Below are 70,292 nucleotides of genomic sequence, written 5' to 3'. Positions count from 1 at the left end.
CGAAAAATTCTTTCGTCCATAGCACCATTGGGGGCGGCTGCCTTTTGCTCTATCTCCATAGACTGAGGTTGTCCCCGGATAATTTCAGAGTCTTTTTTAATTACAAGCATATTACTCCCTGTACCTTCATTATTCAAAGGAACAAGAGGCAGCCAACGCCCATCATCTGGAGTACCTTCAGCCCAGGTAATTTCCTTCACACCAACCTCCACACTCTCATTAGCAACTACAGTTTCTGGTCGGCAAGTCCCGTTAACGTCTTTGTCCGCTTTGCGCTTACTCCGCCTCTCCATTGAAGCGGTAGATTTGGGGAATACTTCAAGAGCTTTCAATCCTTCAACACGGGCATTGGCAGCTTCATCTATTATTTTTCTCTTCTGCGTTTTCAAGCGAGCTTCTAAAATGGGAGACGCAGTTACAAGGGACCTCTGCTCATTGTCACGCTGCTCATCACCAGCTTGTCGAGCTTCTAGCATGGTTACTTGTTGTCGGGGAGCCTGTCGTCGCGACCCATATGGACACTTGGGAACATCAAGGGCATGTCCACAGCGTTTTTCTTCACTGTAATGGCAGCTACGAACCACTTCATTAGGCCATGACAAGTCCCAGATGTTCTCCTCCCTGTCCATGCTAAAGTAAAATCTGAGATGCTCCATGGCTTGGCTGCTCACATCAAAGTCCGTGGTACTTGGTCGATCACCTAAAAACAAAAACGTCAGTAACCAGAATATATAGATAATTCACAAGATAGTGATTATGCAGGCGCACCCTTCGTGCTTCATACCTATAATCCTATTCGGGACACGGGTTGCATAAGGGTTCCAATTTCCCCGTACTAAGAAACAGTACTTATCCCAGTTTCGGTACCCCTTCGGTAATCCTTTAAACTTCATCTTTGGATACGCCCATTCCACATGAAACATCAGGGACCCATCTTCTTCTGTATAGCGTTGAGGCCGTACCAAGAGAGATGAATTCATCGCCCGGGGACACCGGTATACTTCGCCAAAGTCGTGCCCTCGCGAAGACCAACCATAACGACATAGACACTTGAATCGGTGGAATCGCCATACACAGATAGAACTTCGAGACACCTCCTTGTCAAGAGGTATCATCAACCCATACCAAATTGCGTGCAAAAGTCACCACTAATTCCCCTCCTTCACTGGGTGTCCTCTGTCATATTCCGAAAGCTGCTCAATGCCGAAGTTCTTCAAGCGGAACATGCTTGTGAGTTCATCGGAGGTTGTACTACGAGCAATTTTGTTAGTTGGCAAGGCGGTACGCTCTATCCCATCTCGTTTAACGCCTCACCAAATAAACTCATCATCGTCCAATCAGCAGTATTGCCACCAAATTTTAGCCTTCATCTCACCACCATTTTCTTTCCCATTCACCATATCGCCCTGAGATATATGAAATCTTAAATACTTGGAACGGGTAGCACTGAATATTCAGAGAGTACAAAATAACATTACCTTCTTATAGGCAGGTAACCACGATTCGATTTCCCAATTCAAAGGTCGGTAGATTCTTTTTTCTATTTTCATGAATATCTCTGTTTGCATCAAAAGGCCAAAGCTTGCAAGTACCCACATCTCAACTCTATATTTGCAAACCCCAACCGATCCTTATCACACCTTCTTTTTCCGGTCACAATTGTTTTAGATTCATTCCTTCTTAGTTAAACAAACACTTATCAAACTTATTAGTGTGAGGCATGTTCCATAATTTGATTTGCCGTCATCTTTATTTCCATGGGTCTAATTAGAAATCATATGCCATCATTTACTAGATTACCCTTACTAATGTAATTAATTGCACATGGTCAAAGTCACTGAGTTTCCGAGTTACCCGCTAGGTCAGTCGATCTCACGATGACAAAGCATTCTAAGTTAAGTTAACCTCAACTAAGTTATTCGCATAGCATCGCAGAAATTTCGATCACACTGTTTCATTCTTTTATAGCAATATGATGTCTATTATTCGCCGCAAAGAACGAGTTCCATCCGGCAAAGAGGGGGCGGTGTATGTACCACTGTACTGGTACCCCTACAAACGACCATCATTGGGTACCACTATAAGAGTCGGCCACTAACGAGGCGGGCTTGCTAGCCCGCTACTGTGGCAGCCCCGCTTGTCTACTAATGTGGCATTCGGGAATGCCCTCTATTGAAGCAATGACACTGCCCACTAATATGACACCCAAGTTATATATAGCAGGTCCGGAGATATGTCAAGGGATTTTTTCCATATGAAGCTTTAGGAAAGATTTCATACAAAGAGGGAAATATCTCGTCAAATAAGGAAAGGGTATTTTTAGCAATAAGATTCCTATAAATACCCAACAATCATTTCAAACGAAGAACTACGTGCATTTTTGAGACTTGATTCCAGAGAACAATTTGGATACGTAGGCAGCCATTGGTGGTACAGTCTCTCTCACTCCATATCAACCTCTCCAACAAGATCATTAGTGTGTTTGCGTGAGTTCTCACCCAAACAAAAGCCAAGCAGTGCATTTTCCTGGGTTATGGAGATGAAAAGTTTGGTTACAAACTCTATGATCCGATTAACAAGAAGGTAATCTGAAGTCGAGATGTTGTGTTCTTGGAAGACCAAACCATAGCAGACTTTGAGGAAGGTGAGAAGCTACAGGCTTTCACTAATGATCTTGTTGATTCAAAACCAGAAGTTCCTACTATGGAACGTGCAGAAGGCATTGAGAATGCAGAGAACCATGAGTTTGAAGCTCATGATGATAATCATATTGCTCATGATGGGATAGAACCTATTGGTATAGAATATGCAGATGAAGTGCATGAACCACCAACAGAGCAAGAAGAAGTGCATCCTCTTGAGGCACCAGCAGATGGGGCAAGGAAGTCAAACAGAGAGAGACAAGCTTCAACCAGGTATCCACCACATACGTACGTTCTACTATCAGATGGTGGAGAACCTATGTACCATCAAGAGGCACTTGAAGGTACAGACAAAGAGAAGTGGTTGAAGGCCATGCATGATGAGATGAATTCTTTGCATAAGAATCACACTTATGAGTTAGTTGAGAAACCGACAGGAAGAAAAGTTCTCAAGAATAAGTGGATTTACAAAGTCAAACATGAGGAGAACAATCCACACCCAAGGAACAAAGCTCGCCTTGTAGTGAAGGGATTTGGTCAAAGGAAAGGGATTGACTTTGATAAGATTTTCTCTCCTGTAGTGAAGATGACTTCTATCCGGGTGGTATTAGGTATGACCGCAAGTATGAACTTAGAGGTTGAGCAGCTAGATGTTAAGACAATCTTTCTTCATGGAGACCTTGAAGAAGATGTTTACATGGACCAGCCAGAGGGGTTTGAGGTCAAAGGCAAGGAGCACCTAGTATGCAAACTGATAAAGAGCTTGTATGGGTTGAAGCATGCACCGAGACAGTGGTACATAAAGTTTGATTCCTTTATGGCGAAGCAAGGATACAAGAAGTCTGCTTCCGATCATTGTGTGTTTGTTCAGAAATTTCCAGATGGGGATTTCATAGTGCTCTTGTTGTCTGTGGATGATATGTTGATAGTTGGCTCAAACATCAACAAGATATCCAAGCTGAAGAAAGACTTAAGTAAGTCCTTTGAGATGAAGGATTTGGGTCAAGCAAAGCAGATACTTGGAATGCGGATCACTCGTGACAGAAAGAGTGAGAAGTTGTGGCTTTCTCAAGAAAGCTACTATACATTGAGAAGGTGTTGAAGTGATTCAATATGGATCAAGCGAAGCCAGTCAGTTGTCCGCTTGGTAGCCAGTTCCGCATGACCAAAGAGATGTGTCCAAAGAGTGAGCATGAGCAGAGTCAGATGGAAAAGATTTCTTATGCATTCGCAGTGGGCAGCTTGATATATGTAATGGTGTGTACAAGACCGGATATTGTTTTCGCCGTTGGTGTTGTAATCCAATTTCTGTCAAATCTGGGGAAAGAGTGCGACATTGGGAAGGTGTTAAGTGGATATTGAGATATCTCAAGGGCACTTCCAAATCGTGTTTGTGTTTTGGTGGAAGTAAGCCTTTACTTGAAGGCTACACTGATGCAGACATGGCAGGTGATGTTAACTTGATGAAGTCCACCTCCGGTTATCTGGTTACTTTTGCAGGGGGAGCAGTTTCTTGGCAATCTAAGTTGCAAAAGTGTGTTACCCTCTCCACTACATAAGCCGAGTATATTGCAGCCACTGAGTGTTGCAAAGAGATGCTATGGATGAAGAGGTTCTTCGACGAACTAGGGCTAAAGCAAAAACAGTTTGTAGTTCTATGTGACAATCAGAGCGCCATCCATTTGAACAAGAATCCGAGTTTTCATTCTAGATCCAAGCACATACATGTGTGTTATCATTGGATTAGAGAAGTACTCGAAGATAAGCATTTGTGTATTAAGAAGATCTATACCGACAAGAATGGGTCGGATATGATGACCAAAGTCTTACCGGAAGGTAAGTTTGATATTTGTTGTGCTACCGCCGGAATGGTAGCAGAATCCTCCTGTTGATTTGGAAATTGCATGGATGTATCCCCCCTTACTGTTCGGGAAGGGGAGATTGTTGGAGTTATCCCTCACATGAGGAGAAAAGGAGTTCAGCCTGCGTGGAGAAGCTTGTGCGCGCACGCGCTCAGATTAGTCTTGCTCAAGCGACCCGCGCCCATGCCTTGGACGACCTCTAGTGTTTTTAGCGCGCGCGCTCGACTTTAGCCTTTCCCAAGGCGCGCCCCCACCCATGTCTAAATTCAAAAGAATTCTATTTTTGTGGAACCGCGAGCTTGCAATATGGGTTGGGGTTTTGGCAAAACCTAACACTCAGAAGAGACACAAAAATACACAAGACCAAAGAGAGAAACCCAATCTTGAAAGCAATCAAGATTGAGAGATAACATTTACAAAGATACAAACCTGTAAAGAAAGAGGAGTGATCTAGTAAGGTGAGAGACTGCAAGGAATGATTGTAATCTTCCTTCCCACTTTATAAAAGGACTAGCTCTTGTGGAAGTAGGCACTATTGGCCGAACCACGGTATATCTTTGTGTTGTGGTATGTGTTTACTGCTTTACATTATTATCTGTTGTTAATAGTTATTTAGCGAGTTGGGCATGTTAGTTTGGTTGTAGAGAATATTTAGATTGTTGTCTAGAGTTGTTATTGTTCAAATACAAGTTATCTGTTTAGTGAGGAATCGATTGGTATCGGTGTTAAACCCCAACAGTCCCGACCTTGAATATCTTGATCTTCGAAAGTGTGTGAATATCTTGAAAGAGGATTTGCTGAGGAAAAAGATAGAAGGAATCGTAGAGACAAGGCTTCCAAATGATCCGATTGGGGACAACGATCTTGGTCCCTGTAACTGTGTTTTTAATTTTTATGAACATTCATAATGTTAATAGTAAAAAATAGTTGCAAACGCAAAGAATACTACAAAAGTGAATGCAATGATTGTAGTTTCCATTGATTTTAGTTTGAAGCATGTTTTGTTGGCAATGGATCCAGAAATGCTAGCTAAATAAGTCTATATTTGCTATCAAATTTGCATTGTTATTTAAGAGTGCCTGTTCATTTGCAACTTCCTTTATCAACAAGTGCATCAGTTCAATCATATTTACAGTTGTTTTTTTTTTTGATTGGCAAGCTTGTTTTAAATGAGATCAGTAACTCTTTGATGTTGGCAGGGTTCGAGTCCCAGACCTCTGGTATCATCACCCAAAGGTTTTACTGACTTTGCTAGTCGGCACCTGCATTCACAGTTGCTTTACTGCTTAAAGAGTTTAAAATGCTACCAAGAACCGTACTTGCACTGAGGTTAATGAAAACAGACAGAAAAATCGACCGCTGAGGAATTGAAAGTGAACATTCTTCCTAACAAAGCGAGTATATGTAGCAGTTACGTACAACTGTTCTTCGTAAAATACTCCCCTTTGATACGGTTATTAGCTTATTATTGAAGCATCTTCCAATTATGTCTTTGGTACATTATTATGAACCATTGGGTATTGCGCGCTTAAGCTGTAGAAATTAAACCTTCATATCAACATTATATATACAACGAGGTACTGGAGAGCATATTAGAGGGTGTGCTAAACAGATCGAAAACCCTAGCCCTTCTTCAGTATTAACCTGATTTGTAACAACTCCATCTTTGTTGACATTCCAGTCAAAGCACTGCACCATGGCTCCTACTGTGGCATGAACAACATTCAGAGCAAGTGATGCACCAGGGCACCCTCTTCTCCCACTGCCAAATGGTAAATAATGAAAACCCTGTCCTTTTATTTCCTTTTGTTTGTGCCCGAAACTTTCATTTGAGAACCTTTCTGGTATAAATTTATCTGGCTCATTCCAAGAATCAGGGTCTCTCATAACAGCAAACACATTAATAAGTGTCCTAGTACCCTTCATTATGTTGAAGCCGTTAATGTTGCAGTCCTCATCACACTGTCGGATTATAAAGGGTGCTGGAGGGTGTAACCTTAGTGTTTCTTTTACAACTTCTTGCAAGTAAGGGAGAGCCATTACATCTGATTCTTGAAGTAGCCTACTTTTCCCGACGACTACATCAATTTCCTCTCAAAGTTTCTTGAATTTGTTTGGATGATTTATAAGTTCTGCCAATGCCCATTGGATTGAAGTAGAAGTCGAAGTGCGTACTGCTACTTAAAAGCTCACGAAAAAGGATATAGTAATAAACTAATAGCCAATTAGATTCCGAATGTAAGGATGTTCAAGTCGTAATAGTGAAAAACATAACAACATAGGGTGGCAATTCAACAAAAACTGCCAAGTTATGAATGATGCTAGTCCTAGTGTTTGTCTTTCATGTCTCATTCATTTGATTTTGTTTTCATGAAGGTGCCAATAAACTTCAAGGTTTAACAGGCTATCTCAGGTCAGATTTCTTTTCTTGTATTGGTCTGCAGAATATAGAAAAACTCCCTATAGCCATGTAATGGTCTCATCTTAAAAAAAATTAAGCAGATTTGCTTCTAGCCATTGGTCAGGGACTCGGGCGTATGTATACGACATCACTACATACAACAGCACTGCAGCAGTAGTTTCTTTTCTGCAAAACCCCACTACTTGGTGAAAGGGAAACACAAAAGATCACTCACAAGGATGAAAGACTTGATGTCGTTTCTAGTCAATTTGACCTCAGAATTCTCATCTCTGTAAATTTCTAGTAAAACATCCATCAGATCCCTTCCTCTTTTATCATGACATCTCTTCTCTTAATGTTCCCTCATGATCCCTTCCAGCAGCTTATCAAACAATCCCATCACCACCTTTAGCTTCTTCCCATATCCGAACAAATCAAACTTCGATAAAGGACCCAACACGTCTCCTACTCAGTAGTCCTCCTAGCTTCAAAGTCTCTTTAACGAATTTCTTAATCTCCTCAGCCTCATCACAGCTATCTGAACATCTTGTGCTCATGACAATTCTGCAGATAATATTGTTAGTCATTGTTGTAACCAGGCTACTTATATCAATCGGTTTACCTTCTTCATAGCTCTTGGTTAGAGATTCCAAGAGTCTCCTTATCTCTTGCTGTCGAATATCAGTACATTTATTAAGTTGTGTACCTGATAAGAGCTTTGTCATGCAAATTTTCCTCATGAACCGCCAATACGAACCATACTCAGCTGTGACAAATCTAGACTCCTTATATATGTAGAAGTCTACTAATCCAAACTCTGGCCTAGAAGAGAAAATGTTTTCATGGGTGCCTATGATTTCTTTGACAACTGCTGCGGATGAGGCAACAACACAAGTTGATGCACCAATATGGAGAAGTATAAGTGGACCAAATCGTCGTGATAGATTTTGGAAGGACCTATGCAAGATTGGGCCTAGGAAGTGAAGGTGTCTGATGATCGGTAAAAGTGGGGAATTTGGGTGGGCTCCGGATGCTATTGTAACGGTTCGCTCTTGTTTTAAAGATATATCTAACCAAGACAAAGGAAATGAGGAACACTAAGAGGCAGTAAGCTGTGTTAGTGAAGTCAGCCATGTTTGATTTAACATACGTGGAAAGCTGTGTTGAAATACATATAGAGGATCGATCAACATATGTAATTCAGTCGTTTCAGCATATGTAATTCCGTTGTTTTAGCATATGTAATTTTCGTTTGTTTATATGCATATAGGACAACATGTGCCAATTCATACTGAGATGACATCTAGGAATTCAAGAAGTTAAAGATTCATACAACTGCTATGTGTTATTATCTGCACCCTATGTACACACCAAAATTCAATCTTCTTGTATGTATGTTTGTGTTGTGAATATATAAGTGCGGAAACAACGTTACCCACAACAAACGGATCAATCCTACACAAAGATCGATCCTTCACACTAGACAAGACTTCAACACCCTCCAAGCAATATCCCAACACTTCTCAATATCAAATAACAAGCATATAAAGTAAAACAATTAATGTAAAGGAAGAACAAACCACAAGACGAGATATATCGTGGTTCGGCAATTTGCCTACTTCCATACTATGAGTTCCAAGCTTTACTGGATGTCCTGAGTAACAGATTACAAGTCTCTCAATTCACTCACAAAGAATGAACACTCAACTCACAAAGAATTGCTCTCTTATAACCTCTCTCTTTCTTGGTTTTGGAAAAAGTTAGGTTTTCCAAAAAACTGATTTTGTTTTTATACCAAAAACCAAAATCGCGTTTCTTATAAAGAAGCCCAAAAAAAAAGGACTCGAGCTGGCGGCGCGGGTCGCGTAAAACATCGGAGCCATGAGCTGGTCGCATTCCACTCGGCGCAGCGCCTCAAGCGTGAAAAACAGAAAAAACTATTTTTTCTCTACATTCTCCACCTCGGTGAGGTTTTAACACATAAAACCAAGCCGAACACATCCAGCAAGATCACATCCAGTAGGAACACCTCCAGCAAGGAAGACTCGCAGTCAACTACCCCGAAGGGCTATGCCCACACAGGGCTCTTTCAAACATGTAGGATTTGGAGCAAGTCCAAACAGTGTTGGAACTTAACTCCGGTGACAACTTCACAAGATATCGGCCAGGATTGTCATGGGTGTCTACTTTCTCAAGTGCTACATCACCATCCTCAACGACATCCCGTGATAAAGTGATAACGGACATCAATATGCTTGGTCCGACCATGATGAACTTGGTTCTTCGCCAAATGAATAGCACTCGACTATCACAATACAAAGCAACACCGTTTCGCTTTCAATACCCAAATCATCTAGAAGACCCGGCCGAAGCCATAGTGCCTCTTTCTTCGCCTCTGCCAATCGCCATATACTCGCCTCAAGTAGTAGTAGATAGAGCAATCAGAGAACAGTAGCATAGACCTCCAACTAACCGTGCACCATGCATCATAAACACATAACCAAGAGTCGATCGTCGTCTATCTAGATCACCCGCATAATCGAATCCACAAACACACCGACATAACAAGTGCCTCCACCATAAGCTAATCCCACATCCAAGGTACCTTTCCAAGTACTTTAGTACCCATTTCATCGCCTCCCAATCTTCGCTTCCGAGATTTGCCATATACCTGGCGACAACACTAAGCGCCGGTCGCGGAAATGTGCGGCGCGTGCACACCATAGCATACATCAAACCGCCCTACCGACACTTGCATAAGGAACATTTGCCATATGCTTTTGTTCCTCCACCGAACTAGGAGAGAACTTAGCTGAAAGCCTAAAATGCCCACTAAAGGTGTAGAAACCGACTTTGCATTCTCCATACCAAATCGAAATTACTTTCGAATGTATTTCTTCCGAGATACAACTATCGTCGCTTCTTCCTATCTCTCGTCAATCTCCATGCCCGATTATCTTCTTGGCTCCACCTAAGTCTTTCATCTCAAACTCGAGCTAAGTTGAGATTTCAACTTGTCTATCTCCACCATGTTTTTGGAAGCAATAAGCATGTCATCCACATAAAGCGGAGATAGATGAAGTCATTACCACGAAGCCTTCTAAAGTAGACACGCTAGATCATACTTACTTCGGGTGTACTCATGTTGCATCATGAATGTGTCAAAGCGCTTTGTACCATTGCTCGGGCGATTGCTTTAACCCGCATGACGATTGACCGATTCAATTTGCATACATAATCTTCTTTCTCAGCAACGACAAACCCTTCAGGTTGTCTCATATAGATCTCTTCTTCCAAGTCCCCATGCAAGAAAGCAGTTTTCACATCAAGTTACTCTAACTCCAAGTTGAAGAGAGCAACTAAACTTAATAACACACGAATGGACGTATGTTTAACCACCGGGGAAAATACCTCATTGTAGTCAACTCCTTCCTTCTGTGAAAAACCCTTTGCTACCACTCTTGCCTTGTACCCAAGATTTGGGGTTCGGGGAAAGACCTCTTTCTTTCTGAACACCCATTTACTGCCGATAGTCCTTTTGCCCTTTGGCAATAAAACTAGGTCCCATGTGTGATTTTTATCAAAAGATTCCATCTCTACTTGCATAGCTACCAACCAATCTCTATAATGAGCATATCTAACAGCTTCCTTGAAGCTATCTGGCTCATCATCTTCGATATTCGGTCGCATATGCCACTAAAACCACGACCATAGTGTTTCACGGCTTCTCGTGCCCATACTTGTGCACTTCTTTAACTTGTCTCGTGGCTAGGGTGGCCACCTACAAGTCATGGATGCTCTTGCTCTTCTTCTTCTGTTCTTTGTGTGGTTCCATGATTTGGTACCTCATCATGATCTAACCGGTCATCTGGCACAGATCGGATAACTCAAGCTCATTAGCTTGAACTTCTATAGACTCACCATTTTTGCCCGACTACTTCGGAACATCGAAGATAATACGGAAGTCTCATCAAAGGTAACATCTCTGCTGACCAGGAACTTGTGGTCTTCTAGACACCACAATTTATATCCCTTTACCCCATTTGTGAAGCCTAAGAATATGGCCTTCTTAGCTCTAGGATCTAGCTTGTTGTCCCTCACATGGTAGTAAGCTGTCGATCCAAACACTCGCAAAATACTATAATCATTTGGGGGTTGCGACCACACCTCATAAGGTGTCCCGCAATCTATAGTCGGATAATCGGTGACCTATTATCATACGGGTAACACGCCATGGACACCGTGCATCGCCCAATACTCTTTGCCTGACCGGCATTAGACAATAAACATCTTGCTCTTTCAAGCAAAGTTCTATTCATCCTCTCTACCATTCCATTCTCATTGTGGCGTGCCCTTTATTTGTCTAGTGTCCGGCAATTCCTTGTTGCGCCGCAGAGAACTCTCTTGGAAAGGTCCATAGGTATACTCGATTATCATTGTCGGACCGTAATGTCTTTACCTTTCCTATCGTGCGATTCTCAACCCCTTGCCTTCCACTTCTTAAATGTCTCAAACACTTCATCTTTCGATTTCATCATATACACCCACACATAGCGTAAAGTATGATCATCAATGAATGAGACATAATAGCGGTTACCTCCTTGGAAGCCACCCGGAGGGTCCCCAAACATCCGTATGCACATAATCAAGGATGCGTTGTCGGTGTGCTTGCTTGACTTGAACTTGACTCTGCTTCGCTTCCCATAGACGCAATGCTCACGGAACCCCATACTTGGCTTCTTCAAGTTCTTCAAGAACCCTCGCTTGCACAACTTAGACAAACCCCTTTTCACTCATATGCCCTAAACGATATGCCATATCTTAGTGCACTTCGGAATCATTACTACATGCACCCATCGCTACATCGCCTATCATCGTACTACCTATCAGAGTATACAAGGTTCCATATTTTTGACCCTTCATAACAACTAAAGAGCCATTAACAATATTTAGGACTCCACCTTCGCCCACAAACTTGTGGCCTTTGGAATCCAAGGTACCAAGAGAAATAAGACTTTTCTTTAGCTCAGGAACATGTCTTCATATCGGTTAAAGTCCTCACTACACCATCATACATCTTGACCCGTATAGTTCCAATTCCTACCATCTTACAAGCAACGTCATTACCCATTAAAATGGAACCACCATCAATGCTCTCATAAGAAGTAAACCACTTTCTATTCGGGCACATATAATAGGAACATCCGGAATCAAGAATCCACTTTTCGGTCATATAGTCTTGTGTGGACACACAGAGACTGAACTCATCCTCTTGAGCCCCAAGCATAATTTGCCTCAATTTTTGCCTTACCTTTCTTCTGACCATCTCTCTTGTTCTCTTTCTTCGGGTGAGGACAATTACTTGCATAATGTCCCTTTTCATTGCAATTGTAGCATTGTACATATTTTAAAGGCTTCTTTGACTTGGACCTAGAATTCTCATTACTTGAATAATTCTGTTCATACAAATTTCCTCTTGCCACTAGCCCCTGACCTGCATTAATGCTATTCTCTACACGTGTCTTCTTCATCAACTCATAAGAAAGAAGTGCACTTTGAACTTCGTCAAGATCGACGACTTCTCTATTCATGAATGTAGTCATTAGATGCTCATAGCTTTCTGGCAAGGAGAATATTAAACATGCCGCTTGATTCTCATCATCCATCTTCATACCAACATTCAAATAATCCGCTAGACGTCGACGGAACTCACTAACGTGCTCTTGCATCGTTGAACCATCGACCATCATGTACCGATAAAGACGTTTCTTAAGGTACATCTTGTTCGTCATGCTCTTGGTCATATACATAGACTCTAGTTTGAGCCAAATACCGGCGTGGTTTTTTCTCCCATCACACTATACATAACCTCATTAGCAAGACATAACCGGATTGATGAACAAGCTTGAAGATCGAACTCTTCCCAATCATCATTACTCATACTTTCGCGCGCCTTAGATTTAATCCCCTTTAAAGCCTTGTGCAAACCTTGTTGGATGAGGATGTCCTTTACTTGGACTTGCCAAATCCCAAAGTTATTCTTCCCATTAAACTTCTCTACTTCAAACCTTGTGTTTGACATCTTGGGAGCCATCTTTCAAGTTACACACAATAACCCAAAAGAAACGGTTTCACCTCGGAATTTAATCGAACACCTTGTCTACACAAATTTTGAGCACTAAACTCAAAATCCTAGGTCGATTATACCTACGCCTCGATACCAATTGTTGTGAATATATAAGTGCGGAAACAACGTTACCCACAACAAATGGATCAATCCTACACAAAGATCGATCCTTCACACTAGACAAGACTTCAACACCCTCCAAGCAATATCCCAACATTTCTCAATATCAAATAACAAGCATATAAAGTAAAACAATTAATGTAAAGGAAGAACAAACCACAAGACGAGATATATCGTGTAGTTCGGCAAATTTGCCTACTTCCCACACTGCGAAGTTCCAAGCTTTCTTGGATGTCCCGAGTAACGAGACATTTAGTCTCTCAATTCACTCACAAAGAATGAACACTCAACTCACAAATAATTGCTCTCTTATAATCTCTCTCTTTCTTGGTTTTGGAAAAAGTTAGGTTTTCCAAAAAACTGATTTTGTTTTTATACCAAAACCAAAATCGCGATTCTTATGTGAAGCCCACAAAAAGGACGGAAGCTGGCGGCGCTTTTCCGAGCTGGTCGCCAAAACACTGGAGCCATGAGCCAGCGCCCACTCACGGCCTTGGCCAGCTCTGAACGTGAAAAACATAAAAAACTCTTTTTTCTCTACAGTTTGTGTTAAGTAGACATCAGTGTATATTGAAATTCTTCGTGAAATGTTATTGCTATGTAGGTCTATCACCAGTCCACTTACCCAAATTGGAAACAATTGTATTGTAGGCCGGCCATTTTTAGAGGAATATACCTGGGTGGTGATGCGGACAAACATATAATTTCTTGTTTGAGGTTAAGTTCCATATTATAACGGTTTATCCAATTAATGAATCAGAATGGTTTTACAGTAATGTAAAGAAAGGGTAATTAAATCCAGATAAGTACTTGTATTTGTACCAATCAAAATTCTTGGACTGCAGAAAACAGGTAGTATTGAAGGAAGCAGCATCATCAGGAGGACCCTGCGGTATTAGGGTATCAATCTGGTTTGAATCTAAATTGTACTCGTAGATTTGATAGCGTGAATGGAACTTCTAAAACCATGCTCGAAAAGATTGCTAGGCTTTCACAAAATTCTAGGGCACTTTATAGGCAAAGCGGACAGAACATATATTTGAACTGTCATAAGAAACTCTTCTGTTAGGGAATGTCATTAGTATCTAGGTCTGATGAAGAATTGTTTATAGGTACATGACGATTTGACTCTGCAATACCTTACAAAGTAAAACACAATGTTTACAGAATTATAGGCTCCTGATGCATTTTTTCTGAAGAATGATATATCCATTGTCTGAAATCTGAATCATTCAACGTGGGAAAATGAGTATCCATGGGTAGTGCATAAACGGTTCCGCTCTGGATTTGCTTTGTGGTATAATAGTCAATTACCCAATGCATTTGAAATTATGTTAAAACAGGCTGCTCTTCTTATGAAGATTTATCGTGCGTGTTTTTACTTCAAATTCTCTGTCCACTTAAGGTCTAGTTTTTGTTTCTACTAAGTTTACTGCTGAACAAATTTGTGTAGCTAGCTTATGGACTTATGTGAAACAACAACCAAATACCGAAAATATAATCAATCCACGGAGATCTGATTCGCAACATCCTAATCTGTTGAGGTAGAGCATAACACTAAATAGACATGGAATACAAATACATGCCAGTGGTAATAAAATGTGAAAAAGTTTATCCTCCTTGAGAAGCAAGAAATTAAATGTGTGAAGACAAATCTCACTAATGGTTTCTACATCAATTCATTTTGTCAAATACTTTGAAAAAATGAAAATTTAGCCCGTCTAAAGCAAAGGACCCGATAAGATATCAGTCAAAGTTCTAGTTCTTGTATTTCTCTTTCGAAGGGAAGGGGTGGGGTGGCTAAATTAACATGTGCCTCTGCCTCAGTTGTGGCTTCCACGGAGGCCAAACTGGCATGTACTACTGCTACTGGAGACAAGGAGCAGCGCTTAGAAACTGATGGCTTGATCTTTATTTTCTTTCTTGAACAGACAAGGGACTCCGACTTGTTAGGGGCCGTGTGTGCCTGCAACTTGGTAGTATCCTCCATAGGTGGTAGCCATGAGGTACCACCTATCCATTCTCTGTGAAGCCGAAGATCAGACTGTTTGAACTCGAGTTCCTCCTTTGAAGGTCTAAAGTACACCATATACCTTGAGTTCTCTTTAACTTTGGTCACAACACCTTCCCACCACACACAGTCTTGAAATGCATCAACTTCATCGCTCAATTCAAAGTTATGACAGAGCTCTTCAGGTGGTTTAGGCCTGACATTGACCACATTGATGAACTCCCTCAATGGTTGTGTTCCACTATCATCCTTCATGAAGCCTCCTCCGTACTCGACAAATACCTTGTTCTTTGTTGAATTTGATCTAATAACTTTTGCCTGGAACAGTGCACCCCTGAAGCTCATGTCGTCGCTGAAGACTTCAACCTCCATTCCCTTGGTAAAATGTGCACCCCCCATTCTCCTTACAAGCTTCTCAGGCAAGATTTGAGGAATTGAGACGCACCTTTATGTAAAAAAAATAGAAATAGCAGGACAGACTAAAGAGACATAAAGTTTAAAGTTGGGAATATGTTCTTGATAAAGTTTCTGGCTTATCAATAGGCCATCTGGCCATGCATATTGCATGGCTTTAAGTCTGACCACATTTTTAAACCAAACTTAGATCTTTAATGTTTGTTTCTTATTACAGTTGTTAATTCTATTCCTATGTTCTTCAGTGTGTTGTTTTCTGGCCCAACCTCCCCACCCTGTCTCCTTTGCTGCAGAACATGGCACATTAGTGTACTTCATTTTTTATGTCTGTGCACCTATGTTAAATAGGCAAAACATTGTTGATATACTATTGATTTGGACACATAAAACGCAACATTTTACATATCATTATTTAAATCGAATTTATAATGTATTATAGTCTCCCATTCTCTGTATGCATTTTTCATTCCACTTGTACTAATCATGTGTTATATGCTTACAGTTACATATTTCTTTGACTCAAATTCACAACCCTTTTTATGCAGAAGTAACAAAGAGGAAGATAGTTTCAGGAAAACAAACAATCATGCAGAGTAAATGTGTGGTAAAATTTGTTTAAGCAGTTAGCTATTTTGGTCAATGTCCCTAAAACACCCCTCTCAAACTAATCTAAATTGTTGCAAAACTAAGGGTACAATTGTGATTGAACTTCCCTCTCTTATTCGCCTATTACGTACATCACAACTCCAACATCACACACTCTTTTCCTCTCATCTTTCCCTCTATATATAAATCAATTACTATGTTCATTTCTTTCCTTCCAACTCTCCAACAACCTATAAGCAAGCAAGTATGTATTCATTTTTATACAGGAGGGGTTAAGGTTTTTTTTTTTTTGTTGTATATATGAAAGTTTTGAGTATTCTTTTTTATTTGTTTTTCTCTTAGTATGGCAAGCAGTGTTGGTTGGAGGGTTATGATGAATACACTGAGGACATGTTGGGAGACAGCAAGCTTTGCTTGGTCATCAAGATGTGGAAGATTGGCAGTGTTAGGAATACTCAATCTGTTCATTTGTCACTTCAAGTTGTGGTTCTCCGAAACTTTCTTACCAAAATCCTACATGTATCCTAGTTATCCTCGTGTCATGCAAAATACAGGAACAAGAAGGCCTGTTTGTATAATAACTGGTGTAAGAATCCCTCCGTACGTTGAATACAAAAAACTTGTTATATTGTCGTCGTGATAAATGTTTCATAGAACTGGATGTTCTGCATGCATTGTGCATTATTTGATAATTATTCACATGATACTGATATCTAGGAAAATATGCAGCCACAGTTATAAGTGTAGGAATCACCACAAATATCCGATATGTGTGTATTTACCTATTTCTCTATGTTGATTTCTATGAGCCTATATGTGGACTGAAATAGAGTAAATTCTATTGTAGGCCACAACTGGTTTGGGTAAGGCAGCTGTGTTTGCTCTCTGCCGTGAAGGTTTCTATGTTGTTCTAGGTACTCTTTTGCTCCCCTTTCCTTTCCTTCTCTTGTACTTGCACTAGTGCTGCCCTCATGCTTAAATGGAGTAGGCTACTAGGCTGTATCTTTGCTAGAAGTCATAAAACATTTGTGCTTGATTTCTGCTCTTGGCATATATATAAACTATTTTCTTGATCGCTAAAACTCAGTTGATCTAATTTTCTTTCTGTGTTAAATCCTCATTTCATATGCTTGGACATGCTGCAAAGTATAAACACTCTGTATTCAATTCCGCAACTTTTAAGAGATGATTTTTCTTCATTTTTTACTTAATCTTGTTTTAAAGTGTCATAGAAACTGTCATAAAGGATATGTTTCTTTACTTTCCAAGTTTGGGAAACTTTACAGTGTAGGCCTTACTTAAAACAGGGCTGCTTCAAGGACTTGGTGGGTGGTTCCATCATGATTTTGTTCCTTCTATCTTGGATGCTTGAGAAATCTTGAATTAGATGATATCAGGACCATGAATGTTTTATCTGATGTGCTTCAGTGACCAAAATATGCTAGAAGTACAGATTTTTTTTTTCCCCCTTTTGAGTAAGGGCAACTGAAAGTTTGTCTCGTTTATGCACAGTTGGACGATCTGAAGATCTTCTATCTCAGGTGCAAGTTACTTTTAAATTTACTGCCAAACCTATCCTTCATTTTATTCGTCTCTTGATTTCTCTCTAATTGTGAAATAGACAATGGTAGAGCTGAAGCAAAAGGATCTAGATGCCCATGTGAAAGCATTTCAGGTTGATTTATTATCTTTTGAGTCCATGCTGAAGTTCAAAAGTTCCCTTCAACAGTGGCTTTTGGATTCAGATATGCATCCCTCAATCCAACTCTTGATAAACAACGCTGGAATACTTGCAACATCACAGAGATTCACTTCAGAAGGCTACGACGAGTAAGTACGTTTGTGCGTTCTAAGAACTTGTTAAGTACTTTGACTTAAATACCAGAACTCAGGTTCAATCTATACTTTCTCCTGTATATCTTTCACATGCATTATGTAAATCACTCTAAGATTCAGGCCGTGAATCGATTTCCACAACAGAAACAAATGAGGTCGAAATCAGAATATAAGTTCTCTGTTTACTTTGCTAGTTTGTAAACATTTTTGTTTGGAAATTAAATTAGAGAGGAGGTTATTCATGGTCTCATAGTTGTTGCCACCATCAAAACCCTACCTAAAAGGATACAAACTGAGGATAAAATTCTGTTGTTTCATGAAGGAAACCTATCAACTGGATTTGATCCCTTTTTGGTATGGTGTATGGAGTTTGAACCACCTACCTGTCCATGCATTACTCCTTATTCCAGTTAAATTTCTTCCTTGGACACTTTTGCAAGTTTGCCAGATAAACAAGCATAGCCATAGACCTGTTAATCCATGCTGACGTGCGGCACTTGTATTTCAGGACAATGGGGACAAATTACATTGGTCCATTTGTTCTGACCAATCTTCTCTTACCACTACTCAAAGAAAGTTTAGTTCCTGCGCGGGTGGTTAATGTTACGTCCGTCACCCATCGACATGGTATGTATCTGAAACCTCTTGATGTATGAACCATATTGCTACAACTAGAACTTCATACGTGGTGCAAAGTTGGCAAGGTTTTTGCAAAACTTGTCAGGTTTGCAAAGAATCAGCACAAGATATGTCATTTTGTTTTGACACTATGTTGATGTCTACTGCAGTGTTTAGCATACAAGTCAACAAGGAAACTCTGATTGCTTCATCTCTGCCTACAGCATATCCATGTGGTCATGTTTATGAATCCAGCAAATGTAAGCTGTCTGTGGACACAAATTGAGTTCAAACGCGAAAATGTCTATTGATGGGAGCATGCTAATTGATATTAAATGAAACTAACCAGCACATTTAATCATTTGCTCAACAGTATTCTTAGTGCTATTCTCTTACGAGCTCCATCGGCAACTTCGATCGGTTGAAAGCTCTACTCAGCTTTCTGTTGTGTATGTACTTAAAACCCCGTGTTTATATTCCTACTATTTAGTTAACTTACTATACCAGGTGTTATGTCTTGGCAAGCTGCCTAACAAATGGGGCAACTTAAACAAATGTAATGACAAATAATTGTATGATAGTTTGTGCAATACTAGGCTAGTGGCCTCTTAGATAAGACGACAAGTCGACAACCTGAATATCTGCTCTGGCCATCTATTACGCTTAACTTTTTTGTTTTTTCCGACTGCAATCTCTTAAAATTGGTGCACAGTTTGTATGCAGAAATTAGGAAAAATGAATTATAGACAACATTTATCTCTGTTCTACATGAAACTAATAGTCTCATTGTTAATGTTTAAAACTCAGGTGATCCACTGGTTTCTGTTTGTTTACTATGTTAACTCATCTTTATTTGACTGCTCTGTTCAGGGTAACTGATCCCGGGGCAGCTGAAACTAAGATCATGCGAGAGTTTTCCTGGCATGTTAAAAGTGTGGTTTTTACAGTTTTGAAATGTTGCGGCTTTCTTCAGTCACCTGAAGATGGGGCCATTTGTATTATCGATGCAGCTCTTGCTCCTCCAGTAAGTTTGGCTTGCATTGTGCACTTGTTAAGTATAGTAGAGTCACCACTTGTTATCGTTGTGGTAGTTGTTTGACTTTTGCCTTTATAGTTACCTTATGATTTAATAAATCGCAGAAGTTGGTCGCTTACTCGGCTCCATCTTTACAGCAAGCTGAATTTCCAAGTCTTTCTGCATTGAGCTTGTAATTATATCACATTACAGCCAGGCACTTTAAGACTCATGTCCTATACATATCCTGCTATTTGTAGCTACCAGTTTTTGTGTAAGTTTTAAGTTCTGCCCAAGAAAGACTAATATGGAGGATTATGGTTTTCATTTCAGGAAATCTCAGGAAAGTACTTCTTTGGCGGACGAGGAAGGACAATTAGTTCTTCTCCACTTTCTTATGACACTAAACTTGCTGAAACATTGTGGAATAGATCCTGCAAGTTGTTCCTCCCAACTTTATCCTCGACTAATAAGTTGTAATACCAGGTCTGTGTTACTTGAAGGAAACTCTTCTGTGTATTTAATAACAATGAAGAATGACTAGAAAGTGTAGGCAATGAACGAAAGGAACTTTTATTAATAGTATCAGAGACACGTCACATGGAAGTGAAAGATTTTGCTAGCAATCTGTCCATTTGGTTTGTCCCAGTTTGTGTCTGGGTTTGGGGTAGGAGATGGATGCTGGAAGAGTAGAAGTTACAATTGGATAGTCACTTTTACAAAATAATTAGCATTGAACATCTTAAACTAGGTAACGGAATTTGTTTAAGAGGAAATATGCTTATAAATGCAACATCCAAAATGCAGATATGTTTAAATAAGCCTGTCAAAGTCTGCAAGTAATATGAGATATGTTTAATTTCAGCCCCAAGGGGCAACATACTCGCACGTTAAAGGGTCAAAATAGACTAGGGGTGACTTCGGATCGGATCGGATTAACCTCCTTCGGAATTTTTCCAAAAAAATTTCGGAACCTAATATGCTAGCCAAATCCGATCCAATTTTTTTTAGGATTCAAAATATATTTCCAATTTCGAAACTTTTGGAAATTTCAGAATAACTCGGAAATTTCGAAATACTTGGTAAATTTTCAAAGATCTCTTTACTTTCAATTATTTTTGGAATATCATACGCCAATGTTCATTGTAGGGAAAGAAAACCATGTCCACAACACCAATGTACCAACAACAACAATACGACTTGTTTATTGAGAAAACCCATTTTCATTCAAACAAGTGATCCAAAAAAAATGAGAAAAAGAACTCATGACCACCAATAGCAAGCATTGCATTACATTTGAGGTGCGGGTATTTGTAATGTTTCAATCTTTTTTCGTGTGTGAAAATTGAAGCGTGAAGTGTCTGCATAAATAATAGATTATGGTCTTGGACTCAAAGTAACTTTACATAATATTCTATCTATTGGAATTTGGCTTTTGGATTGGTCTGGAAGTCATTGTATGATTCAATGACATTTTTTTTCATATCATTGTTGTTATAGCAGACGGTATAATAACAGTAGAGTGGTCCAATTCAAGTAGGGAAGTAGCGGCTAGATTATGTTTTTGGAAGTAAAAAACTAGAAAATGAATGAACGGTCGAGATCTAATCAAGTGGATAGTGAGAGAAGTATATATTTTCGGAATAAATTGGCAATAATATCAGAAATTTCAGAATTTTCGGATCGGATTGGATTTTAGAATTATATCCAAATCTGATCTAATTTTTTTTCGGAATTTTCGGAAATCAGAAAATCGGAAAATCGGCCCATGAAAACTACACCCAAAGCCAGACCAATTTCGGGTCGGATTTCGGAAAAATCGGAAATTCGGCAAAAAGAGACACCCCTAAAATAGACACAAAATCACTGTTAAAAGATGACACTAACATGGAGGAGTTGAATTAGTCTAGTGAATACATTAATACAACTTAGATGGTGTAAGATACTATACCAGCAAACCATATTCACCAAGGAGCTGCTACGACATTATGAAAATTCAGTCTGGTGTTCTGCATTTCTTTCTCAATCTCAACATGCCTTTTCTGCAAAAAGGCAATGATAGAGCTAGTGGCCTGCTTTATCTCCACAATCGTTTGACGCTCCTTGTTTTTCTCGTTGATAGCTTCTTGAAGCTCCCTAAGTTTCTGATCAAGTTTATCCATTTCTGACTTTTGGGCTTCTTCGTCATCTTTTGCCTTGATGATATCCCCTCCAATTTGCTTCAGCTTCTCATCCAGCTGCAGTTTGGTATCCTTAACTCTTAACAACTCCTTTAATAGAGCACGTATTGGTCCAACATCGAAACAGGCTTCAAAATGGGGAAGAACCTCTAAAATGTTTTCAAGAACGCACTTAGGTTCGTCAATCTGGAGCTTGCTTGTTTTCTCTACCAATTTGGCAAAGCTTATCATCAAGCCTACAGCTTGTCCTTCACGAAGCAACTCGGGTTGGTTTTGTAAGGATCCAAAATGTGGCTTCTGTGGCATTGAACGAAATACTTCCATGGACTCCAATTCCTTCCATCCAGAATATGTTTTAATAAAGGGCAAGTAATCATTTTCCAATACTTCGTTATCACTGTTCTGATCAATCAAGAAAGCCTGCTTGGCAATCTCTCTCTCTCCATTTTCTGTAGCCTTGCCCTTACTTGATGCTTCTGTTGAGGTGTTTTCCATGCTTGACCAAAATGTGTGTTGCTTATCAAGTGAAACTCCTGCACAAAGCAAACATTGGTCAAGTAAAATATCTAATATCTAAAAGCATTCATTAGTAGATTTTAGCTTACTGTTATCAATCATTGCAAGAGGATAAGAACCGCCAAGGTACATAGATAAAGGTTTCACAATTTCAAAGTTGCTCAACGTTTGGGCCATTATTATCTTAGTTTCTTCTGATGTAGGCATTTTTTGAACAAACTCAGTAACTTCTCCGCTGGAAATGTGCAGTTCGGGTTCTGCAAAGTGCCACAGAGGTATTCAGAAGTAGACTTTCGAGTTGTGTTTGGATTAGGATAACAAGTTATAAAATGGAAAAGAAAAAAAATCTGAGAAGTAACTTTCGAGATACAAATAAAATTGAGTCATTCAATTATTAGTAGTACCAATCATTACTTTTAGTGGTTATGCTTCCTACAATGTTGGATACTAATAGAAAATCATATCCAAGAAATAACATGACCTACTACATACCTTCATAAACAATTTGTTTTGATTGACAGCCTGAATCCAAAATGTGAGGTGTCGGTTCTCCTACGCTTCCTTTCTGTTGATAGATATCCTATGCAAATCAAAGTAAAAAACGAAAAAAATACTTTGTGAAAAAGTCGGATAGTTGTAGAGAACGACTAACTAGGAATATAGACGTACAATAGCACCCAAGCTTTTTATGCTGTGAGCCAAGGACAGAACAGCATGATTCTCTTGCAGGTAGAGCGCTTCAGGTATAGATGAGTCAGATGGTTCTCCTCTGATTGTTGAAAGAAATGAGAAGCTAGAGTCAGTAACATTTGTCTGATCACCAAATCTGTCACAGTCAAAGTCACTTCTCATTTCCTCTTGACAAAATTTGAGTGAAGGTTGATTGCTCAACCCATTCGATTGACTTGTAAAAAGATCAGCCAAATTTTGATTAACAACTTTCTTTTGGAGAAGAAGAGCTCCGTCTGCATTTCTGGTTGGGGTTTCTACATCAGAAAAAGTAGCTGACTCGGTAATGGTTCTGGTGGGCATAGCTATTGTGGGATTTTCTATTAGAGACAAGGAGCACTCTGTTTCTTCTCCGTCATTTAACTTCTTGTTAGGTGGTGAAAGTTGTGCATCGCCACTAGGAGTTGTGTTCTTGGTTTTCCTCTTTCTTGAATGTGACTCATCAGCAGTATCAGGACTAAGAGCAGTGTTACCGACATGTAACAGCTGTGGCTGATCTGTTTGTTGGAGTTCGCCTTGATCACATTTTATGCCTCTTTCCTGAAACAAAAGCTCCTGGTCAGATATATCACCAAGTGATATAATGTCTGCAATGCCATATTACCTTGAATATAAAGTATATATACTTCTATATCCTATACAACGAATAGCAGTGAACACGGAGAAGGAATAATTTATTGAATGTGGCACAAACATTGCACACACGAAAAGAGCAGATAACGAATACTAAAATGCAGGGTGAATTTGAAGTAGAAGCATCCTACAAAAACAACCAACTACCCAAGCTGAATTTGACTAGAAGTGGCCTCTTAATCAATTCATTTTAGACATCATTTTGATATGATAGTTGATAGACCATGCATTCATTTTAAAAATTGCAGAATGCAACATAATAAACTGTTAAATTCCTCCAGTTAGATCAGCTTCATCGGGAAGGGTTAGTTCACTCGCAATAACTGAAGTGGAGGCAGACAGAATGCCTGCAGACTCCTCTTTCCATATTCATATCATCATATGTTCCTTCTAAAATAACTCAGACAACCCAGTAAATCAAAAAAGCCAATGCGAAAAGAGGAAACTATAATGGTGTATGGAAGATTAGAGAAAGCACTCAAAAAGGTGAGCCACAAACAATGTACAGTTCAATTTGATTAACACAAAAGTAGATTGAAATTTCCTAAGGATAATTCTTGAACCCATTCCCCATTGATCCATTCCATATGACACCTTAGCTCAACTAGATAGAAGGTTCTGCTTTCCTTTTGATGATGAAATTGGACCATGTACTGATTACCAGCACAAACTTTGTAAATAATCCAGCCAAAATCGAAAAAAAATCCACTTTATCTGTCACACCAAATTCTTTTCTCTTAAGGGGAGGGTCGGATATGTGGAGCGTGCAGTGTGCACAACATCATTTAAACACCCCGTTACCTCACTTAAATTCGAGTTTGAGTACTTAATTAATCAAGAACGAGCCATACTCGAGTTCCCTTTGGACTCTTGCTGGGAACCAAGCACCACAGAAAAATTTATCACAGAGCCTGACTTCTACTGATGTTCCTGTGATACATTCAATCCATTGCTTGCTACAAGGAAGTACAATTGTAATACTAACCCAAGAGAAACTAGACAGAAATTGATATGGAGATCACTAGATTTTAAAAAACTGTGTCGACATCTTATTTAGACATGAAATTGAATACAAACTCAGGTGCATGAATCATTCATCTAATCATATTACTTACAGAGCATCTTAGACATATAAGCTGTTTACTGAATCAAATGGCTGTCATGATATCTTCCATATTATCTTCGACACAAAAATATACTATGTAAAGTCAATCATTAGATGGATCATCAAACCACTAGCAGAAAGGATGTGTAACAATAAACAAGGGTAGGTAATCTTAATCCCAAAGTCAAGCTCCTAGAAGAGAGAAGGTTATCAGCAGGTGAAAAGATTCAAATATCAGAGGGTCAACAGTACTATGAAGTCTGTTATTTCTATATAATCATTGGAATGCTATTTGGAATGAAATTCACCATGCTTTGCAGTCTCCTCATACTTGAGTTTAATTACAGAAACCACATTGAAACCTTGATGTTAGGTTTGAGTGTCGTGAACAGAACAACCACTCTAGTTTATGTGCTCTCGTAGTCTCATCACTCATGGGTAGTGTGGCTAGTAATCTATCCTATGTTTTAGTTTCATTCCAGAACAACAGGGTGCTGCACACTAATTCTAATAGTCACTCACTATAAAAACTAAAATACATTTACTGGCAATATTAGTGAGTCTACATGTTTTGTATTCCTTCCTTAAAGGCAATCTCGTATGTCAAACTACTTTTTCTAGCAAAAGCCATGAACCAGAATCTACCCCTTGGGAGTTGGACTTAATCAACATATGTAAGCAACTAAGCATTATATCTTAGGAGTGATGTGGGCATAAGACCAACGTATTTGTATAAGTTAAAAGGGAGTACTACTGTCTGCATACCCTCTTCAATGTTGCGGATGATGCACTTCCTACAGTGAACCCTTGTTTACTAATTACATTCCCACCAATCTTATCAATTTTCTAGTTTTCTACTTCTGAGGACTTAGGTGGCTGGTGTGGTGGTAGCAGAGGCAATATACTTGGTGTGGCAGAAGTTGGACCTATCAACATTGGATCTTCTTGCATATTTTGATTCCCAAAGTAGGGCTACTAAGCTAAAAAGATAAACAAATGAAATGAAATTACCTGGTGAAGAGATTTTCTCCATTTGCTATCAACCCAATCATAATGAACTCTCAACATCTCAGCTCCAAAATCTACTCTCTCATTCGAACCCGGAAAATAAACAGTAAACCTCACATTCTTATTTATAAGTACCTTAAAGATTCTACCTTTCTTCCACCCATTCTTATAAAAAGCATCAACAACTTGTAAACACTCAAAAACTTCATTGGCTTCTTTAGGTGGTGGTAATGGTCTTATACCATTTTGATTAACAAACTTTCTATACTTTGATATTTCATACTGTATCAAAATCTTTGCAGACTTCTTGTTTGTTAGTTTAATAATCTTTGCTGTAAACCATGTATCCTTAAACTCTTCATTCTCACCATTTACTTCTACCTCATCACCTACCTTGAATAATGACACTTCACTGTCACCTTTTGCTTTTCCCATTTTTTTCTTGCTTCCAGTGAAAGTGAAGTGGTTTGGTTTATGAACACAGTACAGTTGTGGTGCTGGAAATGTTACCGTTTTTAGCTTAAACCATTTTTCTTGTTTGGCGGGTTTGTGTAGTGAGTACTGACTCTTGGTGATAAAGTCATATTTTGGTGGACGAAAATGGCCTTGGGTTTTGAATGCAAGGAGGACAGACTCCACTTATTCACTAATGCAAGTGAAAACATATTTGGTTGGGTAGTTGGCAATTCCATAATACATCTATTATAATAAGTGCAATTTAATTAGGGGGACATTTGCAGTAGTTGATGATGGTTATCATTGCTTCTGTTCAACATTTTTAATTTATGAGACGGTGAACCAAATGTGATGTAAAACATTAGTGTCTTGTTGATGTTGAGTGCGCCCCTTAGTCGAGTCCAAGTCCATAGTCATGACGGAGTCCATTAGTTAGTTGTTGACACGTCTGTCTGTTTTCTATTGGTTTATTGGGTTCTAGGTTTAGTATAAATAAAAGGACTTGTAATTAGGGTTCTTCAGTGTTGAAGTTTATGAGTTGTGATATTCAATAAAAGAGCCATTTTTTAGGTTTTTTCGTTTTGTTTAATTCAATAGTAGATTTAATAAACTGAAACTTCCACCAGTTTAAATCTACATCACCATGTCTGATGCTGTGAAGTGACCGCTATGCTAGTTTTAACTTTTTAAGGACCGGTTTTGTGAGTGTTAATGTTAGAGAGAGGGTCTGTGACATGGTACTTCCATCAGTAATTCCGCAAGAATTAGCAAGGTTTAGATAGTTTATATAGTGTTTAGATGACTGGATGGTTAATAATGAAACTATACAACAGTAACAACATCCTTTGATAAGAAGAGGAATGAATCTCCCATGTGTGGACTTGAAGATGAATCTATAGTTCTTCTATACAACAATTTTCTCTGTTGTTCTATACTTTTATTAGTCTAGCTTACCAAACAGGCTTGAAGAAGCATCGTGTATAATATAGGCATAACCACTCTTGGAAGCCACACACTTTTGCCTGATGACAGTTTTTCAGTACTAAATTGTGTGTATACATCTTCCTTTCATATCTGTATTCTAGATTGTATGTGTTTATGAACACTGCAAAGTTGCAAACCGCTGTTAGGTTGTCCTTGATAATTGATACAGGTGAGTATACACCACTTGTAGTGGCCTTTCTGATCTTTGTCCTCCATTCATAAAATTTAATTATCAAAAAAATATATATATTATTAGTACCGGCAAAGTTTAGTCCAACTTCATCTTGCTCTGTTCTGTACATAATAGAAGAAAGAGGACACACTCACCAACTTTGCTAAATAAAATTTGCTGGACACCAGTCGCAGAGGACACCATGACTCGAATTAACATCACTGAAAGACCATGTGAAATAATATTTACTCAACCGCCGATTTATGCCACTGCCCTGTGCAAAGAATAGGTCATATCCGTTTGTGCAGAGTCCTACAAGTTTTCCAGTGGACTCACATTATGCATTTCAGACAATCCACAATACACCTCTGTGGCATCTCAGAAAAGAATGAGCTCCGAGAACCGGAGACTTTACCAACTAACAGCTAACAGAGAATTATGCTAATCAAGAATACCAAAATAAAATGATTGCCATAATCCTTCAAGTGTCGATTCAAATGTACCAATTAAACAAATAAACCACATTTAAGGGTCAAATCAGTTACAGAGTCATTTTTAAAATAAGGCACTGACAATAAGGTGGTGGAGTAGTAAGTAGCCTGAACTTACATAGTGCAAGTGCAGAAAAGATCAAATCATATTCACCAAGGGGCTGTTGTGTTACTATCAAACATCACTTTCATCCTCTGCATTTCTTTCTCAATCTCGTTATGCATGTTTAGGGACGAGGAAATCATAGAACCTGTGGTCTGCTTTTTCTTCATAAGCAATTCCCGCTCCTTACTGATCTCGTCAATAGATTTTTGAAGCTCCCTAACCTTTTCATCACATTTATCAATATCCAATATCAGTGCTTCTTCTTCAATTTTGTCATTCATGATCTTTCCTTGAACTTGCTTCAACTCCCCATCAAGCTGCACTTCCTTCTCTTTGACTCTCAACAACTCATCTAGCCGAGCTTGTATTGGTTGAACATTGAAACCAAAGGGTTTAAAATAGGAAACAAGATCTAATTGGTCTTCAAGAACGCACTTAAGTTCATCATGGTGGACTTTTTTTGTTTTCTCCACCAAATTTGCAAAGCTTACCATCAAACCTAGAGCTTCTCCTTCACGAAGAAATGCATGTTGTTTCTCTAATGGTTGAAAATGTGGCTTCTGCAGCATTAAGCGAAATGCTTCTGAGGACTCTACATGCTTCCAACATGGAGAGCTCTTCATGAAGGGCAAGATTTCACTCTCCAAAATATCCTCGTAACTGTTGTGATCATTCAAGAGAGGCGTCATGACAATATCTTGACATTCCTTGCTCTCAATTGATGCTTTGATAGAGGTTATTGATTGAGATGTATGTTGGTTATCAGTTGAAACTCCTGTGCAAAACAAGGATGGATTAACTAAACTAGGTAGTATCTTAAAGCATTCTTTTCCTTATTGCTATTGTTTAAAAGCATTCACTAGTTGATTCTAGCTTACTGTCATCAATTATTGCAACAGGACAAGAAGAATCGCCATAGCATATAGATAGAGCTTGCACAGTTTCTACGTCGCTTCCTGTCACAATTATGTCAGCTCCTTTGGATGTAAGTACTGTATGAACAACATCATTGACTTCACTGCAGGGAATGTGAAGTTTGGGATCTACAAAGCACCAAAGAGGGTAACATCATTAGATATGAGGTGTATAGATTAGAGATAACAAGACATGAAAATGAAATGGTTTTCAGAAAAAAAACACTTTGCTATGAAAGAGACACAAGTATTCGTGTCTTCAATTATCACTAATTCACTATTACTTGGTTTCAGTGGTTATGCTGCTTTGAACTTCCTAATGGTATGTGCTAGTGTTTTTTTTATCAACAACATGTGCTACTTGTAGAAATTCATATTCACGAAATAACCTGAACTTATACCTTCTGAAATATCTTCTTTTGATTGACGGCCTGCTACACCTCCTTTCTGTTGATTGATATCCTACATGAATAAAATAAGATATCATTGAAATAATACTCAGTCCAAGAGAAAGACCATATAGATAGGAACATAGACGTACATGAGCACCCGAGGTTTCTATGCTGTGTGCTGAGGATGCAATAGCAAAATTGTTTTGTGGTTGAATTGTAGAAGAGCATAGTTCTCCTCTGACGGTGGAAGGAGATGAGAAGCTAGAGTCAACAACTTTTATCTGATTACCAGATCTATCAACATCAAAACCACTTCTAGTTTTCTCTTGACAAACTTGCAGTTTAGGATGATCACAGGACCCGTCCGTGAGAGACAAGGAGCCCATTGTTGCTTGACTCACTTCTCCTTTATGCGACTTCCTGTTAGGTGGCAACCTTTGGGCATCACTGGTAGGAGTTGTATGATTGATATTTCTCTTTCTTGTTAGTGATTCATCTGTAACATCAGTACTTAGAGCAGTTTTACCGACTTGCAACAGCTGTGCTTGTTCTATGCCCATATTCTGAAACAAAAACTCCTGATCAGATATAACATTAACCTCCTGACCAGATATAATATTAACTTATATGATATTTGTGATGCCATGAATATAAAGTACGTATATTCCAGTTTCCTAGAGAAAAAAATATCTTGACTCTGTCTTATACAGCACAAACAAGTGAAGATAGCCAAAATTTAATTTGAGAATTAATTATCAGAAGAAGCATCCTCCAAAAACAAGAACACCACGCTGAATTCAACCAGAAGTGGCATCCTAATCAGCAAATCTGTGACATCATCATTGGATGATATAGCATGCATTCATTTAAGTGATTTTGGTATGCAACATATTAAATGGTTAAACTCATCCAGTCAGATCAACTTCAACAAGAAGCTAGGGGTAGTCAATATGTGCCACAAATACAGCAGAGGCAGACAGGAAGCATCCACTGTCCTGTTTTCATAGTTATGTATTCCTACCAAAATAACACAAACTACCCAGTAAAGGCATCATAAGGGAAGCAAAAAGAGGAAAATATAAACACGTACAGATGATCAAGGAAAGCACTCAGAACCTAAACCACAAACAAGGTGATGTTTAATTTTATTAAATGGAAGACTGAAATTCCCTACCCTTAATTCTTGAACCCAATCCCCATTGATCCATTCCATATGGCACCTTAGCTCAAATCGATCGAATGTTCTCATTCTCTTTTGATTCTGAAACTTAACCAAGTAGTGGTTACCAGCAAGAACTTCGATCACTACTCCACTCCACCAGATAAAATCACAAAAAGCATCCACCTTATCTTTCACAACAAAACTTTTACCCCTAAAATTTTGAGGAGGGGGGAGTCTGACATGTGGAGCATGCACTACATCTTTTAAACATCCCATTGCCTCATTTAATTTCAAGTTGGAATGCTCAATCAAGAATGAGCCATTCTTGATGTCCTTGAGCACTCTTGCTGGGAACCAAGCACCACGACAACGATTATCAGGAAGGCTGACTTCTACTGGTGTTCCTGTGCTAAACCCTTGATCCATTGCTTGCTACAAGGAATTGAAGTACAGTTGCATTACTAACCCACGAGAAACTAGATATTATCACATTAAGTTATTAACTGATATGGAGGTTGCAGGATTTTAAAAACTGTATCAACTATTTAGACATAAAAGTGAACATAGTCTCAATTGCGTGAATCGTGCAATAAGAAATATTACTTTCAGAGACGATACAAGCTTTAAGGGATACCTGTTAATTACTGGAGCAAACCACTTTTAAAGTATAATACGGCAGTCATGATTCCTCCCATATTATCTTAGACATATAACTATGATATGTTAAGTCAATCAATAGATTTATCATCACACCACACTCTCTATATGTCTGCAGTGGAGAGTTCTACTTGCAGAGATATCTCTAGCTGGAAAGTTCGACACCAATAAATAAGTGCAAGGTCACAAACTGATCAAGCAGAGGAAACACTGAGCAAAGGAGATAGGTTCAGAAGAAGACGTGGAGGTTTTTATGCGGAAAGAACGGGCATTAAATCAATAACAATTTTAAGAGAATCAGAATATTTTCCAAAATCTATGAAAATCAGTAAGCTCAATTAAAAAGCAGATATTGCACCATAAATGTTGCAGGAAGTATGTGTTCTTATAAATAGGGGTAGAAAGCCTAAAGCTGAGCTCCTAGAAGTGAGAAGGTTGTTATTGGACAAAGACTCGTATACCATAAGTTCACAAGTTCTATAAAGTTGGTTAGCTCTATATGGTCATTGGAATGGAACTTTAGATGGATAACTCCACCATGGTTTGCAGTTTCATCTTCATACTCAGATTTAAGTATGGCAACCACATTAGAATGACTTGGACACTGACTTTGATTTATGGTTACTTTAATTTCAGTTCTATCATTACAATTTCTTTGGTAGCTCTTTGGTATAAGTGTCATGAGCAGAACAACCACTCTACTTTGTGCTCTCATGGCTATTGTGGTTAAAAATCTTTCCTGTGTTTACAGGCAACATTAATTTTTAAGTAGTCTCTCACTTTGAAAATAGTATACCTTTGGCCTGGAATCAGGATTTTTCCCATGGGGACGGACTAAATCTCCAAATGTAAGCATTACTTAAACAAATTATTTGCACCATATTCAGTATAGTCTATTTTACCCTAGGATCAACAGAGCAGGGCACAACGAAAATGTGAGACTGATGAGGAGCCTAAGGCCAACATATATTTTTAAGTTGAAAAACTTTATCTGCTATTGTAAAATGAGATTCAGAGAAGGGAAAGATGTATGCATACTTTCTGCAATGCTGCTGGTGATGCACCCCTATTTCTTTCTTCAGAGAACCTTCTTTTAACAGTTCGACGCTCCTCCATATTCCCACCGCTATTAGTGTTTTTCTGCTTTTCTGAGGACTGAAGCGGTTGTAGTACCAGTGGCAGAGGCAAGAATGGTTGAGGGCTTGGTGTGGCAATTTTGCCTTCTTCAGAGAACCTTCTTTTAACGGTTCGATTCCCACCATTCTTATTGTTTTCCTTCTTTTCTACTTCTGAGGATTGATGTGATTGTAGTAGTGCTGGCAGCGGAGAAAATGTCGACGTGGCAGAATTTGGAGATGTTACCATGGGATCTTCTTGCTTATTCTGTTTCCCAAAGTTGCTGCTGCCACCACCGGCACGCATATTCTTTAGATAGTGAACTGATGTTTGATGAAAAGGAAGAGAAGTATTCCCTTCCTCAACATGCTTCTCCTTGAAGTAGTTGTTGACGTTTAACCAATTCAAGGTAAAAAGTTAGATATAGAATTGTGATACCAAAATGCCAATGTTCAGCAAAGATATATAAACAAGATACTGTCTCTATATAATTCTTCTTCAGTTGAAAATCTGATATGTTAGAAATTTAGAAATGCCCATTTGTAAAAGAAAACAGCCTAGCTATACTGCAAAATGTTAAAAACAAGAAAAGGAAAGAAATACAAAGAAAATTGGAAATACCCATTCACAAGAACAATGCAAGCTAGCTAGTCCTAGAAGAAATAAATATAAACTAAAAACAAAAAACAAAAAAGGTAAACAAACTACCTGCTGGTACTGATTGTTATCAATCCATTTTCCATTATCCCAATCAAGATGAACTCTCAACTTCGCAGCTCCAAAATCAATCTTTTCATCCGGATGTTGAAAGTGTACTTTAAACATCTTCAACGCCGCCAACTCACCATCAATACCTTTAACAATTCTACCTTTCCTCCACCCATCATTATGAAAAGCATCAACTACTTGATAATACTGAAAAGCAAGCTGAGTTGGTTGTTTAGGAGGTAATGGTCTAACATGACAAGGATTAACATTGTTTTGGTATCTTTTCAAACCTTGCTCACTTGCTTTCAACTGATTATACTCAACTAGAACGTTGGTCTTACTTGTTCCATTTGATATTTTTATGGTCTTTGCTGTATACCACTTGTCCTTAAACCCTCCTTCTGCTTCCCCACTCACTTCTACTTCTTGCCCTTCTCTAATAAACTCCATTGTTTGTTTCTTCAATTCTAGCTAGCAATGCAACTTATTTGCTTTCAAGGAAAGAGTGCATGTGTTTAAGTTTTAAAGTGGTTTGGTGAGCTGAGAGATTTAGATTTGTAATGAGAGAGAAATGATGGTTATGAAAAGACTGAAGCAGCTGGAAGTTTTACTAGTTTTGAGTATAAACCATTTTCTTCAAGTTGGCGCGTTATATTAAGTAGTACTCAACACTTGCTATTCTTGTGTGTTACGGAACTGACGTATTTGACTGTCCAAAAGACCAAAACTACCCTTCTTTATTGACTACGTAAATGTCCAAAATGCCCTTCTTTGTTTCTCTACTCTTTGTGATTACTGTGATAATATGGTACTGCAATACTGCTCTCAAATCAGTTTCTAGGTCAGAGAACTAATGCTCAGGTTGAATAAGCAAACCAGTACACTGCTAACTAGTAACTAGTGCCAAGAGGCATCAAAGGCTAAGAACATATTCTTAACCTTCTTGTATTGCAGGGACAAATGACTCTTAATAGGCAAATTCAGTTTACAAAAACATAACTATTGTCCAGTAAACGTAACAAAAACAACCACCCTATTCCACGAAAACCATTGTCTCTAGAGTCTAGACTCTAGTCTCTGCACAAAAGTTGCGGTGACAAATGAATTACAGAATTTACATTCGATTGAACTAGAGAAAAATTTTAAGTATAACTTCTGGAAGAATTCATGAACATGGTAACAGGTATGGTACCGCACTCCACATGCCTTGACAGACTCAAAAAGACATTGCTGGCTTGGTAATCTGGTACAAGAGATTTATCAGCTTAGAGTTATCCTAATCAGAGTATACAAACACAAAATGATTGCCTTGATCCTTGAGTGAATTCATATTATGTGTATGAAAATATCATACATATATATCATGTGGACGGTCAGATTCAAGGGGTTCAGCACAATTAAGAGAAAACAAATTACCACTATTATAGGATCACAAGGTGTTGAATTAGTTAGTACTTTTTGTACAATGCTTCGTGGAAGATGAAGACATATTTACCAAGGAGCTGCAGCTATAGATGTGAAATTAACTTTGGTCTTCTGAAGCTCTTTCACAATATCATTATGCCTTTTTTGCAATGAGGCAATGCTAGAGCTTTTGGCCTCCTCTTCCATCTCAACCATTTTCAGCTCCTTCTCAATCTTGGTCACTGATTCTCGAAGCTCCCCAAGTTTCTCACCAATTTCAACAGCTTTAGACTTCAGTGATTGTTCATCATTCCTTTCGCTCTTGATCTCTCCTTCAACTTGTTTCAAATTTTCATCAAGTTGTACGCGGCTATCTTTGACTCTAAGAAACTCCTCTAGGCGAGCTCGTACTGGCTGAACATGGAACCCAAACAATTCAAAATCCTTAAGAGCCTCTAGTTTGATTTCAAAATCGGTCTTAGGTTCATTAAGTTGGGCCTCCCTTGTTTTCTCTACCAAACCTGCAAAGCTCATCATTAAACCAAAAGCTTCTCCTTCACGGAAATACTCAGGGCGTGAAGTTAAGGGTCGAAAATGTGGCTTCTGTCGTATCGAACGGAATGCTTCCATGGACTCAATTTCCTTCCATAGAAAAAAGCTCTTAGCGAAGGGCAAGTTTTCATTTTCCAAAGGTTGTTCATCACTGTTGTGATCAATCTGCATAGCTATCTCAATTTCTCCATCTTCTGCATCCCTGTCACTTTCGTCATCTGTATTTTTATCCACTTCCAAACTCGCGGAACAGTTATCCACATACAAGGGCTCTTGAAATTGATTGACGTTCACTGGTTCTTCTCTCAAGGAGACTGCCATGCTGGACGATATAAGTCGGTTATCTGGGGAATTTCCTGCGCAAGTCTTGAATGATAAATACAATAATTCCATAAAAGCATTCAATTATTCATATAGCATAATTTTATCAATCATTGCAAGAAAAACGAAACCCCGGTCTACATAGATAGAGGTTGCAAATCTTCAACTGGTCAATATTTCTGCCAAATTAATCTCAGCTTCTTTCGATGTATGTGTTGTTTGATTGACATCACTAATGTCTCCGTTGGAAGTGTACAGTTTGGGATCAATGAAACACTTTCCTCAATTTTAGTGTTAAGTCAATGTGAGTCCAACTAAGTAATAATTTTGAGGAAATATTAAGGCATCAAACTTAACAAAGTTTATATGGAAAAGGTTTTCAAGGGATTGAAAAGCTATGATGAACACAGGTTGAAAAAAGAATGTATTTTCATTTAGTACCATTCGCCATTCGTTCGAGTGGCTATGCATGTGTTAAAGGACCTTTGTTCTTCCTAAAGTTGTTTGCCCATTGATACTAATAAAAAATCTTATATACGAAAGAATCTGACTTACTGCATACCTTTTTCTGTAGGTTCTGAAATATATTGACCTCCTGTTTCCAAATTGATAGTTGTTTGTTCTCCTATCCCTTCTTTCTGTTGAATGAATTCCTGCTCAATTTAAAAATCATATTATAACAAGATCATTCGATCAGCTAAAGACAAACACTAATTGGAGCTTAAACTTACATCTCCACCCAAGCTTGTTATGCTATGTGCTGAGGAATGAACAGGAAGATTGTTTTGCATGTACTGCAATTGAGTTTTAGACGAATCAGATGGTTCTATTCTGATATGGGAAAGAGATGAAAAGCTTGTGTCAGCAACTGTTCTGTGAGTAACAGAGTTGTCACAACCAAAATCACTTTTAACTTTCTCTTTACAAATAAGCAGTGTAGGATGCTCGATCGACCGGTCCGATAGACATGTGAAACTATTATTCAAATTTTGACTATCGACTTTCTTCTTTTCAAAGAGAACTCCGTCTCCCTTTGCAGTTGGGCTGTTCAGATTAGAGAATGACCCTAACTTAGGCATGGTTCTGGTAGGCATTGCTCCTGTGGTTTCTTCTATAAGAGACAAGGAGCCCAGTGTAGATTCTCCTTTATTTAACTTCTTGTTAGGTGGTGGAAACTGGGAATTGCTGCCAGGAGCTGCATATTCGATTTTTCTCTTTCTTCTATGTGATTCATCGGTTATATCAGTATTGAGAGCAGTGTTACGGGCTTGCAACAGCTGTGCTTGAGTTTGTTCAACCTTGCCTTGACTACACTTTGTGCCTAAATCCTGAAACAGAAGCTCCTGGTCAGATACATAACTAGTGTGATAGGATATCTGCGGTGCTATGAATGTATAGTATGTATACTCCTAAATGCTATATCACGGATGGGAATAAATACATAGAAGGAAAATCTCTTAAACTCGATCACATTGAACACAAAGATTGCCCACACCAAATGCAGATAACCAAAACTTAATTTCAGAGTGAATTGGCAGTAAAAGAATTCTACAAAAACAACCCATATTTCAAGGTGAATGTGACCAGAAGTGGCATCTTAAACATTCTAACCGAGACATCATTTTGAGACGATAAATCTTTCACTCGTATAGGCAATTACAGAATGCAACACAAACAAGTAAAACAAGCTCAAATATTCCTATGAGAATAACATAAAGTACCCAGTAAAACATCATAACCTATGCAGAACAGAGTCGAATATAAACACGTATGAACTACAAAATACAAGACAAAGACAAATGTGAGCGACAAACAATATCATGATAATCAATACCAACGAAACATTATAAGGAAAAAACTAGATGAGGAGGATGATCATCTAATTTTCAGTTGCTCAGATGCTGGGTAGGGCTTGGATGATGAGGAGGAGAAGTAGGGTATGGTGGAAGCCACTGGTGGCCTGGGAACTCTTTTGTTTGTTTGGGGCTTCTGTGTTCTTGATGTAATATGGAAGATGATATATCAATACCACATAGCTTTTAAAAGTAGGCCAAACCTTCTTACAAATAATTCTTGAACCCATTCCCCATTGATCCATTCCCTATGGCACCTTAGCTCGAATTGACTGAATGTTCTCCTTTTTTTTTATGCTGAAATTGGACCATGTACTGGTTACCAGCATGAACTTCAATCACTTCTCCAGTTCACCATCCAAAATCAAGAAAAGCATCCACTTTACTTGTCACACCAAGTTCTTTTCCCTCAAAATTTCGAGGAGGGGTTGGTCGGATATCTAGAGTGTGCACAACTTCTTTTAAACACCCCTCCACCTCACTTAACTTCAAGCTCAAGTACTGAATCAAGAATAAGCCATACTTGAGTTCCTTGAGCACTGTTGCTGGGAACCAAGCACCACTACAATGTTTATGACGAAGGATGACTTCTGCTGGTGTTCCTGCTGTGATAAACCCCTCATCCATCGCTAGCAACAAGGACAATTTTACTACTATGAGAGACTAGATATTAACTTATGTGGAGGTTTAAAAAATGTAAAACAGTATGAACGTCTTATTTAGACATGAAACTGAACAGTCTCAATTGCATGAATCATGCATCTCAAGTTCTAGATAGGTTACTGCCACTGCATTTAGACCTAAGTTACATTGACACAGATACGTGTGTCCGTATCTGACACGGATACGAAGTGTCTAACATGGAGAAAAATATAAAATTGAGGTATATTACACACAATTTGTGTCCATGTGTGTCGACACGGACACATGGATATGTATCCAACACGGATTATTTTTGAAATATGGCGTGTCCATGTAACATAGATTTAGACATATCACTGTCGCAACGTTTTCTGGATGTTCTTTTATAGTTTTATAACCTTTTCGTGATATCTCAATGGATTGATCATCAAACCACTAGCAGAAAAGATGTGTTACAATAAATAATCCGTAGGTGATGTTTAGCCTAAAGTCAAGCTCCTAGAAGAATGGAGACTAAAAGCGGACTAATACCAGAGGGTCATAAGTGCTATAAGGTCTCTAAGTCCTGTACGGCCAATGGAATGGAACTCAGAATGAATGAACTTAACATGTTTTTGTAGTCTCTTCACAGTCGGTGTTAAATATGGCAATCACATTCAAACTCATTGGACACTGACTCCCTGATATTCAGAAGGATAACCCATCTTCGTTAACTCAATTTAAGTGAAGTCCAAGTGGTTTTGTTTAGGTTTATGGTTACATTTAGTTTCAGTACTATCATTCTGATTTCTTGATGTTTAACCATTGTTGAAGGTTCCGCCAACAAACATCATTTCGTGCCTAACTATTTGGTGTAAGTGTTGTGTACAGAACGAACCACTCTGACCTATGTGATATGGCACGTGGCTAACATTCTCTTTTATGCTCATGGTTTCATTTCTAGTTACTGCAACACTATTTCTTATTAGTCACTTTCAACAAAAACTAATATATTGATAATATTAGTGAGCGTGTATACGTGTTTTTGACCTTTCGTCCTCTCTTAAGGCTAGTTAGAGTTATCATGCATGCCTAAAGAACTGTTGACGTTTTATCGAATGGATTAGCTATGAGCTATCCTTCTCCAGTGCAGTTTTTTCTTCACTTTTTTAATATAATTTCCACTTACCTAGAAAAAAATAAGAAAAAAGCCCAAGAATTGTCTCTAGCGAATGATTCAGATTTACTGATCTACCCAGGGTAATCGGACTTGATCAACGTATGTAAGCATTGCACGAAATGCTGATTTGCTCCATCTCGTCTATTATATCCACGGGCCGCTTCAAGAGAAGGGCACAACCAAAGTGTCTGAACCAACATGTTTTCTAAGTTGAAACAGAAAAGTTTCATCTTCTATTATCATATATGAGATTTGAAAAAGATGAAGATCTATGCATACTCTTCAATGCTGATAATGATGCACACTTTAGCTAAAAGAAAGATAATGATGTACCGCCACGCAGAAACACACGCCACTAGAAATATGGGGAAGCCCCCTCATAGCTTGTATATGGTAATATTTCAAAACGAAAGGACAGAAACATTAGGTGGGAATAACATATCTCAGGAAACAAACAGAGTTATTATGACATATAACACTTCTCCATATTAGTATGAACATAAAAATCTAATAATTCTCGTCGAAATGCATGCTTAATCTATACAGCCATAGGAAACGAGAGTGAATTTATAATTTATCTAATCAAACAATCCAATCTTTGATTCCGGCCTAGTATCTAACAAGAAAAAAATCTAAGCAGAGAATATAATTGCATAAGCTTAAAGAACATACACACACACAGAAAACCACTTATAATCTTAGATCCGCCATCAAAATTAGAAATACCCTTTTGTCAAAAATTTAGCTATGACAGAAACTGAAAGAAAAGTAAATAAGTTTTACCTGTTGCTGGTTTTTAACCCACTTCCCATCTATCCAGTCAACATGAACTCTCAAGTTCTCAGCTCCAAAATCCACTTTCTCTTTCAAAACCGTAAAAAAAACAGTAAACCTCAACAACTTCTTATCAACTTCAATGATTGTACCTTTCTTCCACCCATCATTATGATAAGCATCAACTTCTTGATAACACTCAAAAATCTGGTTGGGCTCTCTAGGTGGTAATGGTCTTACTGAACACTTTTTAACAAAGTCTCGAAGTCGTTGTGATCCCTGTTGATCAGTTGCCCACAAGTTGTCATACTCAACTAGTATCATTCTGTTAAGTTTTATGATCTTTGCATGATACCATGTATCCTTAAACCCGTTCTTTTCATCTAGAACCTCTACTTCTTGCCCTTCCTTAAGCTCCATTCTCCTTCTTCACACTCACACACTCTCTCTCTCTACAGATAAAACTCTTTTCTTCTTTAATGTAGTTTAGTGATCTGAGCAAGGGAGATAAAACTCTTTTCTTCTTTAATGTAGTTTAGTGATCTGAGCAAGGGAGACTAAATGCATGGACAAATTTTTAGAGAACTTGCTTGGAAAGTGGACAATGAAAATGAAGGAAGCAGTTCAAAGTTTACCGCTTTTATGTTCAAAACATATTTTCATGCTTTGATGACATTTCTACTTTAGTGATGCTATTCTTTTCTACTTTGGTAATGCTACTCTGTTATTTTGGTTATTGAGTTATTTGTATAGACAATGGTATCTCAATCACTTCATCTGTGCTTATGCGTGTGTTTTTTTTTGTGGGGGCTATCTTCCTTGAAATCCTATCTGACAACACGAGTTTGCTATGAAAATCTGTGTTAAGGTTGGAGATTGTGAAAGGATCATATATATATATATATATATATATTTTTTTTAACTAGTGTTACCCAATCTTAGTTTTGTGGATACGTTAGACAAAATGTCAGGGGATCGTAGACTAGTAGAGCTCCTTAAAAGGCGCAAACATAGATGTTAGTCTAGTTTCTGATTACTTTTTCTTTTGTCGTAATCATCATTAATTATACTAGAATTAAGTAGCAAAAGATACGGATAAAACTTGACAATACAAATAGAAGCAAACGGAACGGCTGAAGATTGTTTACTGCAAGAGATAAAAATGAGCCTTCGTGATCATGTGATATACTTTTAACGTTTCTGCTCCAAAAGAGTTGTAATACTAGATGGGTGAAGTTGAATCTCATGCACCATTTGATGAGCATATGACAAGTCCTTTACAGTCCAGCTTCTCCTGCAAAAATAAATCAGCAAATAAAACGAGCTTCTATAGAAATTTTAAGAGAAAGAATTTCAGTGGAATTGATGCTGGGAATTGGTGACCAAATGTTCTGGTCCGTCAAAGAATCACTTGATGACAGAGAGCACTTTGGATAGATTGGGCAATGCGCAATCCATATATACCAATATACCAATGCTTGAAGGGGGATTACCTGCAAATTTTGGAACTAAGTTAGCCTGAGATGGCAATGAGTTTCATACCAAAGAGCTCGAGTAAAATGGCATTCCAACAAGTGGTGACAGATTCCTTGCATAACCACATAGACACATAGTAAACAAGTTGTTAAACTAGATAGAACTAAAATAGTGTAAGATACAAAATTTGCATACCTTGCTTCTAGGAAGATGACGACATATTCACCAAGGAGCAGCTGCTACACAAGTAAAATTAAGTTTGGTCCTCTGAATGTCTTTCTTGATATCATTAAGTCTTTGTTGCAGTAAGGCAATGCTAGAGCCTTTCTTCTGTTTTTCCATTTCAACCATTTTCCTCTCCTTGCTAATCTGGTTCAGGGATTCTTGAAGCTCCCTAAGTGTCTCATTCAGTTCATCAACTTGTGAATTCAGTGATTGTTCTTTGTTCCTTTCCTCAGTGATCTGCCATTCTAGTTGCTTCGAAATCCCAGCAAGTTGTAACTGGCTATCTTGGACTCTTAGCAACTCCTCTAGACGAGCTCGTATTGGTTGAACATTGAACCCGAAGTCCTCAAAATACTTAAGAGCCTCTAATTTACTTTCTAAAGCGGATTTAGGGTCGTTAAGTTGAGCCCCCCTTATTTTCTCCACAACATTAGCAAAGTTTAGCATCAACCCCACTGCATCTCCTTCATGGAAATACTCAGAACGTGAACTTAAGGGTCGAAAATGAGGCTTTTGACGTATTGAGCGAAATACTTCCATGGACTCCACATCCTTCCATACAGGATAGCTCTTAGTGAAGGGCATGTTTTCATTGTTCAAAGTTTGCTTGTCACTGTTGTGATTTAACTCCATAACAATCTCATTCCCTCCATCTTCTACATCCATGTCACAATGGTCACCAGTTAGTTTAGCCACTTCCAGACTCATGGAACATTTATCCACATACAAGGGCTCTTCAAATTGATTGCCCGCCACTGATTCTTCTCTCAATGTGACTGCCGTGCTGGAAGATGTAAGTCGGTTATCTGGTGAAATTCCTGCAGAAATGAAGTATTGATCAAGTAGAATGGACATTATAATATCTAAATGCAATCATTAACTGATTCTAACTTACTTTTGCCAATCATTGCAGGAGAATGCGAACCTTCAATCCACACAGAAAGAGGTGGCACATCTTCAACGTTGCTCAATGTTTCTTCCAAAACTAATGCAGTTTCTTTTGATGTATCACGCTCTGTAGATCCCAACCTCAACACTTCCAACAGAGACATTACTGATGTTGATCAAACAACACGGCATCAGAGTTACTTCAGAAAACCATTATATGGTTTAAGGCATATAAAGGGGATGTTTTTTAAACCAACACAAATCAGGCCTGCTAAGCAATACATTCCAGGGGTTCATCTGGCAAAGAACCAGACACAGTCTAAATGTAAGAGGTCTTCCTAATGTTGTTTGTTAATTACTAATATGCTACTAATAGGAATCATATCCATGAAACATTTAAACTACTACATACCTCCTGCTGAACCTTCTGAAACATTTTGTTTTGAATGACCTACTGTTTCTTCTTTTTGATGATTAATTCCCTACTCAAGGAAAACATACATGTTATGACAAAATCATTCAGCCAAAGAAGAGAAATTATTGGAGCGAGACTTACATTGCCAGCCATGCTATTTATGCTATGCGCTGAGGAGTGAAAAGTAAGATTGTTTTGCAAGTGCTGTAATTGACTCCTAGACAAATCACATGGTTCTCCTCTGATTTTGGAAAGAGATGAAAACCTAGAGTCAGCAACCGTTGTTTGAGCACCAGATCTGTCACAATCAAAATGACTTCTCAGTTTCTCTTGACAAAAATTGAGTGTAGGGTGGCCACTGCATCTGTTTGAAGGACTTGTGATGATATCAGTCAAATTATGACTTGTGTCCTCCTTTCGTCGAAGATCTTCTCTTGCTGGGTTTGGGGTGTCAGAACTGAAATGTATCCCCGACTGAGGCATGGTTTGCACTGTCACTTCTCCTTTATTAAACTTCTTGCAAGGTGATGCCAAATCGGCTTTACTTGTTGGAGTTGTATGTAATATCTTCCAATTTTCGCGCAGCAATATCTGTACTTAATGAAGTTCTGCACATATGTGCCTGATCAGCTTGTCTGACATCACCTTGATTACATTGCATGCCTATGTCCTGAAAAAATAAATCCTGGTCAGATTATCCATCTGTTTATATGGAATTTGCAAGTCTCCTGATGCCATGAATATTATTATGTATATGTATGCTCCAAAAAACTAAAATGCAGACATAAACAAATCTGAACATATCACGACCTACCACTGTACCACATCAAGAGCACACTAATCAACAAAAATAATCCAACTTGACCAAATCACCAGAAGTTATATCGTAATCATCCAATCTGGCACATCATTCTAAAATGATAACCCATATGTTCATTGAAGTAATTTTATCTCATCCAATCAGATCAAGTACATCATAAAGGGTTAGTTCATGTGCCGCAAATACAGTAGAGATGGACAGGAAGCTCCACTGGCCTTTTTTCACATTTAAACACTCCGATCAGAATAACACCACTACGCAGTGATACATGATAATCAATGCAACAAAACAAAAAGTAAAAAAGATCAGAGCAACACTCAAAACTTAAGCCACTAACAAAGCGATATCCTTATTAATACTAACAGCGGTTTTGCAAAAGACAATCAAGTTCAATCTGGGAAACTGATATTACTATCATATTCTACGGCTTTGAGAAGAGTAGAGAACCGAGGAAAAACATACAAGAAAGGCACCGAAAAAAAAGTTAGCTGAAATGCCAGAATCAATAGACTTAATTTATTTCCTTAAAAGCATATCACATTCTTTTTTGGAGGGAAATATTAAAATCCAAACACAAATACAGGTTGGAATTCCTACTTTATCTTTCAAAGAAGTCGTCTTCAAGTTTTAAACAAAGAGTTGTACTGTGAATAATATAACTAACAGGAGTATTCTAGGAGATACAAAATTAGAGGCGTTTGAGAGATTATTGTGGCTCTGCCATATCTTTTATACAAGTATATAAGACTAAAAGTGACAGAAATTTCATACCCTTAACTGCTGAACAGATTCCTCACTGATCCATTCAATATGGCACCTTAGCTCATTTTGGTTGAATGTTCTCCTATTGCTCTGATGCTGGAACTGGACCGTGCACTTGTTACAAGGAAGAACCTCAGTAATTACTCCGCTCCACCAGCCATAATAAAAAAAAACGTCTACTTTATCTGCCACATAGAAAGGAATTCCTCTGAAATTTTCAGGAGGGGAAGGTCGAATATGTTTAGGGTGCACAATATCTCTCAAAAGCCCAGCTGCAACACTTAATCTCAAGCTATTATATTGAATGAAGAACGAGTCACTCTTGGTTTTCTTGATTACTGTTGCTGGGAACCATGCACCACAGCAATGTTTATCAGGAAGGCTGACTTCTACTTGCATTCCATTGATAAACCTTGGCTCAGTTGCCTTCTACAAAGAATTGAAGTGCAATTTTGTTACTAACCATGAGAAATTAGGTATTCATTGGCATGGAGATTATAAATTTTGAACAAATATATCGACCTTCTACTTAAACATGGACCTTAATACAATCAGAATTGCTTGATTCATGTATAACAACACAATTATAGAGCATTAATAGTTCACAATTCGGCCTTTAAGGAGGACGTATCGTACACTAACTCACTATGATAAATAATGTCTTATCCCCATGGGGCAGATCCTGGTTCCAGACCAATTCCTACAGACTATTCTGTGCACACACTCTTCTTAGTTCCTACAGAATTTCTTCTGACACACATGAGCTTAAGGACTAAATTTTTAATAGTATTAGTAAAGCTTTAATCAACATGTGTAAGCATTATATGCAAGGATTGTCCATACCAAAATGTCAAAGTGATAAGGGTCGTAGCATACATATTTTTCTAAGTTGAAATAGAAAAAAATTCTACTATGCCAAATTGAGATTTGGAGAAGGAAGATCTGCATACTCTTTTTAATGCTGATGATGACGGAGCACTATTTCCTTCTTCAAAGAACCGTTGTTCACTTGTTTGATTGTCTTCCATATTCTCCCCATTCTTGTTCTTTTTCTTCTTTTCTGCTTCTGACTGAGGAGGCTGTAGTGGTTGCAGTACAGGCAAGATCATTTGAGGGCTTGGTGTGGCAGAACTCGGAGTTATCACCATTTGCTTATTTTGATTCCCAAAGTAACTGATGCTGCTGCCACCTTTGCGACGCATCTTCATTTGAAAGAAAACATCTGTTTGATGGATCTGAGGGCAAATCTTTGCATCCTCAGCATTCTTCTTGTTACTCTCTTTCATCCGCTTGAAGTACTTGTTGATGGTTAGCAATTTGAACATAAAAAGTTATCAAGACACGTTATACTTGTACAAATTGGAATCTACTGCATATTGTTATAAACAGAAATAACAGGTAATATCTGACAGTTCGTTGAAAAGCATGCCCAGTATTTTGCACCCACAGAAAGGAGGGTGAAATTATTACTGTCACTAGATGATCAAAGCAAACATATCTTCTTTGGAGAAGAATTCAAGCTATGAGAGTTGATGTCCAAGACAAGGAAAGCAAAACAACATATTATGTAACCCTACCAATAAAAATAATAATATAATGTTATAAGAAAAAAACAGAGAATGACATTGCCAAAGCTAGAAGAACACGCATGTCAACACTTAAACTGGACCCATAAATACAAAAAGAAAGGGGGTGATGAAATGATGGAAGGTGACATTTTTTGCACATGGTGAAGAAACAAAAACATAAACATAACATAAATACCAAAAAAAAAAGGGATGTACGTCAAGCCACACATGAGTACATGACGCAATTACAATCAGAGATGTCTATGGCAAGACAAGGACAGAGACCACTACCCTTCACTTCAGGGGTAATCATTTAAATAAGATGCCGCTGAAAAAGCTGGACACCTGAATCGACTCACCATGCCCCGACAAGGGACAACGACATGGGAACCCCTGCTTGATAATTGGTTGGTGTTATACATTGGTGCTTCCTTACTCATAAGGAAGGCTATGGTGGTGCTATTAGAAATCGAGCTGGACAGATAGCGATGGCTTACTATGGGCGTTCTAACAACCACTCAACATTCTTTCTAAAAAAGCTTGCTGTTTGTGAGGGTATAGAGGTTGACATTCCTCTGAAATGCAAACATTATTTTTACAAACAACCAGACTACTCAATGGAGAAATCCTCCCTTCATGAAATTAATTGTATGGGTAAATCAAACAAGATCCTCATATCATCTTCTGATAACATACTTATAAGCATATTTCCAGGGAAGCCCATAGAGTGGCCGACCAATTCGCGACATTTTCTGTTGTTTGTAAACCCTTTTTGGGCATATCCAGCTCATTTCTAATGATGCTAATGCCACTTTGTACATTAAATGACTTTTTATTAATAAAATCAGGTTGGGAAACATCCTAAACTCTTACACTAACTAGTGAAAACAAGCTAGACCAAAAGCCCTTATCACATAAACTGAAAACAAAACAAAATAAAATCTACCTGGGGTTGGGGTTTAACCCATTCTCCATCAACCCAATCAACAGGAACTCTCAGCATCTCAGCTCCAAAATCAACTTGTTCTTTCGAAAGAGGAAAATAAACAGTATACCTCCTAGGCAACTTATCATGAACTTTAAGGATTAAACCTTTCTTCCACCCATTATTATAAAAAGCGTCAACTTGTTGATAACACTCATAAACGACCTCATTTGGCATTTTAACTGGTAATGGTCTTATAGAACAAGGGTTAACAAATTTCCGATGTGGTTTTCTTGTTCCATGTTCATCACTTGCCAACAACTTGTCATACTCAACAAATATCCATGTCTTAGCTTTTCTGTTTGGAAACTTTATTATCTTTCCAGTATACCATGTATCTTTATACCCTTCATCTTCTCCTCTAAGTTCTACTTGTTGCATTTCCTTAAACCCTGCTTCTTCCATTATCTTTTCTTCTTGATCACTTCACTGTCTCTTGGGTTGGTTTGAATGAAAGTGACAAGAATGTGGTAAAGTGGGTAAGCGTGAAATGAGAAGGGATGCAGTGTGTTTAAGAGGAATGTGATGGAGAAAAGAGGAAGCAGCTGGAAATGCTACCAGTTTTAAGTAAAAGCCATTTTTATGAAAGAGTTCTGAGAGTCTGCGACATGTTATTTTGGTGTTTTGACTGTTAATGTCCAAAATGACCCTGGTTTTTTTTGTTTTAAGTAATCAATTAAAAATCTTATTAACGTAAGTACGAAAACAATGCACAAATATAGTCGTTCCATGCTGCCATGTGTGACTGTAAAAATGGGTTGGATTAGTATTATCTATTGTGATGTTTGGACTTGATGTACAATCTTTGATTTAGCTGAACAGATTTTTTTTGGGCAAATGCGGGAGCGTGGTATTTTTAGTCGAGGCTTGTGACTTGTTTGACTTGTTTCAACTTTAAAGTGATGCCTGAAAAGGATATTCGAGTAGGGCTCTGGTCATCCAGCTATTTGTGTCCAGTACCAGGGTGCTCAAGCTCGGCGATGAGAGTCTAGCTCAAATTTTTATGAAAGACGTTATTGGAACATAGACGACGTATGTGCGCTGAGGATTAAACAGCAAATTTTTTTTTTTTGCAGGAAGTTAACTTGGTATATCTTATTAATACTCAAAACTTAAGCCACTAACAAAGCGATATCTTATTAATACTAACGGAGTTTTGCAAAGAACTATCAAGTTCAACCTGGGAAATCAATGTTCTTATCATATTCTATGCTTGAGAAGAGTAAGAGAACCCGAGGAAAAAGCCTACATGAAAGGCAGCAAAAAAAAAGTTAGCTGAAATGCAAGAATCAATAGACTATCATATCATATCCTCTTTTTGGAGGGAAATATCAAAATCCAAACGCAAAACGCAAATACAGGTTGGAATTCCTAATTTATCTTTCAAAGAAGTGTTTTCAAGTTTTAAACAGAGAGCTGTATTGCACAAGCAGGGGTATTCTAGGATACACAAAATTAGACGCGTTTGAGATATTACTGTGGGTCTACCATCTCATTTCCTACCCTTGACTGCTGAACCATTTCCTCATTGATCCACTCGATATGGCACCTTAACTCATTTTGGTTGAATGCTCTCCTATTGCTCTGATGCTGGAACTGGACCGTGTACTTGTTACAGGGAAGAACTTCAGTAATTACTCCGCTCCACCAGCCAAAATAATAATAAAAAAAAAAACATATACTTTATCAGCCACATAGAAAGGAATTCCTCTGAAATTCTCAGGAGGGGAAGGTCGAATATGTTTAGCATGCACAATATCTCTCAAAAGCCCTGCTGCAACACTTAATCTCAAGCTATTATACGGAACGAAGAACGAGTCACTCTTGGTTTTCTTGATTACTGTTGCTGGGAACCATGCACCACAGCAGTGTTTATCAGGAAGGCTGACTTCTACTTGTGTTCCGTTGGTAAAGCTTGGCTCAGCTGCCTTCTACAAAGAATTGAAGTGCAATTTTGTTACTAACCATGAGGAATTAGGTTTTCATGATTGGTGTGGAGATCATAAAATTTGAACAAATATATCAACCTTCTACTTAAACATGGACCTCCTTCACAAGGAGATTGAGTGTTTGACTTCGCCAAGTGCTGTGAAACAAAGACTGAGAATACATGGGATGCCCGATCGGTTTAGGATTGCTCGATTCAGGTATAACAATGACGAAACTATTTTAGAGCATTAATAGTTGACGATACGGCCTTTAAGGAGGACGTATCGAATAGCTGGCTCTATATTATCAAATCATCAGGTTGGTAATAAACTACAGGCTGACGAAAGTATTACATTAAATAAGCACAGGTGATCTTAAGCATAAAGAAGAAAGAAGGTTATCAGTGGGGAAAAGGAAAAGTTCTCACATAACAAAGGATAAATTACTATATTTCTATACATGTCTTTAGAAGGCATCTGAAATCAAGATACACCCATGAAAATCCGGTTTCGTTCGACAGTCTACTTTAATAAACATATGTAGGCATTCCGTGTACCAGTGATTTGCACCATCTCAAGTCAAGTCTTAGTCTGCTCTTCCTGGAGTGACTCTAGAGCAGGGCGTGAAGAAAAATGTCAAAATGATAAAGGGCCTAAAGCCAACTAAAATGGGTTTTCATATTTTGATTTAAGGAAACATTTAGTAGCAGTTCTATCATTACAATTTCTTCAGTTGCTATTTGGTATAAACGTCATGAAGAGAATAGCCACTCTAATTTATGTGCTCTCATGGGCATTGTCGCTAACAATCTATAGTTTGATTTCAAATTTACTGCAACATTAATTTTCGTACACTAACTCACGTAGTATCCCCAAGGAGCATATCTTGGTTCCAGACCAATTCCTACAGACTATTCTTTGCACACACTCTTCCTAGTGTCAAGGACTCAAGAATATTGTGAATTGGTATTCTCCTTGAGATACCTATGTCCCTTTTTATAGAATAGCAAATGATATTTACAAGATATTACAATATATCTTCTAGGATATTTACAAGATATTCTCTAGGTTATTTTGGAATGGAATACAAACAAATCTAGAGAATCTAGGGATATGCTGGCAGGTGTGCTATATTAAGAAGAACCCCCTTTGATACCCTCCCTCAAATTGATGTTGGTGAGTCAACAAGCATCAATTTGCTAACAAGGAACTGATGTCGTTGTCTTGTCATTGCCTTAGTAAAAATATCAGCGACCTGATGTTCGGTAGGAATGTGAGGCGAGTAATAACCTTTGCTTCATAGGCATCGCGGATATAATGACAATCAACCTCTATATGTTTTGTTCTCTCATGAAACACCTTTGGATTTGCGGCAATCAGTATAGCACTAGTATTATCGCCATGGAGGGAGTTGGGTTGGTTTGAGGAAAACCTAACTTTCGAGAGAGAATCCCACGAAGCGGACCATACGGAAAGGAGGAGGACCGACATGGCCCGATATTCAGCCGATAGATGATTTTGACACACAATCTTGTTTCTTACATTTCCATGAAATAAGCGAATCACCAAAAACGCACCATCCGGTTGTAGATCGCCGAGAATCGGACATCACCTTGTCCGGCATCAGCGTATGATACTAGATTGAGTGCTTTGCCATGTGGAAAAAATAATCCCGATGGGGAGTCCCCAAAAGATACCAGTACAATCCGACGAGCGGCTACCATGTGAAGATGTCGTGGTGAAGCCATAAACACGCTAAAGTATGAAGCTGCATAAGAAATGTCGAGGTCTAGTAATAGTGAGATAAATTAGACTCCCTACTAATTGTCGATATAAGGTAGGATCATCAAGAAGGTCACCCTCATCCTTTCTTAATTTTACATTCACTTCAAGAGGAGTATCAACTGAAGTGGTGTCTTCCGGCCGTGCAAGGTGGACTAGATCTTGTGTATACTTGTCTTTGATTAAGAAACAACCCATGTGGTTGAGGCGAATCTCTAAACCAAGAAAATAAGTGAGTGCCCCAAGATCTTTCATCTGAAATACTGTATGTAAATGTTGTTGCGGCTTTGTAATAAATGTCACATCGAACCGAGATGATAATATCATCCACATACACCAATAGAAAGACCATGCCATCTTTACTCTTGTGAAAAATAAGGATGCATCATATTGACTTTGGGTAAATGAAAACCGAGTAGTGTGTGCTCGAAACTTTTCAAACCATGCCACAGGAACTGCTTAAGACCATACAAAGAGCGTTTAAACACAAGCGGAGTTAGGGGTAGGAAGTGTCATACCGGAAGGAAGTTTCATGTAAATCTCTTCCTTAAGATCCCCATGCAAGAAAGCATTCTTAACATCCATTTGGTGTAAGCTGCCAAGAATGTGAGGCAGCCAAGGCAAGAAGAACCCGAAGCTGTAGTCATCTTGGCAGCGAGGGGCAAATGTCTCATCATAATCTATGCCATACTCTTGTCGGTTGCCCGGGGCTACTAATCGAGCTTTGTAGCGTTCCAAAGAACCATCCAGCGGGCGAAGCTTAACGAGAAAACACCCACTTACTACCAATAGGATTCACCAAGGAAGGACAAGGTACTACATCCCATGTTTGATTTTGCTCAAGTGCATCGAGTTGACTGCATGGCATTTGCCAACATTCATGTGCCACATTTGTTTATAAAATTAGGAATGGAAATAGAGGAGAGTGGCGGTCATGGAAATATGTGAGGAAAAACCATACCAATTAGGAGAATGAGAAACTTCGGGTAGATCGTCTAGGAACAAGCGCGGAGAGGGTGCGGATCAATCGTCGCGGGAGGGTCAGAGAGAAGGAGTAACCAAAAGGCGAGGCGTCTAGTATAAACTAGACTGGCTGAAATCGATTTGTAGGTTTAGCGAGGGGGGAAAAATCGGGGAAGAATAGAATATATAGAAAGCTTGAGAATCCGGTATGAGAGAGAAAAACTTTTGATTTTCAAAGAAAACAACATGTCGTGAAATCGTAAGCGATGGCGTCGGGATCATAACATAAAAACCTTTCGATGAGAACTATAACCAAGAAATGCACATTTCGCAGTTGAGCGTAAAGCTTAGTTCTTTCATGCGGGGAAGATGAACAAAACAAACACAACCAAATGTATGCAGATTAGAATAACGAGGATGATTCCCAAATAAAGCGAAAATATGGTGAAACATTATCAAGCGAGGGGGAGTAGGCGGTCTATTTATGAGATAAGCGGTAGATAAAGTTTCACACCAAAAGCGAGGAGGAACAGAGGATTCTAGAAGTAAAACCCGAACCATGTCAAGAAGATGTGCTGTTCTTACGTTCGACCACTCCATTTTGTTGTGGAGTAGGCTGGACAAGATCGTTGAGAAAAGAATGCCTCGTTCTTGAAGAAAGTGTTGAAACTCATTTGACGGATATTAAGCCTCTGAATCGGATCGAAGACTCTTGATAGAGGAATTGAATTGATTGTTAATGAGTGCAAGATAATTTTTAAAGATTGAAAACCTGCGGCTTTTAGCACGCAAAAAGAAATAAATCCAAGTAAACCTACTATAGTCATCAATGAAGGTTACAAAATATTTGTATTGTGCATAAGAGATGATAGGAGAAATCCCCATACATCACTATGCACAATATCAAAAAATTTGAAAGCATGTGAACCCGGGCCGAGAAAAGGTAGACTTTTGCTCTTAGCTAGTTTACAAGAAGAACAATCAAAAGACAACGAATCAAGGGAAAGCGAGTTTTTATTGTATAGAAAACCAGATTGAAACAATGTATGAAGTGCAGAGGATTAGGATGGCCTAGGCCGATGCCAATCCTCGGGGCATAAATTAGAACTAGTACAAAAGAAGACCATGCAGAAATGAAAAGAACTAGATTGGGGATGTATGACCAATGGAAAGCGATCGCCCCTCCTTAGGACCCTTCACAATTGTCTTACGTGACATTTGATCCGCACCACACAAACCAGACGAAGAAAAATCACATTACAATTATTATCAACAAAGGCGACCAACGAAATCAAATTAAGTAGATAATTGGGGAGAAACCAAGACATTTTTATAATGGGAGAAATGTCACCCACAGCAGATAATAGGTAGAGAGCTACCATTTTGCGTGTGAATTTTAAGAGGACCAACATAGGATTTGAGATTAAGAGAGAAGTTGAATTATTTGTCATATGATTGGAAGCCCCCGAAGTCGAGATACCAAGGTTGAGAGGATGATTTTTGTTACGAGAAGCCTAAAGCCGAGAGTCGCGAGAAACAATTTGGTGTAACATGTCACGAGAGAGGTGAGGATGTGGCGGCATGAGCATGAACAATAGGGCGGGGAACGGGGAATTAGCAACTTGAAGAAGCGATACCCTTCCTTCTTGGTGGCGAATCCGACACTCGCGATGATGTGACCGGACTCCTTACAATAGTTGCAAAACTTCTTAGTGCAATTTTGGCTATGTGGCCAAAATCCTTGGTGAAGCATTGAGTAGTGTTTGGATCCCATCTCTTGGATCGATGTTGAGCACTATAGGCGACTGAGGAGTGGCAATTGAGCTTCTTTGTTCCATAGAGGCTCGAGTGAGTAGTCTCATTCTTCACGAAATAGATCCCCAAACACACAACCAAAGAAGGAGCGGGATCTCTGTTCATTGCTTGAGACCTCCACAGGTTCAATTCTGACCTAAGTTTCATATAAAACCGATCCCTTTTGCTAATCTCATGTACTTGTTGAACAATATCCAACCCATTAGTAGGAAGAGTCGCGTGAAATAATATCACGAATATTCGCCCCACAAATTGGAAAAACGAATAAAATTCTTCAATGGACAACGCACCTTGAGAGTAGTTACCCATTTCAAATTCAAAATTTGAAACCGACGAGGCGATATTAGGCCCGATGGTAGATGGTCTTCAAAGTAAGTCCACATTGCATGAGCCGCATCTTGTAGAGGCGCGAGTTCGAGGAGAATCACGGGGTTCCACGGATCAAGGATCAAGACATAATTTTGGCATCTTTGGTATCCCAAGAAGTGAATTTGGCGGTTCTTTCCACGACATCGAGGCGTGATAGTGCCATCGGATGGCCAAGAAGCTCCTTTCCTTTACAAATAGCGAATTGAAAGGTCTAGGCGAGAATAGTTCTTCCCGGTGAGCGAATGCAAATAAAATCACTTTTCTCACAAGACATATTGAGAAAATACAATAACGCCAAGAAAAGCGAAAACCCTAGGACTGTCGTGAAAGGCTCAACCACAATACCAAGAAAGCGAAACCACCTTGGCGCTAAGAAAACAAAAAAAAAGAAAAATTTTTTTTTTTTAAAACAAGGGCTCCGATACCATGTCAAGGACTCAAGAATATTGTGAATTGGTATTCTCCTTGAGATACCTATGTCCCTTTTTATAGAATAGCAAATGATATTTACAAGATATTACAATATATCTTCTAGGATATTTACAAGATATTCTCTAGGTTATTTTGGAATGGAATACAAACAAATCTAGAGAATCTAGGGATATGCTGGCAGGTGTGCTATATTAAGAAGAACCCCCTTTGATACCTAGTTCCTACAGCAATTTCTTCTGACACGCATGAGCTTAAGGACTAATATTATTAGTAAAGATTTAATCAACATATGTAAGCATTATGTGCAGAGATTGTCTACACCAAAATGTCAAAGTGATGAGGGACGTATCATACGTATTTTCCTACGCTGAAAAAGAAAAGAGCAAATTTCTGCTATGATAAATTGAGATTCGGAGAAGGAAGATCTGCACACTCTTTTTAATGCCGATGATGATGGAGCACTATTTCCTTCTTCAAAGAACCATTGTTCACTCGTTTGATTGTCTTCCATATTCTCGCCATTCTTGTTCTTTTTCTTCTTTTCTGCTTCTGACTGAGGAGGTTTTAGCGGTTGCAGTGCATGCAAGATCGTTTGAGGGCTTGGTGTGGCAGAACTCGGAGTTAGCACCATGGGCTCTTTTTGCTTATTATACTCAACTAGAACGTTGGTCTTACTTGTTCCATTTATTAATATTTTTATGATCTTTGCAGCATACCACTTGTCTTTAAACCCTCCTTCTGCTTCTCTAACAAACTCCATTTTTTGGTCTTACTTGTTCTTGGGGTCTGATTTTAAGTACAATCCTCTTTTGTTTTGATGCTCATCATTCTCGTCCTAGATCACGTTTGGAATAAGCCTTGTATTCTTTTATTTGTTTACTTGCTGGTGGGGCTTTGGTTGCGGTGCCATCAACTGTCAAGGGAGTGGCCAATTTAGAGCATCATCAACGCCCGTTGTTATAATTGGCTGTGAACCGTCAGCGTTTTTTGGACGGCTGTGACAAATCAAAATTTAGTACCAGCCAATTTGATTTCGTTTTATGGACGGCAAAACTTTTTTTACTTGTCGAATGAAGACTGTGTTTTTGAAGTTTTGTAATGACCACACATATGATAGGCACACGCGTATAAGCCTCAGCTTTACTTACAGCAATAGCGTATAGCGTAAAAGTGACAGAGAGGCTGACTGCTATACCTCTTTATAGAGAATGGTCTGAGTAGTTTTATACGTTTTGACTTACTTTTGGTGATAAGTGTAATGAACAAAACAAAAATTCTATTTTACTTGCTCTCGTGAGCAGCGTGGCTAATAATCTAGGTTATATGGACACGCCGTATTTTGAAACAAATCTGTGTCGGATACGTATCCACGTGTCCGTGTCGGACACACATCAGACACACATTGTATGTGATTTACCTCAAATTTTGTTATTTTACCTTGTCAGACACTTCGTATCCGTGTCCATGAAAAATAATGTCTCACCTAAAAATATTAGTGAGTGTACATGATACAACCGTTCCTTAACACTGACATGACCAACATGCATGTCCAAACAAATATCTCTAGAAAGTGGTCTGAAATCAAATCTACCAAGGGGAATCAGGTTGAATAAGACAGTCGACTTTAATAAGCATACATAGGCATTCCATGTACCAGTGGTTTGCATCATCTTTAATCAAGTGTTACTCTGATCTTCCTGAGAGTGCCTCTGCTTTTCAGCCATTCCTAAGTGTCTTTTTTTCAGCCATTCCTAACACCAAGTTAAATTGATTTCAGCTTCACCTGCATAATTTCCATGTTTTCATTTGTAATTACATTTAGTTTGTCTTCCCATGTTATTTGGTATAAGTGTCATTAACAAATGTGCTGTAATATTTCACTTGTTTTAGTTTCTTTTCTAGTTACTGCAATCCTAACTTTCATGTAGTCACTCACTACAAAAACTAATATATATTTACTAATAATGTTAGTAACTCAACATGTGTTTTAGTCCTTACGCTCATGTGTGTTGGAAGAAATTTTTAGAGAGGATGTTAATCCTTAAATAGACTAGGGGGCAGTTTAGTCTTTTATGAAGTGTGTACATTAGTGTATATGTAATAATAAAAGGAAGGAGATCGTGCTTAAGTTACCCAGCCGTCTCTTTTTCTTTCCAGTTCACTTCACCTTCCCTATTCAATCTATCTTTACTAAGTTTACCCATGGAAATCAGACTTAATCAGCATATGTAAGGATTATTATATCCAGGGATTGCCTCTAGAGCAAGGCACAACCTAAATGTTAAGGGTGTAAAGCCAACGTATTTTGTAAGTTGAACCTGCTACCATAAAATGAGATTAGTACATGAGGAAGATATATACATACTCTCTTTGATGCTGCGGATGATGCACCTCCTTCAAAGAACCGTTTCTTACTGGTTTTATGCTCTTCCGAATTCCCACCATTGTTATTGTTATTCTTCTTTTCGAGGTTGTTGTAGTGGTGCCAGAAGAGGCAAGGTCACTTGAGGGCTTGGTGAGGCAGAACTCAGAGCTATCACCATGGGATCTTCTTGCTTATTCTGATTCCCAAAGTTGTTTCTGCTGCTGCCACCCCCGGCAAGCATCTCCTTTTGATAGAGAACACTTCTTTGTGCATCCTCAGGATGCTTCTTGTTGCTCTCTTTAGTCTGCCCAAAGTATTTGTTGACATTTAAGAAGGGAAAAGTGAGACGGAAATCGGTAAAAATAGGACAAAATGACCATTGTAGCACTGAATTGCAGCTAAGTCAAGATCCTAGAAGTATTACATAAATAAGTACAGGTGATCTTAAGCGTAAAGTTGAGCTCCTAGAAGAGAGAAGGTCATCAGTGAGGGAGAAGAAAGTTTGAAATACCTAACGGTTATAAGTACTGCAAAATTGTTTAATTTAATATGGTCTTTTAAATGGAACCTTGCCCCCAAACTTTGCAGTCTCTTGTTACCACTACCATCAACCACTTGGGATGTTGAATTTGTTGTTGTTGTGGGTCTCTTTCTCTTCTTATGCTCATACCGACCATCTTTTACTCACAGATCTTGAAGCAAACAAATTCTCCTCATAAGCAGCTCTCAATCGTCCAATCATAGAATCAACAATGACAAGGCCCTAGTATTACCAAACTGATTTAAATTCTTCAAAAAGTAAATAACTTCACCATCACTACATCTTTTCTGCAAACACAAATGCCACATATTAATGCCTACTAACTGTTTGAGAAAAGTTGTCTATGAAAAATAAGATTGCAGTCAGTTCCTCCAACAAAGCATAATCAAGTTGATCCTCGGTTTTTTGTTGGCCAGGTTCTCTCGTTTCTCGTGTGAGAGATTATAGAAACATTTTATATATATTGGCGAGTTTGACCACGTGGTCGTGCATTAAGGTTAGGGGCCGTTTGTCTTTTGGATACCTTTTATTATTATGTATCAAAAATATTATTTCCAAAGTATAAATAAACCATAGATTCTTAATTTTCTTAATTGCAACTGTTACATTCTAATATTGCACCACTAAATTAACGGTTCCGTTAAATAAATTAATTTACATAATATTTTTTGTTGTTAATTGAAAGCCCATCAATTTGGTTAAATTAATGCTATTACTTTTGCAAAATACTTAATTAGTATACTGTACAGTATGGGGGCGTGAGCAGAGAATTGAAAAGGCGTGGAGAGGGAGAGGGTGGAATGGAGAGTAGAGAGGAAGAGAGAGAGGGAGAGGAAGAGGGAGAGAAGAGACGAGGACAGACAGAAACCAACCACATAACATTTTGGCCACAGACCCCCTTTAACTGAGCGTTAAGCTCCATTTCACTTAATTACCTATCAATAAATAGATTTTACTACTATGAATTCTTTAGTCCAAATGTAGTCATTTTCAAGATGGCTTCCAAAACCAAAATTGAAAGGCTTAATATGGGTTTATGTCCAAAGTGCTTGTACAGGTTAGTTATTTTGCTAGGTATATTTTTTTGTGTAGATACATATAAACTTTGTGTAATAAAAATGGGCTGGGGATACGCAAGGTAGCTGCTTAAGTCATGATATGGTACTGGCTGTCTGTAGCTTTTGTATTTGAGCATGCATAACCGTGGAGGCGTAGATGGGCTAGCAGTGTGTAGTTAACTCAAGCAGATCATTTCTTATACTATAGTACAGTCAGAGAAGTTGTAACCATTTATTAGTATGAAGGTTTTGTACTTAATTTCTTTGAAAATAAGAAGTAAAAGAACTACAAAACATCTAAAAGAGCTCTAGCTAGAAAACTAAGCCAATTTTTCATAACATTAGCTGATACGTCATGTATGCCCATCTTTTCTCCTTTGTTTATTTAGCATAAGCTCAGTGGATGGTTATCATGTTTCTTCATTGTTCCCACAAAGGAAAGCAATCGAGGTCATACTTGTCATGTTGATCAACTTGTTCACACCATAGGAGAAATCCGGCTTAACCTTAATTTTTTTTGAAAAAAAATTAAACTAGGGTTAGGTATACCCTCACCTGTATTAAAATCAAGAACTTCTTACATAGACAAGTTCACTGGCATCCTCTTTTACATAGGCATATAAATCATTATCTAGAGGATGCCCAAATTGGACCGTACAAATGCTATTTTCCTACGCTAGAAACAAGCCCATAAGCAACCAACCAAGCCAAGCCCAAAGACGAAAAGAACCCAAGACTTCATGTCTACCAGCCTAACATGTTCAGGCCCAAGATATCACCGGATGGATGCGGGTGACCCGAACTCCACCATCTCTACCCGCCAGCACCAGTGCCTAAGTTGGTTCTTCCCCATCGCAAGGCAACAAACAATTCAATTCAATGCTCATCAGGCAAGAAATACATTTACAATCCCAATTGATCTACAATATCGACCCATAGAAACCCGGTTGTTGAATGCATCCCTTAGCTGCTACGCCTCACTTGTTTGTAGCCAAACTAAATATTGATTCAAGTCCCAAACTTTAGTAAGTTCACAAACCAAATCCAACCTTTGCTCGGCCGAAACTCCAAGAGCGACCACACTATTGGAGCCAAGCATCAACACAACCCAATCTCGGAAGGATTTCCAAACCTACCATCTTTACCCATGAGCAATGAATAATTGAGCCAAACAAATCTTTTGGATAATAAACTTACAGATCTATCGCTAGATCGAGATCCAACACTTCCAGCCAAGTACAAGCTTTTGTTGCCTCTGAGGAGAGAGCTCTTAAAAGAGACCTCGTTCTAAAAGAGGTGGCCCGGCATATCCGGCCCGACCACCGGATGTCATCGTTGATGCTTGGGTGGGTGGTCGAGAAAGGTTCAAAGAGTGAGAAGCTTTTGATATAATCATGTCAGAAGGCCTATAGGTAGAATCATGTGTTCTTTGTGCTTCACAACTTTTCAGGCTTCTTCCTCCAACCACCATGTTTCCCAAGTGGTCTATGAAGAATACATATAGCAATCGACACCTTTATAATAGGCGGATAAGCTGTCGAGGAGAATTGAGTATTTGAAAAGATTTACATGAACATGAAGTCAAAGTATCATCTTAACTAATTAGCTACAATTTATTGTTTGCAACTTTTGATATAATGCTTATTTTGGCGTTGCAATGTGATAAGTTGTTGAATTGAAGCTACCTTTGAGGCGGGTTTTTCCTGTTGATTAGTCTTTGCTCTTCTCTTTCTTTTTTGGTTGACAAGATCACGGTTTTGTAATTTAGCATCAACAACCCTTGGCATTTTGGGACACATCCAACCAAAGAAGGGGAGCTCCAAACTGCAAGAAACCACCCCCGGGAAGCTAGCTCAACCGCAAAACCATTGGTTGAGTACCATATATAGAAGTAGATTTATTATCCTAAGATGGCGGCCATCCATTTGGATCGAGGAAGATGTAGTTCTATGCTTAGAAACATAAGAAGCTATGCAATTTTGCAGCATGTCGAGAAAGCTTGTAGGTCATCATCGTGCTTTGTGCTCCATACCTTTTGTCATTAACATGACAATACAGATTCCCTATATCCTCTAGCTAGCTCCTTACACGTGAAATACTAAATCAAAGACAACTCATTAAAAGCTTCAAAGTTCCCAACACTTTACATATAATGCCTTAGTCGATCATCACCCTACTATTTTTATATTTAAAAAAAAAAAAAAAAAACAAAATCCTTATTAAAAAAAAGTATTATTAATGCCATATATATCTATTGCAATAATTGATTAGCCAAAGTGCAATGCTACTGTTAACTATAAAATTTAATGGAATGGTATAAAATTTTACCATGGAATGTTTAAACCTGATGCTACAATGGGCTATAGAAGCCACATTAGAAAGATGAAGATTCCAAACAGTTCAAATCCTAAGTGGAAGCTTAAAATGTAATGCGACAAAGAATCATTCCTCATATAAAATGACTTACTCGGTCCCCACAGCAAGAGGAATTAACAACAATACGCTCTGCTTTCAAATAACATAAAGAAAATTTTCAACAGACGACGAGTGTCGTTACGTGATATTCTTTTTTGATTATTTCTTACATGATTTTACGTAATTAAAAAAATAGCGGCTTTTATATGATATACTTCTTCTCATCATAATTTTGATGGTATTAAGAACATAGATTCCATGCCCATTCACTGAACATGTATCACTGAAATGGGTATCGTTAAATATTAGAGTTTGATGAAAAATGTTCTACGTGGAATTATGTAATTACTTAAACTATGTTTGTTTGATAGTTTGGTTCACATTTTGTTCCAATTAGATGAAAAGAGACAAAAACCATTTTAAATGCATAACTAATTAACTATACTTGTTGGTGAGACTTTCTTTTTCAATAATACCATCCCTAATTGATGTTAAGACTTTCCCACTACATATTCTACAACTAATATTCTCAACCTCTTGGGTGCTTTAAAATTGATTCAATTCGTTTGTATCAAGTTTCTAATCTCCCGTTGATTTACTCAAGGTGGTATAATAGCCAATTGTGTAGATCCAGCCGATGAGGAGGTTTTATACCACAAATCTAGTGAGCAATGCGTACTCGAGATGATTGTGTAAATAACATCGTTTATGTAAAGAAAATAATGACCTAAGCCAAAATTATGTAATACTTACTGATTATATAACAAAAACAGATCCTAGGCTTCCAAAGGGACGATTGAGCCTTAATATTGTTTTTTACATAGATCACAAATCTTACACATTACGGATTATTATTAGAAAAAAGTGAGATGGTAACTCCTGGAAAAGGCTAAGCTTTCCCTACGAGGAGGGCAGATAATATAATCATATACCAAAAACTTTAACCCCGCAACTATCCAAGAAATTAAAAGATCACCTTCGAGGAGAACATCTTGAGTAAAAGAAGCTTTAGTCATCAAAGAGGATTCTTCATCTAAGCCCAACCCAGGGGAAAGTTTTTGGGTTAAAGTTGCAGGGTTATTCATGTTAAAACACTTGTCATCCTATATGCCAAAAGGTACATGCTATAAGATTAATGACTAACAATTAGGCTTGTTAACTCTATATAAGGTTAAGCATTTGATAGAATCAATATTAATTATTATTTGGAATGTCCCAACCAATTCCAATCCAATAAATTGTGGCATACACTTTATAATTTGGCATAAAATAATAAACTTACATTTACAACTGCAGGAAGAATACATGCATGAGCATCCTTTGCAAGTCACATGCAATCTGCTTCTCAACCTTGCTCAAGTCCATTAGTTGTTGACTTATTCCATCAATCAATTGAGGAGAAAATAGTTAAGAGCTCAAAACAGATAGGGTTTTGAGCCATGGATAGAAAATAATTATAAAATGACCCCGCATTATTGAACAGGCAAAATAATCAGGCTGAGCATTATGCACATATTATATATATTCAGCATTGAATAGGCCTAATACATGGGTTATTCTTCTTGTTGTTAGGAGGATATATAAATACTCATGGAACTCATGTACTAGCTTGTGACTTCTTCCCCTTCTAAACCGAAGTAGGTTGCTTCGTAATTCTCACATTTAGTTTTTGCTTAACATCCTTACAAAGGCACAACTTCAAACTGCCCATTTCATCTTTAAATTAGTCATAACTTTATGTTTCAATGATAAATGCAATAATAAGTGACCATATCAAATTCAACATTATTGGATTGTTAGATCACAAATAAAAAATTTATATATCATGGCGTATAACCTTACTATGCTGGCTACAGAACCTGAAATGATCTTGTGTATAAATATCATCAAAACACCTATCATGATTGATATATGCAATGTTTGGAGCAAGGGGGGAGAGAGAATCACCTTCAAGATCCTACTTTTCAAATGAACTCTTTGGTTTTGAAAGAGACCCAAGTGCAGGTTCTACTAATGTGGTATGTGTGAAACTCACAACTGAGTTCCCTCTTAGCACTCCTGACTCAAACATGTGGAATTGGTGGTAGTCGCGGAAAACACCACGGATGCTAGACAATAAATCCTCCATCTCCTAGTCATATAATTTGTTGGTAAGCAAAAGTGATGGCATTGTTGTATTTCCTTAGGTTATCCTTTGAAGAGTTTTAAGAAATATATGTAATAAAAAAATTAATAATTAACATAAGAAACCACTAATGCCTAGCACGCATAAAATGACCAAGACTTAGCAACGTCAAATACATGTAAAAGTGAGGACGAAAAATGCTTTGGTACAGTACGATGCACAACAGAACCAACGATGTAATGACTTTATACGTAACATGCAGATTAGCATTCAAGATAAAAATGACTATATGAGTTATCAACAGTATGGGACACAACATACTGTGCTTATAGAAAGACTTGAATCAAGGAGGAATCCAATGATGTAATCGTAGTCTTAACCTTGACATGGAAAAGAAAACATGTTTCTATTCTCAAAGAACAGGGTTGGCTATTGTTAAAGAAATCATATATGTCACATTAGAGTGGGAGATGATACTTTAAAAGCAACTGTGCAACCTAACCTTACCATGGTGTTGTATATTGAATGTGAAGAAGTCATGAGCGAAGGAGAAAGACATGTGTTTTCTGCTCTTTATTTATTATTTAATATGAAGAAACAAATCTTCACTTTTCAGCGAAGATAAAGAAAAAGAGAGCATAAGAAATTGGTCATAAGGAAAGGGCCATTTTCTTAACAAACTTACCCAAAAAAAAATCCTAAATTACCATAATATACGTACTCTATCTATATACAAACGCGAGTTAGAAATTAATATCAACCCAATCCCAACTAAATAATCACATCACTCAATCATTCTAACGCCCAAGAATCTGAAGCAACCCATAACCAGTCAAGTGCCATGTCATTCGTACCTCTTTCAAGATTTCCTCTTGGACTAATTAGACACCCAAATTTTCAAGTTCTTCTCAGCTCTATTACACTTTCTGATCTAAATCATACTTTTCTCGATATGTTTAACATTGATCAAATATTTTTTGAATATACACACCACCAACTTTTGATTAGCAAGCACCCATGACAGACCAACTTGGAATTTAAAACATAGGGCCTACATAAACCAATTTGTATATCTTTGTTTTTCCCTTGCACTAATGAAAAAATGAAATAACATAGAGAAATTGAACATTATCTATAATATTTCTTGTATCTAAACTTCATTGTCACTAACCAAGCATGCTCCTAACTACAAACTAAACTAAACAAGAAACAAGAAACATTTGAAAAAGAGATAAAAGTATAATGCAAGTATGATAAAAGTAGTGCATCAAAAGCGAAGTCGCGGTAAGGATACATACAATACACCTTATATTTTGTCTCCTTATTTAATATGGTTTTCCTCTCCATTTAATTCCCAATCAAATACAAAAGTTAAGCGATTGTGTTAAGAGTAACTCACTTGCTAGAAACTCTGCGAGATACTTTGACCATCATTGTAGCAATAAGCCGAGAAGGACATAAGCATCACTACTATTTTCGAGGAAAACATTATATAACAATGTAAATAAGCGTGAACTTTATGGACCAAACATGATTGGCTTCTTGCAAGCCGCATTAGGAAGCACATCACCTCGGCGAGTTTTGGAGAAAGTAAGAGGCTTTGGTTTCCTTTGGGATTGAAGACACTATATATCATAGGATAACCTTGCCCCTTACGTCACCAAAACCTGCAATGGTTCAAGTATATGCAAATGATTAAACTTGCATTCAAAAGGAGGGTTCTCTGAAAAGATTAGTTACTAAATGTTCAAATTCATTGGTGCGAGCAAACCATAAACTTTTATAACAAATTACATAGCGCAACTTTAGACCCAATATGCAACAAAAGAATAACACTTAAGTTGGTCACTTATCCAAGTCTTCGGGATCATCCGGTATTAAATATGACAGATACCACATCATACACCTTCAACACACACACACACACACACTTCACTAAGCTAAGCTTAATATTAGGGAATTAGTGTGTAATTAATGAATTGTTTCAAGCATAAATTATATGTACACGTGTCTTCCATCTTGCACATTACTTTTAATTGAATTGTTAAGCATTACTCAAAGATTCTAGACATTATTCATTAATTAAATATATTCATACCTTGAAAGCATCTTCATCAGTTCGATCGTCTCTTATGTACGTCAGGGCAATTTCCAAATCCTAGAGTATTAAGTATATAATCCAAAGCATGACCCTTGTCCCATTTTATAGATGGGTGTATCTCCAAAAGCTATTCAGAATAAATACAAAGGAACAGTTGTGTAAGCAAGGCTTGCGTAATTACAACACTATAATAACTTGTACAGACTTGTAAGTTTTAAGACCTAACCAAAATCATCATTTGAAGTATTAATTTAATCATACCTTTCTACTCCTTGTCAAATGGAACCTACGATATTCTTTAAGAATAGACTTGACTTGCTCTTCAAGTGTGCAAAAGTCCTGCAATTAGATAAAATATTGAATTATGATAATAAGATTATAATGAAATGGTGACTTACAGTTAACGCCTCATTAATTCATAATGACGGGAGCATTTGCGGTAGCCATAAAAATTAAACAACCTTCATCTCCGAACCTTGTAAATTAATGTGAAGTGTTCCCATTGTTAGGTAAACTTCAAATCAGCCAAAGTTTTGAATTTTTGTTTTTTTAGGTTTGGTTTGAAGAAGAAAAGAGAAGGCTATGGAGAGTTTCCCGAGAAGAATCAAGCGAGAGATGAATCTGTAGGTGATGGTGAGATTTGGTTTCCATTTTCTCTTTAGTGATCCTTCTTCGTTCATCTTAGAGAGATTAGAGAGATGTTTTTACATAGTTTGGGGTGTTTGACGAAGGTTTGGAGTTGTTTTGCCTTTTTAATTATTTAATTAGCCAAAAGAGCCGCATAAATTAGATGTGGTGAATAAGCGAAACTCATGGAATTAGTTATCAACTTAAATTTTGAGAATCAGCATTGAAATATTAAAGCCAAAAATGATATAACCTTATGTAAAGACACCTACTTTATCCAAACTTTAAATGAATTAATAGTGATATTTCGCTCCAAAATGAGGTCAAGCAACTTGACCAAAACATCATATTTAGAGTATCCCAATCACAAAACCAACATAATTATAGTACCTCAAATTATCAGTACAAAAATGCAGTGCAACATCATGCTCTTCATAGACACAATTTATAATAGAAACTAATGGAGAAGGAGCTAAAAAAATATACTCCATAAGAAAAAAGGGTGTGGATCGAATAAGCAACATACCTTAGATAAATTGCACATTGGAGCCAATTGCATGTTCTCTGACCATTGTGAAGAACAATATTTGCAAAATGCAAGAGTTTTGAGGTATTAATTTATTGAAGAAAACAACATTCATGTTAGTGGTCTTGAGAAATTGTCAAAAGAGAAAAGAAATCACATAACTATCTGACCCTATTAGTCAAGTACTTCGTGTGAATGACATAAATTGTTGACAAAAAATCAATTGCATGTACATGTTATATCCAATGAAAATTTCTACTTGTAATGATATTCATACATGCACTCCAATGGAAGGCCTAATAAAAACAATGGCTAGTAGTTATGATCTAACTGCTGGTAGTATGGTGGAGTGCGTAGATGGATATGCCTGATGGGTTTGATGTCCACGATACATATGATATAAGCATGGGTTACTGGCAAGCGAGTATCTGAGTAAGCAGCGAGGTTATTCAATTAGTCATTCAAGATGAGGAGCATAAACTATAATTCTCAGGATGAAAGATTACAATGAACACTACGTATAATTCTCATAACCAAAATTCTCATAAATATAATCTCGTGGAGCGAAAGTATTTTCAGCCTTTGATGTCACGTTTTGGCTCCATCTTTGCACATTATATCCATTGCATGAGTTTCACATACTATTCAATTGGCATTATACATCAATAAAGCATCTCAATTCAGACTTATGTTGATTTTCAATGAATGACCTAACATATAAATATACCATTGGTTTGTATTAGAATGCAAACCCTTAAATTTGCTAAAGGGCAATAATAATAGTAATAATAGGATGGATGGTGAAACATCATTCAAAGTCTTTAACCACTTTTTTGGAAATATTGCTGAAAGAGGACAAACCCATTTTCCATACTTATTGAAATAAAAGTGAATGTAGAAAACATATAATAAATCATTGTGACATAGCAATTATATTGATGTTAAATAAAAATTAAAAAACAAAGAAAGAAAACATTTACCTTGAAGCGTGAGAAAATGAGGATGTTTAGGCGGCACCTCTTCTATTTGTCTATATCCGCATCTTTTGGTCTATGATTTTAGTTCTACTTACCCTAAAGAGATCTAGGAGTATGTGTAAGTCAAAATAGTTTAAATGAATTGTAAAATGGGATCTAAAAAAAACTTCCACATTGGGATCTACGAAAAATAAATGAAATTTTATAACAAAGAGGAAATATTTTAGTTGGTTTTAAGTCACACGTCTGTTGTTATAACACCCAGTATATATATATTTTTATATTTCCTAGTACTATAAAAAGAAAAATAAGAAAAAAGAAAATAAAACAAATAGGATAAAGATTAGTGGAAAGAGAAAACGTGGGTAAAGAGGATAAACCATCTTCCCTGTTTTTAGAGGTTTTGGGGGGGAAAATATAAACACAGAGAGGAGTTCACTCGGAGAGTTTTACACAGAGAGGAAAGAAAAGAGAAAGGGGTGGATTTGTGCACTTCTTAGCTAGCCTTGGATTGGATTTTTGGCATTATATTTTATATATTCTTTTTGCGGGATACGAGAGGTGAGTAGATAATTTTATCTTTCACTAAACCTAGATTTTTACGTCTGTTTAAAAACTTTACTGTCAAATACATAAGGTTTTTGCTCATTATTTTTCTGCTCATTCTCTTCAATGCTTATTCTACATGTTGTCGAATTAGAATACATACTGTTGAGCATCTTGTCGAATATTAATTGATTTTGGCTATGGTTGGGTTTATCTACTATCGATTATCCTGTCAAATTATTAAAAATTGTTAACTGTTGAGAAATTGATTTGTTAAACTGTTGAATTGTTTGGATATCATATGGGTTGTTGATTTGTATCAGTTGGTTGTTGATTGAGTTGGGTATGTTGAATTTTGTTTTGGTTGAACCCATTGAAGCTCTGTAAAGGTTATTAATGGAGTCGAACTTCGATTTTAGGTAAGTGAGGGGAATCGAGTTTTGATTATATCATAGTGTTGGGTTTTGGTTGGTGATCAAAATAGAAACTGTTTGGTGGTGTTTGGTGGTTTGTTTGGGTGTTGTTGAAGCTCTGTAAAGGTTATTAATGGCGTCGAAATCGATTTGTGAGGAGTGAGGGAATTGTTTTTTTTGTTATGTCAAAAGTTTAGGTTTTTAGTGAGGATTAAAATCGATGGGTTTAGAGTGGACAAAGGTTGGTGGTTGATGGTAGCTGATCGGTGGAGGTTGTGAGCTGTTTGAGGAAGAAGAAGGAGAATACGATGACTTTAATTTTTAGTTGGGCTTGGGCCGAAATAGAACTTGTGGGCTTGAGTTGTTTTTAAGAAATAGAACTTGTGGGCTTAAGTTTGTTTAAGTTGGGCTTGGGGAAGGCTAAAGACTTTTGGGCCTTAGTCTTTGGTTTGGGTTAGATGGGTTTAGAACCTGTTGACCCTTGGCGTGCTTTAGATGTCTTAGCGCTGGTCTGATTTCGAACTAAATTTTGATTTAGTTAGAGTTTGAACTAGATTTTTAGGAAAACATTAAAAAGTAAGATCTGGAAGTCTTCTTTCTATTCCAATCGGCCTCATCACATTCCGAGTCCCATGGAATTAATTAATTATGGTATCTGGAAGTTTGATTGGCAGAAAACAACTCGCCAAAAATCAGTTTCTGAGCACTGTGTTCGAGCCTAGTATTCACACATTTAGAATGAGATTGAGTATTTTTGTAAAACATAAGAAAGTATGGTCTGTGTGTTAGCTTTTCAACGCAAAAAGCCTCGATGCATTTGGATACATGTAGAAAGAGTTGTGTCATTCAGAAGATAGTCCGTTAGAAATCTAGTTTGCTGAAAATTAAGATTTTTACCGTTTTCGACTTAAGTTTTCTTTTAGATGGGGCTAAGGTTGGGACTTCGAGTTATACATGAAAAACTAAGTCTACATACCCTATTTTCTAAATAATTCAGTTACATGTCATTTGGATGAATATATGAAAAACTATAGCATTGACAAGTTGGTTAGAAAACCCAGAGTGTTATCCTTTATGTGCATGAACTTTGTTTTGGGAAATATGTCTAGTAATGAACTAAGAGTCTCTTAAACTATTCTTGGGTGTTTTATATAGTGTTTGTAGACTAATTTTAGACTGTGGTTTTATTTGGAACTGACATGGTTCATAAGATAGTTTTTTTATTAATCAAAAGTAGAGAAATATCCATTTGTGAGTTTTTGGATTTAAAGATTCATAGTATATTTCTGGGTATGAAACTTTATGTATATGATTGTGGGAGTATTTTAAACTTATTGTGTGTGATTCTAGATAGTATAAATTGTTGTTTTCCTTAAAGGTACATACAAGGATGTTGATATTTATGTTGGTTAAGTGCTAAATCACTGGCTTGATTCTAATCTTGAAAGATTGGATACGTAGGTAGTCTTATGTAAAGGTGCAGCCACTATATTATATATTATATATTAGTTTTTGTGATAACTATATGTATATAATGTTAATATTTAATTATGTACGTGATTGTAGCTGTTTGAATTGTATTTGATTGAGGACCATTCGTATTGCGTTCAATGATATTTAAATACATGATTGATTTGCATTGATGCGTGAAAATAACTTTCTGCACATGTGATCAATTGTTATGCATGATTAATACTAGTACAATGATAAGTGAGCTGAGAATAATATTTTCAATGAGTCGACCACACCTTTAGAACTCTCCACACCTCAGGATTTGGTAATGATATATTATGACTTGAGATGTCATGTGATAGGAAAGTATTCCTTGAATGTGGCGGGAATGACCCAAGGTATTCATTGAATGTGCCATGAATGACATGTTAGTGTTATGATGGATATTCCTTGAATATGGCGGGAATGACCCAAGGTATTCATTGAATGTGCCATGAATGACATGTTAGTGTTATGATGGATATTCCTTGAATATGGCGGGAATGACCCAAGGTATTCATTGAATATGCCATGAATGACCTGTTAATGTTATGATGGGTATTCCTTGAATGTGGTGGGAATAACCCAAGATATTCATTGAATGTGCCATGAATGGCCTATTAATGTATGATGGGTATTCCTTGAATATGGCGGGAATGACCTAAGGTATTTATTGAATGTGCCATGAATGACCTGAGATATTGAATGCCCATAAAATTTGTGATTATCTTGAATGGAAAGCCGAGGAGATGGTCGTGACTCACAGTTTACGAGTTTGCAAGATGCAAATATGTTCTGGAGGCGATATCCCCACTTAGGACATATGTCTTGTAGTGGTATTTTCGGTATGAGAGAGAGAGGCACACGAGAATGTGTGATTTAGCAAATGTGTGAAGTGCAAATCGTGGAGTAGGAACTAAAGATGAGGCCGAAATAAGTGATTAATAAACAAGATACATTGTGGAATTGAATGAACAAAAAGTATGTGAATTT

General features: G+C 37.8%; 6 protein-coding genes, 2 long non-coding RNA genes and 1 pseudogene across 13 annotated transcripts in view; 1 reads left to right on the top strand and 8 right to left on the bottom strand.

Annotated features, from left to right (window-relative positions):
• The window catches only part of LOC147499471 (uncharacterized), a 1,439-nt gene extending 805 nt beyond the window's left edge, over positions 1–634 (bottom strand). Inside the window, exon 1 of the mRNA XM_086563483.1 lies at positions 1–634. This exon is cut by the window's left edge and continues 253 nt beyond it. Coding sequence (XP_086419609.1) covers positions 1–629 — 629 coding nt within the window. The 5' untranslated portion in view covers positions 630–634.
• A 5,294-nt stretch (positions 635–5,928) lies between these two features.
• Positions 5,929–15,562, bottom strand: LOC147499470 (3,9-dihydroxypterocarpan 6A-monooxygenase-like; annotated as a pseudogene).
• Positions 15,563–16,511: 949 nt separating this feature from the next.
• On the top strand, positions 16,512–20,402 carry LOC147499469 (uncharacterized). The gene is made up of 9 exons (XM_086561240.1): positions 16,512–16,769; positions 17,031–17,097; positions 17,696–17,724; positions 17,805–18,013; positions 18,528–18,646; positions 18,808–18,897; positions 19,011–19,086; positions 19,508–19,661; positions 19,986–20,402. Exons 1-9 carry the CDS (start codon positions 16,527–16,529, stop codon positions 20,130–20,132), a joined length of 1,134 nt encoding a protein of 377 aa, XP_086417366.1. The 5' UTR covers positions 16,512–16,526; the 3' UTR covers positions 20,133–20,402.
• A 1,102-nt stretch (positions 20,403–21,504) lies between these two features.
• LOC147499468 (DUF724 domain-containing protein 7-like) lies at positions 21,505–26,374 on the bottom strand. Of its 2 annotated transcripts, XM_086561238.1 has the most exons (5): positions 25,827–26,328; positions 23,018–23,617; positions 22,841–22,928; positions 22,438–22,605; positions 21,505–22,365 (listed from the first exon to the last, which is right to left on the bottom strand). In XM_086561238.1, exons 1-5 carry the CDS (start codon positions 26,256–26,258, stop codon positions 21,617–21,619), a joined length of 2,037 nt encoding a protein of 678 aa, XP_086417364.1. In that variant the 5' UTR covers positions 26,259–26,328; the 3' UTR covers positions 21,505–21,616. The 2 variants fall into 2 exon arrangements, with proteins under 2 accessions (XP_086417364.1, XP_086417365.1); XM_086561239.1 differs by lacking the exon at positions 22,438–22,605 and having other exon boundaries at positions 25,827–26,374.
• Positions 26,375–27,940: 1,566 nt separating this feature from the next.
• LOC147499467 (DUF724 domain-containing protein 7-like) lies at positions 27,941–33,446 on the bottom strand. Its single transcript, XM_086563482.1, has 7 exons — positions 32,982–33,446; positions 32,196–32,648; positions 30,513–30,932; positions 29,488–29,901; positions 29,348–29,408; positions 28,911–29,075; positions 27,941–28,807 (listed from the first exon to the last, which is right to left on the bottom strand). Exons 1-7 carry the CDS (start codon positions 33,429–33,431, stop codon positions 28,077–28,079), a joined length of 2,694 nt encoding a protein of 897 aa, XP_086419608.1. The 5' UTR covers positions 33,432–33,446; the 3' UTR covers positions 27,941–28,076.
• An 871-nt stretch (positions 33,447–34,317) lies between these two features.
• Positions 34,318–47,408, bottom strand: LOC147499465 (DUF724 domain-containing protein 6-like). The gene is made up of 8 exons (XM_086563481.1): positions 46,787–47,408; positions 45,223–45,570; positions 44,282–44,701; positions 43,236–43,360; positions 39,696–40,110; positions 35,990–36,586; positions 35,821–35,911; positions 34,318–35,293 (listed from the first exon to the last, which is right to left on the bottom strand). The coding sequence occupies exons 1-8, from the start codon at positions 47,228–47,230 to the stop codon at positions 34,473–34,475; spliced, it is 3,261 nt and encodes a 1,086-aa protein (XP_086419607.1). The 5' UTR covers positions 47,231–47,408; the 3' UTR covers positions 34,318–34,472.
• Positions 40,724–43,319, bottom strand: LOC147499466 (uncharacterized). Of its 5 annotated transcripts, none has more exons than XR_015195882.1 (6): positions 42,832–43,319; positions 42,688–42,757; positions 42,283–42,441; positions 41,358–42,205; positions 41,098–41,274; positions 40,724–40,980 (listed from the first exon to the last, which is right to left on the bottom strand). XR_015195882.1 is itself a non-coding variant. In XM_086561237.1 (5 exons), exons 1-4 carry the CDS (start codon positions 43,171–43,173, stop codon positions 41,385–41,387), a joined length of 1,392 nt encoding a protein of 463 aa, XP_086417363.1. In that variant the 5' UTR covers positions 43,174–43,319; the 3' UTR covers positions 40,724–40,980; positions 41,358–41,384. The 5 variants fall into 5 exon arrangements, 1 of the variants encoding a protein (XP_086417363.1); XR_015195880.1 differs by having other exon boundaries at positions 41,180–41,274; XR_015195883.1 differs by having other exon boundaries at positions 41,229–41,274.
• A 762-nt stretch (positions 47,409–48,170) lies between the features above and the next one.
• On the bottom strand, positions 48,171–55,089 carry LOC147499464 (uncharacterized). The gene is made up of 2 exons (XR_015194483.1): positions 54,548–55,089; positions 48,171–48,756 (listed from the first exon to the last, which is right to left on the bottom strand). It is a non-coding gene; the product is annotated as an uncharacterized LOC147499464 (long non-coding RNA).
• Positions 55,090–55,660: 571 nt separating this feature from the next.
• Positions 55,661–57,491, bottom strand: LOC147499463 (uncharacterized). The gene is made up of 2 exons (XR_015194484.1): positions 56,480–57,491; positions 55,661–55,897 (listed from the first exon to the last, which is right to left on the bottom strand). It is a non-coding gene; the product is annotated as an uncharacterized LOC147499463 (long non-coding RNA).
• Between the last annotated feature and the right edge of the window lie 12,801 nt (positions 57,492–70,292).

The sequence above is a fragment of the Coptis chinensis genome, chromosome 5 (genome assembly GCF_015680905.1).
Source record: "Coptis chinensis isolate HL-2020 chromosome 5, ASM1568090v1, whole genome shotgun sequence".
Lineage (NCBI taxonomy): Eukaryota > Viridiplantae > Streptophyta > Magnoliopsida > Ranunculales > Ranunculaceae > Coptis > Coptis chinensis.
Note: the sequence above shows the minus strand (reverse complement) of the source record. Positions and strands in the feature narration are given on the sequence as shown.

What these genes read in the sequence shown, in the direction of transcription:
- LOC147499469 (XM_086561240.1), top strand. Translation starts at nt 16,527, where the DNA reads ATGGCAAGCAGTGTTGGTTGGAGGGTTATGATGAATACACTGAGGACA. An exon ending in CTGTTTGTATAATAACTGGT is followed by an intron (nt 16,770 to 17,030) that starts GTAAGAATCCCT and finishes ATTCTATTGTAG; the next exon opens with GCCACAACTGGTTTGGGTAA. An exon ending in CTGAAGATCTTCTATCTCAG is followed by an intron (nt 17,725 to 17,804) that starts GTGCAAGTTACT and finishes ATTGTGAAATAG; the next exon opens with ACAATGGTAGAGCTGAAGCA.
- LOC147499468 (XM_086561238.1), bottom strand. Translation starts at nt 26,258, where the DNA reads ATGGGAAAAGCAAAAGGTGACAGTGAAGTGTCATTATTCAAGGTAGGT. An exon ending in TAAAAAGCTTGGGTGCTATT is followed by an intron (nt 22,929 to 23,017) that starts GTACGTCTATAT and finishes TGATTTGCATAG; the next exon opens with GATATCTATCAACAGAAAGG. An exon ending in TCTTGCAATGATTGATAACA is followed by an intron (nt 22,366 to 22,437) that starts GTAAGCTAAAAT and finishes TGCTTTGTGCAG; the next exon opens with GAGTTTCACTTGATAAGCAA.
- LOC147499467 (XM_086563482.1), bottom strand. Translation starts at nt 33,431, where the DNA reads ATGGAGTTTATTAGAGAAGGGCAAGAAGTAGAAGTGAGTGGGGAAGCA. An exon ending in ATTGGGTTCAAGAATTAAGG is followed by an intron (nt 29,902 to 30,512) that starts GTAGGGAATTTC and finishes TTTTTGTTTCAG; the next exon opens with AATATGGGCATAGAACAAGC. An exon ending in TGTTGCAATAATTGATGACA is followed by an intron (nt 28,808 to 28,910) that starts GTAAGCTAGAAT and finishes TGTTTTGCACAG; the next exon opens with GAGTTTCAACTGATAACCAA.
- LOC147499466 (XM_086561237.1), bottom strand. Translation starts at nt 43,173, where the DNA reads ATGCCTCAGTCGGGGATACATTTCAGTTCTGACACCCCAAACCCAGCA. An exon ending in TTCAGAAGGTTCAGCAGGAG is followed by an intron (nt 42,442 to 42,687) that starts GTATGTAGTAGT and finishes GATCAACATCAG; the next exon opens with TAATGTCTCTGTTGGAAGTG. An exon ending in TCCTGCAATGATTGGCAAAA is followed by an intron (nt 42,206 to 42,282) that starts GTAAGTTAGAAT and finishes TCATTTCTGCAG; the next exon opens with GAATTTCACCAGATAACCGA.
- LOC147499465 (XM_086563481.1), bottom strand. Translation starts at nt 47,230, where the DNA reads ATGGAAGAAGCAGGGTTTAAGGAAATGCAACAAGTAGAACTTAGAGGA. An exon ending in AATCTGTTCAGCAGTTAAGG is followed by an intron (nt 43,361 to 44,281) that starts GTATGAAATTTC and finishes TTATTTTTTCAG; the next exon opens with GACATAGGCATGCAATGTAA. An exon ending in ATTACATACAACTCCAACAA is followed by an intron (nt 40,111 to 43,235) that starts GTAAAGCCGATT and finishes AGTGTGAAGAAG; the next exon opens with GAGAATGGAGCTTAAGGAAG.